Genomic DNA, 72,089 nt, shown 5'->3' with positions numbered 1-72,089 from the left:
CCTTTTCTCAATGACAACAGCAAACTTGTTAGTGTTTAAGATTTTAACAAACAAGCAACCGCACGTTTGGGATGCAATGCACCTGAACAATTAAAAGTTTCTACTATGTATTTGAACGGTTGCATGTTTCATCCCGGCCTTAACCAACTCTTTTCACTTTGCACTTTCTCTTCTCTTTTTCTTTCACTACTGCCCTTTTTAGTCACTATTGATTTTCCCACTCGGTTCTTGTTGCTCCCTTTTTTTTGCTCTCGCTTGTGTTCTCTAGTTTTGGTATTCTTTCTTTCCACTCAATTTCTTTTCTTTTTATTTTCTCTCTTTTTTTCTTTTTCATTTTATGGTTATGATCGAACCCTATGGGGATTGCCATCGTATCATGACGCCGCATAAATCAGACCATTACGTAGTTCAGGGATAAGTGTGAAATAAAAAAAGAAATATTTTTGGGTTTTCAAATTTTCATAAAATAAAACATTCTGATTTTCCTCTATTACAACGACTCTGTCCTATAGACTTAAATATAAAAGCTAACAGACTCTAAAAGAAACTGCAATACAGACTCGAAAGTGGACTAGTAGACTCCAAAAGAAACTGAAAATACAGACTCGAAAAAATAAAATTAGAAATACATAAGTGCCTCAACTACTGCTCCAGGGGGCCCCGGGACATCAGTCAGTCTCACCGCGGGCCTACGTGCCATATCTTCTTGGAGGCGATATAGGTCATCCATTATCTGATGGACAAAAATCATAACTGCAGTGAAGAACATGAACCTGGTCATGTCCTCGCATTCATTGCACTTCATCACAATATAGTCAGCAATCCTTCTAACCTTCTCCCTGATGACGCCCTTCTCTTGTAACAGACGTCCAATTTGTTGAGATCTGGCCTCCAAAACCTGTGTAGCCGTATGATTTTGCTCTTGTAATTGTTGCAGATCCTCTTCCAGTTGTGACATCAAGGCATAACAGTGTTCTCTTTCTGCTTTGAAGTTCTTTTCTTGCTTGGACATTTCTCTCTCAAGGGTATTGATCTTTTTCTCTAACCCCATGATTCCTTTGTCGTATTTTTCCTTCAACTATTGAAAACGTGCCCGTTCCTACGCATTCCTGGCCAACTTTTCTCGGGCCTTTGCTAGTTCGCCCTCGGTCTTTTTCAAATCAAACCCATAGTCACATACTTTCCGCCTAAAGCTATCTATAAGTTTCTCATCTTTTTCACTTCTGGCAGGGTTCTCAGCTGCTATTTTCATCTTCCGGATTTGGGCTTGGAGGGCTTCATTTTCTTGTGCCAATATATTCTTTTCACCCTCATCACAGCAGCTTGCAAACCACTCTCAAATTGAAGATCTCTGACTTGCTTTTCCAACTTCCTTATGGTGGCCCTGTACTTATTTTCTTTGGTCAACCAGGCCCATTGTTCTTGTGCCCCATCAGTGAACTGTTGTACATAGGGCCTTTTGGCGGGCCGTTCAGGCTCTCGATAGACTTGAACCCTTTTACCATACCAAGCCGTGTAACTAGGCTCTACCTCACCCTTGGAAAAATCCCGTACTCGAGTATGCGGCTCCAGGAACCTACATTGATGCCAAATATGGCGAACCTTTTCTTCCGGGAATGCAGCTTTTGGACCTAGTTCAATGACTTGTCGACTCAAATCTTTATCATGATGAGGGAAATTTTGGTACCTGCCCAGCTGGCGTAGAACCCTGTGTGGAGCATACGGCTGAATACTCCGAAGACCCATTAATAAAAGATAGCACACTCTGGCCGACATATAGATAACTTCGTTGACCGGGAGCCAACCAAATGTCCACTCAATTTTGCTTATAGTCAAAGAATTCAAATGTGCGAACCATGCCTCTGTACCTTCTGGAAATTGATGACCATCCACCCGGTTTTCGTGTTCTTCAATGCAGCTAAGACAAGTTAGACCATAGTTCATGTACCCCAGACGATGGCAAAGGTGTTCTTCCATCCAAAGTTGTAGAACCATGTTGCAACCCTCAAAAAATTTCCCCCCTACTCGACAAATAGTTAAAGCTCGATAAATTTCTGCTAGGATCATTGGTACAATAGTGCCATCGACCCTTTTGATCATGAAGTCAGCTACTCCTGCGAGCCCCAACTCTATGTGTCCATCACTCCTTGGGCAGATTAAAGTGCCTAAGAATGCCATATGAAGGCCAAACCTCAGCGTGCCTCCCATTTGTCTTTATTCCCACGATGACTTAAATCGATATCCGGAGCCTCAAAACCGTGGGGGCCCCATAACAGCGGTATAGGAAGTGGAATGTGCAGAATCTTTCAATCAAGTTCCCATCTTTGACTTCTCGGCTAATACTCAGGAGGTCCAAAAACTTGTGAGGGGTTACAGCTCTTGGGGCTACTGGATATCGGCACCTGAGATTTTCGTTAACACCAGCATAACCTGCTATCTCCTCAAGTGTAGGGGTCAACTCAAAATCAGAGAAGTGGAATACATTGTGGGCTGGGTCCCAAAATGGTATCAATGCTTCAACCATATCAATCCTTAGTTTAATTTTCAACAAACCGGTGAGCCCGCCTAAAACCTTTATCGCATCACCCCTGCTGACTTCCCCCAGATCACTCCACCATATATGGAGTCCTATCGGGATTTCCTCTACAACTTTGAAAGGTTTATTTTCGATAGTGCTCATCCTGCACATTTATTTAAAGTGATCGGTTAAAAAATATGATTTCTTTTGACCCCAAAAAGAAGGTTATTATTTTTTGCAAAATTGCAACTCAAACAACTTTCTCAAAATGAAACACCTTTGCAAATACGGTCCTTCAACACTTCAGGAAAGAAGATTTTAGGGTTGTGTTCGCTAATTGGCCAAAATTTTGAAAAAGGATCATAGGTGGCTATTCTTGCAAAAATAGTCTTTCGACGCCCTGTCGGGACATTTATGGCTATTTAGACAAAAATGGCATCGCCTAACTTTATTTGTGACAAAAATGATAACTTTTCATATTTTTTTTTGGTTATTTTTTGCAAAAGCAGGGCTGGACCCGATGAGCGTTGCCTACGTATCCCACTTTCTTTCCTATTCTAGAAGCCGGTCAAATGCAATCGGAATCAAATAAATGTACAAGTAGCACGTAGAATGCATCAGGATGGTTTTTTTTTATTTTTTGGGTACATTTGTCCTAGACGGACCCAACCCCTGTGTTGAGTCCCCAAAGTCAAATGCAGTGATGCAAACAAGCATTCCTACTAGGGATCCGGCATAAGGCTATGTTACTTTAAGTTTTAAAACCTGGGTGTATTTGTTCTAGACCTGGCTTACCCGAGCAGACAACTCGAGCCGGGGGGGGGGCCGAGGGGGGGCAGCGTACCGGGAATACAGAAGCTTCACCGGCTTTGCAACTTGTCCGAACCTCGTTCTAAAATTGGGATATGACTCTAACAGAAAAGAAGTCACACGAAGTGCACACTTCCCAACTGATATAGAAGACTCAGGGAGAAGAGGGTTTTCGTAATAGTTTATATACAGTTCAAATAATATCAAAGCGGTAAAAAGCGGTATTTAGCACATTAGGCCCAAATATATAAAATCAGATAATAAATAAAGCCAACTACAACAGTTATTCTAAGGTCGAATTCTTGAACCCTAAATCAGAGATTCTGGGTTCTTGTCCCCAGTAGAGTCGCCAGAGCTGTCACACCTCCTTTTTCTATCTCGAAAGGGATATAAGAGAGTTTTTCCAATTAAAGTGATAATAACCGAAATGGGATTATTTATCAAATTCAGATTCGCCATTTGGGATAATTTATGGTGTCCCAAGTCACCGATTTAAAATCCCGAATCGAGGAAAGTTTGACTCTGTTTTACAGTCCGCGAAATACAGAAATCCGGATAAGAAATTTTGTTAATCCGGGAGAATGTGTTAGGCATTCTCGGATTCCGTAGATTTAGCACGGTCGCTCAACTATTATTATTGGCCTAATTATCTGGTTAATTAGATATTTTAAACCTACATGCTTTTTTAACTTTCTAACCGCTTTTAATATTTTTAAGGAAATTCATAATCGTCATGTACTTGTTTGTTTTTGAAAATAAATCGTAAACCACGCTACATGAAATGCACTTTAACTAAGAAGTCCCCACTTCTGGACTTCCTAGTTAAAAATGCATTTTATGCAATATGTTTATGCACTTCTATCTCTCACGCACCTGAATTGATAAAGGGGAAGATAACAAATATGTAAATGTATATCTAATTTGTTATAGTGAGAATGATATGATACAATATGGCAACTAGAACTACGAAAGCATATCAAATTGATGTGTGATTGTAGCTAAGAAGGAATTTTAGCCAGTACAAACTTGTAACAATGTCGACAAGCACCCCTACCACCCCTTATACACACATAAAGAAACTTGCAACTCCCATATGCAAAATTTATTGTTGTCAATATGTAAAACTACAAGAACTATGACATCTGAGTCATGCAATACTCACAAATGCTTTAAAAGGCTATGCAAACTAAACTTATGCAACAAAAGTAAATGGCCATTAACACTGCAGATTCTTGCCAACAACAATAGTTCTTCTGGCCAAAAAAATGCAGTCAATCCATTTAACTCCAGTATTCAGTTATACCATTCAGTTCTGTGTTATCTATAGTTGGCCTATTCCTTTATCATCATAGAAACATAAAGGGGCAAAAAGTAACCGGACATTTTGATATCCAGGACATTAAGGCAAACTGAATTGGATCAGGACAGTTGAAATGGCACTCAAACACACGAAAGTGTTAAACAGGGCAAACTGGATCATGGTGATCCCACACAACTTAACATGACCTTGTTCTTAATGCAACACTTATCAGAATGGACAAAAGGCACATAGCTCACGTGATGCTAGAAACTCCAAAATCTCACACGACCTAACATTTTCAACATGATTTTACTATAAATGTGGATACTGTGATATGGAGGATCAAGTGTGGCATATGACTCTTAAACCATTTAGGAGAAAGGGAAGAAGATTCTTGAACATTTTTTCGTACCAAAACTTAAACAAACTCAACTAGCAAATAAAACCGATTTGAGAGAACAAAGCAATACTGCACAAGCTTCATATTAACTACTGTTTTAAGAAGTTCATTGACAAATGACTGCTGGAAATATGAGCACCCACTGGTCATCTCAAACATGGTAAGCCACAAGGAGCAAATACTATTAGGAAGAACTTCAGCAACTTCAAACCAGCAAAACACGTGAAAACGATCATGAAATCAAGGGGAAAAAATCTTCAGTGATTCATGACTCGTTTATCAGTCATGCAACTAACCAATTCAAGTCGAACATGTTGAGACTAAAATAATTTGCACGAGTAGACTACCTTGAACATCAAAACATGTCATATATAGCAGAAGAAACACAAGAAAACTCATCTTGTGAAGTGGTTATTCCTTAACAACATAACCAGGAAGTCTTTGACCACCAAACTTTGAAAACCAACTATTCAAGTGAAAATAGTGATTCTAGTTTAAAAGTTTCTAACAAATGAGGAAGATTTCACAAGAACAAGTTATTTAGGATCTAGAAAACAAACATCATGAGAATAAGCGTCACAGATTCATGCTTGTTTAGCAGTCACCAAACTGAACGCATCGTCCATTAGAAAGCGACGAAATCTTGACTCAAACAATACTTCGACGCTATAATAACAGTTCAAAAGTAGGAGATGACGAACCGCTCACATCCAACCGCTCCCATTTACCCGAGATTCGTCCCAAGAAATCAAAAGCGCGTGAGAATGGGGTGAAACTGAAAATATTCTATCATAGATGGTTATTCCACTAGGAGAGAGACGAAAGGGGGGCCAACAAACTCAGCGAGTCGATTCGCCCGATTTTGGGTGTGATTCAGGCGAGTTGGACATGGTTGTACAGTGGCAGTGGTGAAGAATCAAGGCGTCGTTTTGGGTTCTTAGGTTAGAATGTTAGGGTTCCTTTTGTTTTCTAATATTAGGCTTATATTTGGGGGAGTGGGGCGGGTCAACCCGGTCTGGGCTGGGTTGGGGGGAAAATTTGGGTTTCTAAAATGTTTGGCCCAATTTCGGGATTTAATGAGCTTTTTTTTTTCTTTTCTTGATTTTTAAACTAATAAATTTAATTAAAAATCCTAGACTAAAATCTAATTTGTAAAATCATGTGAATTATTTATTTAAAATATAAAAATAATTAATTAATTTAAAGCTAATGCAAAGAAATTACTAATTTTAAAACTAAAAGCTAAAAATGTAACAAAAGCCAATATTATGATTTTTTTATTTAATAATATAATTAATTAATAACTTAAACCTAAAAATGCAAATATCAACCTAAAAATGCAATGAATGAAATTTGAACATTTTAAAGGTATTTTCCATAATTTTTAAAATATTAAATATGCACCAAAATGTAACTAAATGCAAATAATTACCAAACAATTACTATAAATTCCTAAAATAATAAACACTCAAAAGAAAATTCCGTTTGTGACTTTTGTAGGGATATTATTATTCAGGCAAAAATCACGTGCTCACAGAAGCATTACACACTATAGTGGATCTCCTAAATATTCTTCCTACTGCTCCTTTATTATCACAAAACACCATTTGAATTATTATTTGGTAGGTCTCTTACTTATGATCATCTACATGTCTTTATTTGTTCTTGTTATCCGATCTTTGTGAGCAAACAAATTAAGTCCCCGTTCCATGAAATGTGTTTTCCTTTGTTATCTTTCTAACTACAATGGTTTCTGATGTTTTGATCCGTTAAGTAATAAAGTCTATATCTCAAGACGTGTTCGTTTTGATGAGAGTTTATTTCCCTATCTCCATTCTTAGATGCTACTCTCTATAGGACTTTGTTGGTGGTCTTCAATATCTTCCATTTACTCGTCCAGATATTGCATTTACTGTTAATCAAGTGCCCCATTTTATGCATTCACCCTCGGTGACTCATTTTACTGTGGTGAAACATATCATACAATACTTGAATGACTCTTTGACTCATGATTTGTTCATTTCCGGTGGTTCTATTGATAGTTTGTCTTGTTATAGTGATGTCGATTGGATTGGCGGCCCTACCATTCGATGATCTACCTCAGCTTTTTGCTTGTATCTTGGTCTTCTAAGAAGCAGAGTGTTGTATCTTGCTCCAGTGCTGTGGCAGAATATAGATCAGCTGCTCATGCTACTGCTGAGATTACTTGGGTGCAATCTCTCTTACGAGATCTACATATGCCCCTTTCTTCTCCTTCCACTATTTTTTGTGATAATATTAGCAGCATTTACTTGGCTCACAATTCTATCCAACATGCTCGTATCAAACATATTAAAATTGATATTCATTTTGTAGGGGAAAAGGTTGCTTCCAGAGTAATTCAAGTTCAATATGTCACTACTCAAGACCAGCTTGCTGATTTATTGACAACGTCTCTTCCATCTCCAAGGGTGTTGTTTTTGCGTGACAAGCTCAGTGTTCTTCCATATCGTGCTTCGCTTGAAGGGAGTGATAAACATAATGTATAAGATAGACATGTAATTCAAATTATTTTAAATTGTTGTTATACTTAGAGTTATCTTATATTTTAAATGTACGTGTACTCTATATATATTTCATTGTACTTCTCAGAATATTTGATGAAGAATAGAACTCTTTCAATAATAGCTAAAAGGTGTAAGATATATCCATTCTAATTTATGTAATTGACATCTTGATACATTAACCTAAGCATTTCAATTAAACAAATTGTCCCACCACGTGTTGTTATTAGTTCGATGCCATTAAGATTAGCTTTAAAATCATATTAATATCTTGCACACATGCTAACTATAAGAACTAATTAATTGTTCAATATAATGTTTCCTAGAATACGTCTATATAAGTTCAAGTGAGCAATATAATATTATAATAAAGATACTTCTCTTGAAATTAACTTTATTTAGAATTTGTCAGCACAACATGGTGAGTCATATATTATCAAATTTAGGTTCCCCAAAAATTAGAATAGAGAAATAAGTTGTTTTGGAGTAAACATATCAACTTTAATTTGTAATCAATATTTATCAAAATAGTCATATTACCTAAAATATTATTGAGTTATGTGGAGAAATGCAATTTAGTTGTTATGTAACTTGGTTTCTACTCATTGTTAGTTATATCTTTGATTTTCCTCAAATTCTAATGATATCATGTGGTTTGTCAGTTGTAATCCTAGGCATCTTCATATCATTCCCCTTTCTTCACCATCACACTAATAATTGCTTAAATTTGTAACCTTTAATGGTTTGACTTCTTTTTTCAGAATTTTTTAGAAGTTTCTTTTTGGAATACCTAAAATGGGTGCCATAGGAACAAAAACTCCATTCATATATGTCACGACCCCGATTCGCCCTCAGTGAACCATCATGACGGCACCTAGTCTCTACGACTAGGTAAGCCTAAAATGCGAAAGATAAACCAATTTGCGGAAGAAAAACAATTTAAAACAGAAATAGTGAAATAAAACAGCGTTTAAAAGTGCCGCTAGGCATACACAATATCAACTCTCAAAAATTAATACATTTCCCAAAACCCGGAATCTCATGATTACAAGCCTTTGAATGTCTACAAGCATCTAACTCCAGAATGTCTAACAAAGAAACGAAAATACAGAAGGGCTAAATACAAAAAAAAGGGAGAGTAGAAAGTGACTCTTCGGTCTACGGACGCTGCAGATATACCTCGGAGTCTCTTCAGGTACCTCGTCTCAAGCGTGATAAGTCTGAATAGAAGTACCTGGATCTGCACATGAAAAACATGCACAGAAAGGGCATGAGTACACCACAGCGGTACTCAGTAAGTGCCAAGCCTAACCTCGGTTAGGTAGTGACGAGGAAGGTCAGGGCCCTATTGAGGTTAAATAAAATATAAAGTTCAACAGTGTAGAATAAGCAGTATAAATAGGTACAACAGTAAAAGTAACACAGGATATAAGGGACAACAACAACTACTACAGAGGCAAAGTAAGCATAGAAAGAAACATGGCTCAACACAAAGATAACAACCGGGGATCTCCCAGGATACCGTCCTGTAATCCCAAATGTAAATATCGGGTGGATCTCCCGGGATACCATCCCGTAGTCCAACCAATAATGCAAGGGGATCTCCCCGAATACCGATCCGTAGTCCCAAATGTAAATACTCAGTACAGGGGGAATCTACAGGGTGCAGTCCCGTAGTTCCAATGTAAATGTGCAGGGGGATCTCTTGGAATACCGTTCCGTAGTCCCAAAGTAAATATACAAGGGGATCTCCAGGGATACCGTCTCGTAGTCCCAAAGTAAAAACACAGCAAGACGAGTACACAGTTCAATTCAAGTTCCATACCAAGGTAAAACAGTTATTTCTAACCTAGCATGCTGCACGTAATCTAAATAAGGCAGTTTGAACAAGTAAGGCAAGTAAGTCAATTAGACATGCTTTCCTAAGCTAACAACATGCTTAAATTTGCAAGTAATATAAAGAGGAAAAGGAAACATACTAGTAATTACTTAATGAAAAACTAGATTTTTAACAATTAGCACAAGTACACATTCGTCACCTCACGTACAAGGCATTTCAATTATCAATAATACTAAATTCTAAGGGGATGGTCCCCCACACAAGGTTAGGCAAGCCACTTACCTCGAATCAGCTCAAAATCAACCCGAAACCACACTCTTGCCACAAGTACTCAACTCTAAATGGCCCAAATCTATTCAATTTAATTGCATAATGTAAATAACACTTCAAGTAACTGATTCTACAATTAAATTCTAAGCTAATACGCGAAATTAGGTAAAATAACCAAAACGCCCCTCGGGCCCACGTCCCAGAATCGGGTAAAATTTGCATTTCCAGAATCCTCACACTCTCATGAGTTCAGTCATACTAAAAATACCAAAATCGGACCTCAAATGGTTCCTTAAATCATCACTCAAAGGTCTCTAATTAATCAAGCCCTAACCCCCAAATTACCACTGATTTTCCTTAATTTTTCATGTTTATAATGATAAAAATCACTCCAATAACGATTTTAGGGACCAAAGACCTTACCCCAATGAACTCCTCTGAAAATCTCCCGTGAAAATGCTTCCCAAGGCTTCTTCCCGTTTGAAAAAAGGTGAAAATAACTCAAATTTCGCGAAGGCAACTATTTATATGCTCTGCCCCAGCTAGCTTCTGCGGAGCCAAGGTCGCATCTACGACTTTTTATTTAAAGGGGAACATCCGCCCCTGCGACTACTTTGCCGCAACTGTGGTGTCGCTTCTGCGGTCAACTCTCTTTTTGCCTTAACTGCTTCTGTGGTTGCTCGATCGATTCTGCGGCCTCACACCTGCGGTCCCCAAGCCGCAGGTGCAGTTATGACAGCAGACTTAAAGCTTTAGTTGTAACTTGCAACTCCAAACATTTTCGTCAAACATCTGAAATCATCCCGAGGCCCCGGGACTTTAACCAAAAGCACGAACAAGTCATATACCACTATCCAAACTTATACCAATCCTTAGAACACCTAAAACAACATCGAAACGACGAATCAACCACGGATTCAAGCCTAAGAACTCTAAAACTCTAAATTTACGCTTTCGATCAAAAAGACTATCAAACCTCATCCGAATGTCCTGAAATATTGCACACACGTCACATTCAACACTATGGAGCTATTCTAACTTCCGAATTCCATTCCGACCCTCGGATCAAAATCTCACTATCGAACCGGAAACTTCAAAAATTCAACTTTCGGCATTTCAAGCTTAAATTAGCTATGAACCTCCAAAATACAATCCGAACACGCCCCTGAGCCCGAAATCACCCAACGGAGCTAATGGAACCATCAGAATTTTGTTTTGAGGCCGTCTTCACACCGCTCCAACTACGGTCAAGTTTCCAAAACTTAAGCTCTCATTTAAGGACTAAGTGCCCCAAAACTCTCCGAAACTCAAAACCGAACATCCCAGCAAATCAAAATAGCAGAAACAAACATGGGGAGAGCAGTTAATAGGGGATCGGGGCATAAATTCTTAAAATGACCGATCGGGTCATCACATCCTCCTATACTTAAATATTCGTTCGTCCTCGAAAGAGCATAGAAACATACCTGAAATAGTGAAAAGATGATGGTAACGACTGCGTATATCCTGCTCGGTCTCCCAGGTCGTCTCCTCGACCGGTTGACCCCCCATTGAACCTTCACTGATGCACTGTTCTTTGACCTCAGCTTTCTAACCTGCCTGTCCAATATTGCCACTAGCTCCTCAACATAAGATAGATCCTTGTCCAACTGGACTGAGCTGAAATCCAACACGTGCGACGGATCACCATGATACCTCCGGAGCATCGAAACATGAAATACCGGATAAACTCCTGCCAAGCTGGGAGGTAAGGCAAGCTCATAAGCAACCTCCCCAACACGCCTCAATATCTCAAAAGGGCCAATAAACCTCGGACTCAACTTCCCCTTCTTCCCAAATCTCATAACGCCCTTCATAGGCGAAACCCAAAGCAGAACCCGCTCTCCAACCATATAGGACATATCACGAACCTTCTAGTCTGCGTAGCTCTTCTGTCTAGACTGGGCTGTACGGAGTCTATCCTGAATCACCTTAACCTTCTCCAAAGCATCCTGAACCAAGTCTGTGCCCAATAAACTAGCCTCACCCAGCTCAAACCAACCCACCAGGGATCTACACCATCTACCATATAAAGCCTCATACGGTGCCATCTGAATGTTGGACTGATAGCTATTGTTGTAGGCAAACTCCACCAATGGCAAGAACTGATCCCAATACCCTCCAAACTCAATCACACACACACGAAACATATCTGTAAGAATTTGAATAGTGCGCTCGGGCTGTCCGTCCATCTGAGGGTGAAATGATGTACTCAACTCCACCCGAGTACCCAACTCATGCTAAACGGTCCTCCAAAACCATGATGTAAACTAAGTACCTCTATTTGAAATGATGAAAACTGGAATACCATGCAGACGAACGATCTCCCGGATGTAAATCTCTGCCAACCGCTCCGAAGAATAAGTAGTACACACAGGAATAAAATGCGCGAACTTGGTCAGCCAATCCACAATCACCCAAATGGCATCGAACTTCCTCAAAGTCTGTGGGAGCCCAACTACAAAGTCCATGGTGATCCGCTCCCACTTCCACTCCAGGATCTCTATATGCTAAAGCAACCCACCCGGTCTCTAGTGCTCATACTTTACCTGCTGATAGTTGAGGCACCGAGCTATAAACCCAACTATATCTTTCTTCATCCGCCTCCACCAATAGTGTTGTCTCAAATCCTGAAACATATTCGCGACACTCGGATGAATGGAATACCGCGAATTATGGGCCTCCTCCAGAATCAACTCCCGAAGCCCATCAACATTGGGTACACAAATCCGACCCTGCATCCTCAATACCCCGTCATCACCAATAGTCACATCTCTGGCATCATCATGCTGAACCTTGTCCTTGAGGACAAGCAAATGAGGGTCATCATACTGACGCTCCCTGATACGACCAAATAAGGAAGACCGAGAAACCACGCAAGCTAGAACCCGACTCTGCTCTGAAAGATCCAATCTCACAAACTGGCTGGCTAAGGCCGGAACATCCATCGCCATAGGCCTCTCCGATGTTGGTAAAAAAGCCAATCTCCCCAAACTCTCTGCCCGGCGACTCAAGGCATCGGCCACCACATTGGCCTTGACTGGGTGGTACAAAAAAGTTATATCATAGTCCTTCAGCAACTATAACCACCTCCTCTGGCGCAAGTTTAGATCCTTTTGCTTGAACAGGTGCTGCAAGCTTCGATGATCGGTATAAATCTCACAAGGAACACTGTACAAATAATGGCGCCAGATCTTCAGGACGTGAACAATGGCAGCTAACTCCAGATCATGGACATGGTAATTCTTCTCATGTACCTTCAACTGTCGGGACTCATAGGAAATCACCCTACCGCCCTGCATCAACACCACTCCAAGGCCAATCCTCGAGGCATCACAATAGACCGTATAAGATCCCGAACTTGTAGGCAATATCAAAATTAGGGTTGTAGTCAAAGATGTCTTGAGCTTCTGAAAGCTCGCCTCACACTCCTTCGTCCACTGGAACGGAGCACCCTTCTAGGTCAACCTGGTCATAGAGGCTGCAATCGATGAAAACCCCTCAACAAAACGACGGTAATAACCTGCCAAGCCAAGAAAACTGAGAATCTCTGTTGCTGAGGATGGTCTGGGCTAACTCTGCACTACCTCTACTTTCTACGGATCCACCTGAATACCCGCACTCGATACCACGTGGCCTAAGAATGCCACGGAATCCAACCAAAACTCACATTTCGAGAACTTAGCATATAACTTCTTTTCTCTCAAGGTGTGAAGCACTGTCCTCAAGTGCTGCTCATGATTTTCCCGACTCTGGGAATACACCAGAATATCATCAATAAAGACAATGACGAACGAGTCAAGATATGGCCGGAACATGCTGTGCATCAAATGCATAAAGGCTGCTGGGGCATTGGTCAGCCCAAATGACATAACAAGGAACTCGTAATGACCATACCGAGTCCTGAAAGTAGTCTTCGGGATATCTGACTCCTGAATCTTCAACTGATGGTAACTTGAGTGCAAGTCAATCTTAGAAAACACTGTGCGCCCTGAAGCTGGTCAAACAGATCATCAATACGAGGTAAAGGATAATGGTTCTTCACTGTAACTTTGTTCAACTGCGATAATCAATGCACATACGCATAGAACCATAATTTTTCTTCAAAAACAAGATAGGAGCACCCCAAAGTGATACACTGGTCCTAATAAAATCCTTGTCAAGCAATTCCTGTAACTGATCCTTCAACTCAGGAGGAGCCATACGATACGGAGGAATAGAAATAGGCTGAGTGACCGGCAACAGATCAATGCCAAAACCAATATCTCTATCGGGTGGCATGCCCGGAAGATCAGCTGGAAACACATCAGGGAAATCCCGTACTACTGGGACTGAATCAACTAAAAGGGTATCAATACTGATATCTCTCACATAAGCTAGATACGCGTCGCACCCTTTCTCAACCATACGCTGAGCCTTAAGGAAAGAAATAACTCTACTGGGAATGTGATCTAAAGCACCCCTACACTCAACACACGGTATACCTGGCATAGCCAGTGCCACAGTTTTGGCGTAACAATCAAGAATAGCATACTAGGGTGACAACCAGTCTATGCCCAAGATAATATCAAAATCTACCATGCTGAGCAACAATAAATCGGCTTTGGTCTCAAAACCACTAAGAGCAACCAAACACGACCAATAAACGCGGTCCACAACAAGAGAATCTCCCACAGGAGTAGAAACATAGACAGGGGAACTCAAAGAATCCCGGGGTATACCCAAATGTGGAGCAAAATAAGAGGACACATAAGAGTAAGTGAAGCCTGGATCGAATAGAACTGATGCATCTCTGTGACAAACCAATATAATACCTGTGATGATAGAATCGGAGGCAACAACCTCGGTACGGGTAGGAAGGGCATAGTATCTGGCCTAGCCTCCCGCTCCAGGGCGACCTCTACCTCCCTGGCCTCCACCTCTAGCTGGCTGAGCAGGTGGGGTAGCAACTAGAGCTGTAACCATAGTCTGAGAACTCAGCGGGCACGTTGTGGATGAGAAGTCTGTGAAGGTGCACCCCTCCTAAGTCTGGGGCAATCCCTCACTATATGGAGTGTATCACCACACTGAAAACAAGCTCTAGGAGGACATGGTGGTTGTGACTGGCAAAAGCCAAGTTTGCTGGACTTACCACTGAAAGCACCCCGTGCATGAGGCACACTAGATACTGCAGGTGCATAATAAGTCTCTTGGGGCCTAGGAGGAACTAGAACACTACTGGCTACTAGAAGAGCTAAATGAACGGGGCGACTCATATAACCCTTACCATGATGACCTGCTGCTGGGGCACGGGCACCAGAATAATGGCCCAACTCTCGAGACCTCTTGGCCTCCCTCTCCTCTCTCTTCCTAGCATGCATACCCTCAATCCTCCTAGCAATGCTCACCACCTGCTGATAAGAAATATATATCTCCAACTCACGAGCCATGCTAGACCTGATGCTGGGAACAAGCCCCTCAATAAACTGGCGAACCCTCTCGCAAACAATAGAAACCAAGGCCGGTGCATGTCTAGCCAAGCTAGTGTAACGGACAGCATACTCTGAGACAGTCATAGCACCCTGACACAAATGCTCAAACTCTGCGCGCCAGTAACAGTAGGCGTATCAGGTGTCTGGACTCCGACTGGAACTGCTGGTGGTACCTCGGCGGCAACTCAGGCGGGTGCTCTAGCTGCACTACGTGCGCGTCCTCGGCCTCTACCCCTGCCCGGGCCTCTGATGACTGCAGTAGGGGCGCAGGTTCCTGATCATCTCGGATAGACCGTGTCCTCACCATTTGTAAGAGAATAGAAGACAGAAGTTTAGAATTGTGATGTCAAAAATCTCGCACGACAAGGAAATCAAATAAAGTGGAATTTTCCTAACAGTTACATAGCCTCTCGTAGATAAGTACAGACATCTCTGTACCGATCAACGAGACACTAATAAACCGGCTTGTGATTCATGACTCCTATGAACCTAGAGCTCTGATACCAACTTGTCACGACCCCGGTTCGCCCTCCGTGAACTATCGTGACGGCACCTAGTCTCTAAGACTAGCTGAGCCTAAAATGCGGAAGATAAACCAATTTGCGAAAGAAAAACGATTTAAAATAGAAATAGTGAAATAAAACATTGTTTAAAAGTGCCGCTCGGCATACATAATATCAACTCTTAAAAACTAATACATTTCCCAAAACCCGAAATCTCATGATCACAAGCCTTTGAATGTGTACAAGCATCTAACTCCAAAATATCTAACAAAGAAACGAAAATACAGAAAGGCTAAATACAAAAAAAAAAAAAGAGTAGAAAGGGACTCTCGGTCTGCGGACGCGGCAGATATACCTCAGAGTCTCTTCAAGTGCTTCGTCTCAAGCGTGATAAGTCTGAGTAGAAGTACCTGGATCTGCACATAAAAAACATGCGCAGAAAGGGAATGAGTACACCACAACGGTACTCAGTAAGTGCCAAGCCTAACCTCGGTTGGGTAGTGACGAGGAAGGTCAAGGCCCTACTGAGGTTAAATAAAATATAAAATTCAACAGAGTAGAATAAGCAGTATAAATAGGTACAACAGTAAAAGTAACACAGGATATAAGGGACAACAACAACTACTACAAAGGCAAAGTAAGCACAGAAAGAAACACGGCTCAACATAAAGATAACAACCGGAGATCTCCTAGGATACCGTCCTGTAGTCCCAAATGTAAATATCCGGTGGATCTCCCGGGATACCGTCCCGTAGTCCCACCCATAATGCAAGGGGATCTCCCGGGATACTGATCCGTAGTCCCAAATGTAAATACTCAGTACAGGGAGAATCTATCGGGTGCAGTCCCGTAGTTCCAATGTAAATGTGCAGGGAGATCTCCCGGAATACCGTTCCGTAGTCCCAAAGTAAATATACAGGGGGATCTCTCGGGATACCGTCCCGTAGTCCCAAAGTAAACACACAACAACAACAAGACGAGTACACTGTTCAATTCAAGTTCCATACCAAGGTAAAATAGGTATTTCTAACCTAGCAAGCTGTACGTAATCCAAATAAGGCAGCTTGAACAAGTAAGGCAAGTAAGTCAATTAGACATACTTTCCTAAGCTAACAACAGGTTAAATTTGCAAGTAATATAAACATGAAAAGGAAACATAATAGTAATTACTTAATGAAAAACCGGATTTTCAACAATTAGCACAAGTACGCACTCGTCACCTCACGTACAAGGCATTTCAATTATCAATAATACTAAATCCTAAGGGGATGGACCCCCACACAAAAGTTAGACAAGCCACTTACCTCGAACCAACCCAAAATCAACGTGAAACCACGCTCTTGCCACGAGTACTCGACTCCAAATGGCCCAAATCTTTTCAATCTAATTGCATAATGTAAATAACACTTCAAGTAACTGATTCTACAATTAAATTCTAAGCTAATACGCAAAATTAGGTAAAATGACCAAAACGCCCCTCAGGCCCACGTCTTACAATAAGGTAAAATTTACATTTCCAGAATTCTCACACTCTCACGAGTTCAATCATACCAAAAGTACCAAAATCGAACCTCAAATGGTTCATCCCGAGGTCCCCGAGACCTCAACCAAAAGCACGAACAAGTCATATACCACTATCCAAACTTATACTAATCCTCAGAACACCTAAAACAACATTGAAACGACGAATCAACTACGGATTCAAGCCTAAGAACTCTAAAACTCTAAATTTACGCTTTCGATCAAAACGTCTATCAAACCACGTCCGAATGACCTGAAATTTTGCACACACGTCACATTCAACACTACAGAGCTACTCCAACTTTCGGAATTCCATTCCGACCCTCGGATCAAAATCTCACTACCGAACCGGAAACTTCAAAAATTCAACTTTCGGCATTTCAAACCTAAATTATCTATGGACCTCCAAAACACAATCCGAACATGCCCCTGAGCCCGAAATCACCCAACGTAGCTAACGGAACCATCAGAATTCCGTTCCGAAGCCATCTTCATACCGTTCCGACTACGGTAAAGTTTCCAAAACTGAAGCTCTCATTTAGGGACTAAGTGTTCTAAAACTCTTCAAAACTCAAAACCGAACATCCTGGCAAATCAAAGTAGCAGAAATAAACACAGGGAAAACAGTTAATAGGGGATCGAGGCGTAAATTCTTAAAACGACCGGTCGGGTCGTCACAATATATGACAAGCAAATTTTACATTTTAGTTGAATAAGAGATTGTGGGTAGCTTCTAACATCAGAGATGGATCTAGGGTGGGTTATATTGCTCGTCCGAATCTATTGTTTTTTGTTTGAACTACGTACACATATTAATTCGGCTGGTCAAAAATAATTATAGTATCTATTTAAATATACAAAAAATATACAATATTTATGCATAAAATATGTATGTTATATAATAATATATAAAAATATACTTCGTCGGCTATTATTAGAGGACGACTACACTATATAAATTTTCTAAAAAAACTAAGTGTATATTTCTAGTAAAATCATAATCATTCTAAACACAACTCTAGATATTGCATTCACCTCTAGACCTAAGACCTTATTATATAAGGTGAATAAATTAACTAATAGGAAGGTGTATGGTCGGTGATCAAGAGGTGCTTCAAATGTGACAAAAGTTAGAGTTAGTATAGCAGGAATTTTATTAATATAATCACAATAAAGCAAGTAGACCAAACAAAATATATTAAACAATTCAACATGAAATCTGTCCGAGATCTGCTACACTCTTTTAGTACATCATACTCCATATAATAAGGCCAGACCAAGAGCACCTCCCAAAAGATAAAATAAAATTTACAAAAGATTTTGATTTTGCTGTGTCCTTTATTTTTCCCCTCCTTTTTCTACACACATGCTTTTCATCTGGTGGAAGAAAGACATACAGGACATTAAAAAGGAGAATATATAAATTTCATCTTAAGATAAAAGGGGAGCTCAAGATCGAGCACAACTTATTACTTTTGAAATTACGATTTAAATCTACAGCGAGGTTGTAGGATGCAAATTTAAACATCAATGGATAATGAGAAATCGATCGACTATCACTTTGTCTTACTCGAGTAAATCAACTAATTTAATCATGAACTTTTCACTTTCTTTCTTTTCCAGTTTTATTTTAGATGAAAGTTCAAATTGCAGAATAGACGAGGGAGTTGTAGAACTGAACTATTCCAAATGAAAACGTAAAAATAGCACGGTATAGCCAGTTTTCGGACTAATCATTTAAAAATAACCAGCATTTACGAAGTTAATGAAAAATAGCCACTATTTTGCTGCAACAGAGACCGGTCCAGCATAATATACTGGAGTTCGGTGCACCTGTGTATGAACTCCAACATATTATGCTGGACCGGTATACTTTGCTGACTCCAGTATAATATACTGGAGACTGGAGCACTGGTGCTCCAAACTCTAGTATATTATACTGGACAATTATACTTGCTGGAACTCCAGTATATTATGCTGGAGTTCTAGTGTACTTATGCTGGAACTCCATCATATTATGCTGGAGTTCCAACATACTTATCCTGGAACTCCAGTATAATATGTTGTAGTTCAAGCAGACTTATGCTGGAACTCCAGTATAATATACTGGCGTATTTTTCGAGTTTTGAACAATGTTTTCGCTCAGATTTATCTTTACATGAAAAGTGGCTAAATTTCGATTAGTTTTAAAACTGGGCTATTTTTGAACGGCCAGTTGTAAATCTGGCTATTTTTTAATTTCTCCCAATGAAAACGCAAATTGATTTGGGTTGATGTTTCGGACTTTCTAGTCACTGGTTTGGGCTTGATTTTTGATTGAGGTTTGCTCGGGAGAAATTCAAAAATAGTCAGATTTACAAGTGGTCATTCAAAAATAGTCACAGTTTCAAAAGTAATCGAAATTTAGCCACTTTTCATGTAAAGATAAATTTGAACGAAAATACTGTTCAATAATCCGAAAAATACTCCAGCATAATATATTGGAGTTCCAGCATAAGTATATTGGAACTCCAGTATATTATAATGGAGTTCCATCATAAGTATACTGGAACTCCATTATAATATAATATACCGGTCCAGTATACTATGTTAGAAATTCACACACAGGTGCTCCAATCTTCAGTATATTATGCTGGAACTTTCCGCGTGTTAGAGTTCCAGCATAATATGCTGGAGGTTCATATAAAAGTGCACCGATCTCCAGTATATTGTGTTGGACCGGTCCCTGTTACAGTAAAATAATGGCTATTTTTTATGACTTGCAAATGCTGACTATTTTTGAATGACCAACTCGAAAATTGGCTAGCCCGTGCTGTTTTTACGGTTTGCTTGGATGATCCAAGTTGTAGGCTTTAGCTTTTGTGTGGGCTTTGTTTTTTTTTCTGTAAGCAATGTGCATTTTTGTGGGCTTTATGTGAGCTTTGACTTTTTCTACTAAGAATGTCAAAAGTTTTTAGGGAAATTACCAGCTATGTCCATTTATAAGTAGCTCATTACAAAAATTGGTCAATTGATAAAATATTACTAATATTAGTCAAATTAGCCAATTAGCTATTTGTAGCAAAAAAATATCAAATTTTTGCTTTGTTTTGAGTGGGTGTATTAGAATAGATTGGACAAAACTTAAGGAGCTTGAATCTCAGTTTTGGGATGATTTGGTGAAGTTCTGAGGTGGTTTGAATTGAAAATTCGAAATAAAAATTGAACATGAAAAAAATGATATGTGTATCACACTGTATATCATTTGTGTATCACATATGTATCATATTTGTATCAATTATGTATCACATGTATATCCATGTATACCTGTGTGTGAGATACATGCGTGATACATGTTTGATACATGTGTCGCAGAAGACTTTTTTGAACTCGATTTAATTACGAATTTTGATACAAAACCAGTCCAAATCACCTCCAATCTTCCTCAAATTTTGTATATTGACTTATCTATATATTTTCAATGAATTTCAACTATACCCATTGAAAAAGTTCCTTTTTTGTTTAGATTTTTGGAATATTGTATATATTTTTGTATTTCATCACCTTATTTGCTACCTCATCCATGAAATTTTCTTTCCGTCTTGTATCTAGTGTTGCTAATCATGCTTAAAAATATGTAAGGTGATTTTGCATGTGATTCTTTGAGAGAAAGAACCCTATTATTTGATTTTTTTTAATTTTTGTTGGCTAATTTTAGTAAGTCTATGACTAATGGCTAGAAGTTAGTAAGTTGAAATTTATTTGGGACATTTATGTAAATTTCCCGAGTTTTTATTCCGTGTAAACTTTTACATCAACGGTATTTGTATGTTGAAAACAATTTCCTTGTTTTGCATTAACTTGAAATAATATTTTGGTTAATGATGAGTGCATGAGTAGAAAGTAATACTTTTTACACAAAGTACTTGCACCAAACAAAAAATTTAGTTAAATCTCAAAGGTCACTACTTAGAGTGCTTGTACATATTAATTAATAATTAAGTGATAAAAACTTATATGCAAGATATAGGATTGGTGTAAACACCGAATGAATATAAATTTTTCCATGAACAGCCATATGACCTACTGCCTCAGTACGTTTTATTTTCACGTAAATAATTAAGCAGTTGTACTCGTATTATATGTCTGAAAATACGGTGCTTCGTTCAACGGTGATTCAATTTAATTATAGAATTATTGATGACACTAATATATTATGATAAACGTCACTCTAACTAAAAGCAACTGTTTCCCATTTCTGAATCATATATTTTAATACTTGTTTCCATCGTTCTGTTTTGTTATCTCAGTCTAGTGTGAATAGAATCTGTCAACTAAGCAATGATGCAACGCGTTTTGCACACTGTTTATTTGCGCAAATCTCTCTTTAATACTAAAATTTTATTGGCAAATGACATCTGCCATGTGTGGATTCAGTACTAGAAAATTATAAAAGAATGATAATCTAAGTAACCAAATACATGCTTAGTTAGTGCATTACAATGTCTCTGAAATAGACAAGTTCTGATCAAGAAACTACTAAAATCAACAGTTGCTAAATAAATCAATCAATCAACTATGCCTAAATCCGAATTAGGTCATAATTCCTACTTTTCTGGTTGGAGAAAGAAAAAGATTGAAGACTTCAGATTCCTTTAGTTCTTCTTTTAAGCTTCTCAAAAGTAGCTCCAGACAGATTTTCTACTTGGAAACAAGATTAGACTTTTGGAACTAACTATGCTAATCTTGCTCCAAGTGGATGCATTTCAAAACCGAACGTTTCATTCTATGAATTGTATTATAGTAAATATATACTTTAATCAATAATTTATTAGCCCAGCTGGTATTTGATATCAATTTCCCACTGCTTTGCTGTCCTATTTTTAAATTGTCAACAAGATTCATACAACAAACTTAGTTATCCTCACTTATATTTATAGGTTACTAATCATTTCATACATCAAAAAGCTGTTGAAAATTACATTAGTGAGTTCTAAATGAATCATTTGTATATATTAAAAAAAATTGTTAAGACAAAAGACAAATATAGAGCTTGAACCAAAGTTGTTGGGTTCCGCCAAACCCGTAACTGCAATCTTCTAAGAATGTTTTGTTGCTGTTATAAATATTCTCTTAAACCACAAGAATAACACACACAACGGATGAGAACATACTGCTAAAATTAAACTGGTAGTTGGTTTTGATGTACAACAATAAGAGGAGAAATAGAGTAACATGTAACTAACACTAGGTAAAGAAAGAATTTGTGTTTTGCCAGAGTCAATTTCTTCTATCAACCGCTAATTCAAGTATGAAATACAATGTTTGTCTGCAATTTCAGTATATGTCTATGGCCTAGAAAACAACATTTTCATCACTTTGCACAAAGGGAAGATTAGACTATCCCCTTGACTAACTTTGATGGAATAAATATGATACAACTTAAAGAAAAACAAATGTAATAGCTTCAAAGAATTACATAAATCAAGAACACATCAAAGTTAACTCCTTTTTCATGACAGGAAAGAAGTACCAGCATGGTTATGGTGCAAAAGATTATGAGCAATTGCATCCCTTGCAAGCCTAGCATTAGTCGATCTCAATTGAATCTCGGGAACCATCTCATCATCGATGAGCTCGAAATTGAGCTCTGGATCCATTTCCTCATTCCTCATCTCGCATATATTATGCAACACGCAGCACGCCCCTAGTACCACGGGCAAATCTTGAAGTTTCACCTCTGTTCTCTTCTGCAGACAAGACCATCGCCTTTTCAACCTCACAAACGACTCCTTCGCGACCCTCTGAACCTCTCCAATCTTCTCATTGAAAGCATGCTGAGTCCAAGTCAGATGCTGCTGTGTATAAGGCACTAAAACCCAATCCATCAAAGGGTATCCAGAACTGCCAACAATCCAAACACCATTCAATAACCCTGTATTCGCCCTCTGGAAAAGGGCGGATTTTTCCAATACCTGATCATCAGGCATTGAACCAGGCCAACCAATACAAACATCCGTAAACACCCCCCTCGGATCAACTACGCCTTGGACAGTAATCGAATACGATGTCTTCTGATTCCTCTCCGTATGCCTCTTATTAAAATAAGCCGCGACACTAATCTTAGGAGCAATTATAGGTATATGAGTAGTATACATTGATCCCACAACATTTGGGATCCCCGACATCGCCTCATACTCATCCTTTACATTCCACATTTTCTCTTCATCAGGCCATTGAAGATACTTAGGCATCAACACAGTCCTAATCGCGGTACAAACCTCTAACACGAGCTTATGGCATGTCGAAATACCCAATCCGAACCTCTTCGAAACCAACCTAAGTGGCTCTCCAGTGGCCAATCTCCATATACAAACCGCGACACGCTGCTTCACGGGCACAGCATCTCTTAACATAGTATTCTCTTTCGCGACCACAGAGCTCAATTCATTACATATCATCTCAAATGTATCTTTCCCCATTCGAAACGCCTTTTTAAACTCCTCTTCAGGGAAATCAGCACTGTTACATTGATCCCACCAAGCTTTTGATCTATTCTTCACCCATAACCTTCTTTGGGGCGCCCCCGTCGCTCCCTTTTCGCTAGTACTGTTAGCTTTACTGCTCGAAACGATTTCATCCTCTGCAGCAGCAGCAGCAATGGCACAAGCAGCAGCTGAATTGCCTCGCCCTTTTCGTTTTCGAGCACCATCTAACTGTTCTAAATCATTTTGATGCTGCTGAACGTTTGAATAATAATCCCACATGACCTTAGTTGTTTTCTTGTGATTCCCCTCGAATAAGAGCTTATTCTCTTCCTCTTCCTTAACAAATTCCTCTTGTTCCGACTTTTCTTGCTCCTCAAGTAACAACAACGATGTTATTATCTCTTTCAGCTCCTTTGTTTTCACAGCTCCACCACCTTGATTTTCAACCCCACCAAATTCATCATTTTCACCTCCATCACCACTAGTATTACTGTACAGATTGCTGGTGAGGGTTTCTGGAACGGGATCTTTTCTTCTTCTGCGACGCTTATTGGATACGTTATCATTCATCTGAACGAGAGTTTTCTCGAGCAATTCACGGATATAGGAATTGGGAAAGCAAGAATTTTCTGGGAAAGAAGGGAGTTGTTGCTTCATATATGGCAAAAAGGGAAAGCACGCAAAGTGTTTGAAGAAATGTTTGAATGATAGTGGGAACGCATAGAGACTTCGGAATATACAAGAAAGATATAATAAATGAGGTTGAAAGATGGGACATGTATATATGTAGAAGAGAAAAGGGTGGAATTAATTATTAATTAATGTAGAAAATAGAAGGATTTTCAAGAAAACGTGTGTGAATGGTATGAACGCGGCTTTGGATTTGAAGGAAGTTTCGAGGGGGGAAGAAAGCAGATTTGTTTTTATGTTTTTTTTTGGGGGGTAGGGGGTGGAAAGGGTAGAGGGGGTTAAGGGGTTGGGGTTGGGCAAGAAGATAAGAGGTAGGTGATAAAGACGGTGACTTAAGACTTGGGAGAGTTGAAAATAACATGGTTGGACAATTTGGGATTGTTTTGGCCTTTCTACAACAATACAAATCTTTGACAAGGATTGGGGGTTTGGGGGGGTTGGGGGGGGGGGGTGAGATTAGTGTGAAAGGTATAGGATTGTATGTTCTCTTGCTTTATGAGTTATTTAATTTGAGTTTATCCCCTTTCATTATAATTATTTTTATAATCGTATGCATGGCTCGATTAGTTTCACGTGATTTTTGCTTTCTCCTATCAGCAAATGTACCGATAACTTTGTTATTTAAGACTAAAACAAATAAGAAGTAATCAGTTAGTGTTCGTCTATTCTAATCGCGACACCTACTTGTTATTTCTCACCAGAGATAACTCTTCCCACTTGTTTAGTCAAATTTAAGGAAATTACAGTAATATTATTGTTTCTATAGAAAATTGAGCATGGATCTTTCATGATTTTCAATCCCTTGATTATCATTAATAATTCTTGACTTTTTCCTAATGTGAAATTAATTATTACAGTAGTGCTGTTTTTTTCTAAATACTACTATTTGGGGATGTACTTAGTATGGTATTTACTTTTAAAATAATTTGTAATGATACAGCAGTAAGTTTTAAAGATTAAATAAAAGGGGATCAATGGATACTCCCCAAATTTCATACTAATGTTGAGAATAGTATGATATTATTAAATTATTTTTCTCAATATATCTTTCTTCTCTTACACGTTTTAAATTTATCTTTGAATCATTCCCAATATGTTAGCAAAAGAGTTGTTTCATTAGCTCAGAATAGGAGTGTCAAACAGGCGGGTCGGGTTGGATATTGTTCGGATCGAAAATGAATGATGAAAAAATATATAAATTATCCGATTCGATCCATATTTAATACAGATAAAAAATGGGTTAACCGGTGGATATGATATGGGTAGCCATATTATCCATGACTTCTTGAATATAATCACTTATGGGAGAATTTCTAGTCTCCCAAACTTGAGGAACCCCAATTTGAGGCTTTACAAATGTAAAAGTTAAACTCATTGATTATTCATTGGTTATCCATTTTTTAATTGAAAAATATGGTTCTTATCCATATTTGACCCGTTTTTAAAAAAATTATTATTCAACCCATTTTGTAGTGAATAATATGGGTGGTTAACTATTTTCTTTTAATTATTTTGCTATTATTAGTTGAGAACTTGACAAATCTCTTTTCTTTTTCTCTTTTGTATACTTAATAAATAAATAGATAGATACATTCTTGCCAAACCATCTACAAGATGAATGCTTGCTTTTTATTTAATTCTCTTTTGACTACTTGTTATCATCTGATTGTGCTAGCTTTAAAATAATATCATTTGATTTGCCACATTCCCAATTACTTTCTTTGTAAATGTCTCTATTCACTTAAAGTAAAATAAAAAGAAGCTAAACACATTTTCTCCGCAACATAGTTTCAAATGGATCGTTGCCTCAATTAATATTTAATATATCATGAGAACTAGTTATACTTATTAATACTCTTATTTGGACAAATATTTAATTGATGAGTAGAGTTTGACATAAATGGCATGGAAATATTAATAAAAGAAGAAGATTCTCAGTTCATTTTTTTTATATTTTCATGTACAAAGATTACAAATATTTATGATTATTTCTCATCATTTTAAGATATTAACCAAACTAATTTACTTATATTCTGACCGCGTAGACCAATTCAACTAAATATTTGTGCTTACTAATTTTTTTTGTCCTCTTTAAATGCAAATATATTAATTTGCTACAAGTCCCTTGATTCTTTTTCATAGAAAATATATAATTTTTCCCCCCAATTATCAAGAGAACTAAATTATTGAATGAACTTGCTGATTTGTTTCCTTTTTGAACATTATATATAGGCCCCATTAATAATCAATCTGCGACTGTGATTCGTTTGTTATACAACTTCTTTACTAATTTAAGACCAAAATTTTCTTGTTATGTTGACATTTAGCACCTAGATATGCAATCATTAAATCCTTGTTTAATAACTTCATTATAGGAATCAATTTATTTAGAATCGTTATAGTAACTAATATCATCCCAGAAAGGCCCTAAAACTTGATGATTATGATTTATGTCAATTGCCATCAAACGCAAAGGGACTTCACTAATTAATTTCTTTTTGATGATGCAAAGTCGCATAAATATTTATTATTTGACCAAACATAAATGATTGAGTCGAGCAAACTAGGTCGAGTTACATCACTAAATAGGGGTGTTATTTAATACCGCTAACCAAATAGTGCATTAGGTATTCCATGATTATTTTTTCTTATATAGCCAATCAAGCGCGATGATTATTTTTTCTTATATATCCAATCAAACTTGTATTATTTTATGCAAAATTTTGTGCTTTTATTAATTGTTCCAACACCTTAACCGTAGATACTTTATAGGAGAACGTTGGAAAAAGAGAGGAAAGGCAATAAGAAATTAAATGAGAGGGAAAGGAAAGAAATGATATAAAAAGTTGCATGCAAGGAACAAATAAATTGAGACAAATTTGATTGTAAACAGTTTAGTTACTTTTTCCTGAAGAAAAGACGGATATAATGGTGCATATAATTTTACAATCAAAGGGATAAGAATATTTGATTCTTTAACATGAAGAAATTGCACATATAAATTATAAGGTAGGAAAAGAGCCTCCAAAAGTCAGCAAAGTAGAACCAAACAAAATCTTGAGTTTGACTTAATTGGTTTTTTTTTTTTTTTGGTTGGTGGGGGGGGGGGGGGGGGGGTCCGATTTCTTCCCCGCCCAAAAATAAAAAAGACATCAAAAGGAAATGATGATGGAATTTTTTTGAGAAACTAGAAATTCATTTCCCACATATATCTCGGCTAAGAGGTTTTGGCTTCAACTCGATTCCTATGATTTGTAAGCTCTCAAGAGGGATACATGAATAAGACAAAGATTTAAGTTATGTTCACGGATGGTATAAAATATATTTATAAAATTAATTGCCTAAACGATAAATTGCAGCCTACTGGCAACTTTATTTAATAATGTTTATTAGTAACTTAGAAATATTGAATAACCAATTATAACAAGTTATACATTAAGTAAAGTTATTACATTGTCATCAATATTGTATATAACTAACATGGGCATATCTAGGGAGGGAGGGTTCCTGGGAGCACGTGAACCCATGCTCCCTTCCCTAGATCATATGCACGCATGCCTAAGCTCAAAATATCATATAATACAATGATTATTGGGTGTACCTCTCTACATAAGATAATGAATTCAAATTTAAGTGTCACTTCTTGCGTATTAATTAAGTATCATAGAGTAATGTGTTTGCGTTCATTATATTCCTTAATCATACAACAACTGATCCTAATAACAGTAAAAAATACAATTTCAATACAAGTTTTGATAGGAAGGAACTTGAGTCAGTACTACGTAGCGTCCTTGAGTCACAATTTTACAATAACTATAGAGTGTCTTATAATAAGGGACACCCAACAATTTCAAATTAATCGCAGCATATTCTTCTAACAGGATAATTGTTTATGCTTAGCATTGCCACATCTAGCTCAATCATGTTTTTTTTTATCTGAACCTATATATAGTTTTCATTCATGCCCTATATTTTTTAGAAAGATTTTACATTATTTAGGAAAAGAAAGTTCTTACCTCTAATACTTTCAAAGTATTTGCTCGAGATGTCAGAGTCTCGTGCTGATAACATGTTATAAAATAAAGACTGTAAAGTAAAGACAAGTATAGAGAGAAACTGTTATATTATTCGAATTCAAACTGATGTACATAATGAACTGAAATCTCTTCTATTTATAGAAGAAAGGAAGTTGCTGTGTAAGCTGCTACTATACCAGATATGAATAATCTTCTACTGAGAGCAATGTTTATCCATAACGGAGTACTGAAAGGATAAGCTTATTATACCCGATATGGATAATCTTCTATCGGGGGTAATGTTTATCCATAAGTGGGTACTGAAAGGATAAGCTTATTATACCCGGTATGGATAATCTTCTACCGGGGGTAATGTTTATCCATAACTGGGTACTGAAAGGATAAGCTTATTATACTCGGTATGAATAATCTTCTACCGGGGGTAATGTTTATCCATAACCGGGTACCGAAGTGATAAGCTTCTTCAGGAAGCTTATTTCCAATAGAGTACTAAATAGATAAACATATTTACGGTGGAGTCCCATATGAATAAGCTTCTTCAGGCAGCTTATTTACAACGGAGTACTAAATAAACATCCATAATATAATATATTTATAACGCTCCCCCTGGATGTTCATTAAAAGATAATGTGCCTCATTAAAACCTTACTAGGAAAAACCACGTGGGAAAAAATCCTAGTGAAGGAAAAAGAGTACACATATTTAGTAATACGCATTGCTAGGTGCCTCATTAAAAACCTTATAAGGAAAACCCCATGGGAAAAAATCTTAGTAAGGGAAAAAGAGTGCATCGCGTATTTTACTCCCCTGATGAAAACCTTGTTTCAAATATTTGAGTCTCCGCATTCCAATCTTGTATACCATCTTCTCAAAAGTTGAAGTTGGCAAAGATTTAGTGAATAAATCTGCTGGATTTAGCACTTGAACGGATTTGTTGCACATCAATGTCACCACTTTTCTGAAGATCGTGTGTGTAGAATAATTTTGGTGAAATGTGCTTCGTTCTATCTCCTTTTATAAATCCTCCCTTCAATTGGGCTATGCATGCAACATTGTCTTCGTATAAAATTGTGGGTCTTTTCTCACATTCCAAACCACATTTTTCTCGAATAAAATGAATTATTGATCTCAACCATACGCATTCCCTACTTGCTTCATGAATAGCTATTATCTCAGCGTGATTTGAAGAAGTAGCAATAATAGATTGCTTTGTGGAGCGCCATGATATGATAGTACCTCCATATGTAAATACGTAGCCGGTTTGAGATCGAGCTTTATGGGGATCAGATAAATAACCTGCATCTGCATAACCAACAAGATCTGCACTATCTTTGTTAGCATAAAACAAACTCATATCAAGAGTTCCCTTTAAATATCGCAATATATGCTTAATCCCGTTCCAATGTCTCCGTGTAGGAGAAGAACTATATCTTGCTAGTAAATTAACAGAAAATGCTATGTCAGGCCTTGTAGCATTAGCAAGATACATTTGTGCACCAATTGCACTGAGATAGGGTACTTCGGGACCAAGGAGTTCCTCGTCCTCTTCTGGAGGTCGGAACAAATCCTTATTCACTTCAAGTGATCGAACAACCATTGGTGTACTCAATGGGTGCGCTTTGTCCATGTAAAAGCGTTTTAAGACCCTTTTTGTATAGGCAGATTGATCGATAAAGATCTCGTCTGCTAAATGTTCAATTTGCATACCAAGACAAAATTTTGTCTTTCCAAGATCTTTCATCTCAAATTCTTTCTTAAGATATTCAATTGCCTTTTGGAGCTCTTTTGGAGTTCCAACAAGATTTATGTCATCAACATAAACAGCAAGTATAACAAATTCTGATGCCATTTTCTTTATAAAAATACATGGACAAATAACATCATTTATGTAACCTTCTTTCAGCAAATATTCACTAAGGCGATTATACCACATGCCCCCAGATTGCTTTAAACCGTACAAAGATCTTTGTAATCTGATTGAATACATTTCCTGAGATTTTGCTTCAGGCATTTTAAATCCTTCAGGGATTTTCATATAAATTTCATTATCAAGTGAACCGTACAGATAAGCTGTAACTACATCCATTAGATGTATTTCAAGCTTTTCATGTAGTGCTAAACTGATGAGATATCGAAATGTTATGGCATCCATAACAGGTGAATATGTTTCATCAAAATCGACTCCAGGTCGTTGTGAGAATCCTTGTGCAACAAGGCGAGCTTTGTATCTTTCAACTTCATTTTTATCATTCCTTTTTTGCACAAAAACCCATTTATGACCAACTGGTTTTATACCAGCAGGTGTTTGGACTACTGGTCCAAAGACCTCTCTTTTAGCAAGTGACTTCAATTCCGATTGAATTGCCTCTTGCCATTTTGGCCAGTCAGATCTTTGTCGATATTCTTCGACAGATCGAGGTTCAAGATCCTCACTATCTTGCATAATATTAAGTGCAACATTATATGCAAAAATATTATCCACCACTATTTCAGATCGATTTAAATTAATCCCATCACCGATCGAACTTATTAAAAGTTCCTCACTCACATGAGCTTCGGTTTCATTGATTTCTTCAGGAATCTTAGAACTAATCAGATTTTAGGTCTCTTCAGGAGATCCCTTCATAGTATCGTTTTGATCATTTGTCGATTTTCTTTTTCGAGGATTTCGATCCTTAGAACCTAAAGGCCTACCACGTTTCAGGCGTGCTTTAGGTTCACTAGCTCTCATGCTAGTAGATGGTCCTACTGGGATATTAATTCAGATAGGCACATTCTCTGTTGGGATATGTGACTTAGTTATCCTTTTCAAATCAGTAAATGCGTCTGGCATTTGATTTGCTATATTCTGTAAATGGATGATCTTCTGGACCTCCAAATTACATATAGGGGTACGGGGATCAAAGTGAGATAATGATAAAATTTTCCACACAATTTCTCTTTTGATTTTCCTTTTTTTCTCCCCCTAATTGTGGGAAGTTTGTTTTATCAAACTGACAATCTGCAAATCGAGCAGTAAATAAATATCCTATCAATGGTTCAAGATAGCGAATAATAGAGGGTGATTCAAACCCAACATATATTCCTATCCTTCTCTGTGGTCTCATCTTACTACGTTATGGTGGTGCTACTGGCACATATACAACACATCTGAAAATTTGTAGATGGACAATATTTGGTTCATGACCAAAAACTAATTGTGATGGAGAATATTTATTATAATGTGTCGGTCTGAGACGGATAAGTGATGCTGCATGCAAGATAGCATGGCCCCAAGCAGTAGTGGGCAATTTTATTTTCATAAGTAGTGATCTTGTTATCAATTGCAGGCGTTTAATAAATGACTCTGCAAGGCCATTTTGAGTATGAACATAAGCTACAGGATGTTCAACTTTTATCCCAACGGATAGACAATAATAATCAAAAGTTTGAGATGAGAATTCTCCAGCATTATCAATGCGAATAGCCTTTATAGGATAATTTGGGAATTGTGCCCTTAATCGAATTATTTGGGCTAATAGCTTTGCAAATGCCAGGTTGCGAGATGATAATAGGCACACATGAGACCATCTTTAAGATGCATCTATTAGGACCATAAAATATCTAAACAACCCACTTGGTGGGTGAATAGGTCCACATATATCCCCATGTATACGCTCTAAAAAGGCAGGGGATTTAATACCAACTTTCATTGGTGATGGTCTAGTGATCATTTTTCCTTGATAACAAGCATCACAAGAAAATTCGTCATTTGTAAGAATCTTCAAGTTCTTTAATGGATGCCCACTCGAATTTTCAGTAATTCGTCTCATCATTATTGATCCGGGATGACCCAAACAGCCATCCCAAAACACAAAAGTATTTGAATCCGTAAACTTCTGATTTACGATAGAGTGTGCTTCAATTGTACTAATTTTTGCATAGTATAAGCCAGAAGATAAAGTTGGTAACTTTTCTACAATGCATTTCTGGCCAGAAATATTCTTTGTAATACAAAGATATTCCCTATTCATTTCATCTATTGTCTCAACATGATACCCATTTCGGCGGATATCTATAAAACTCAACAAGTTTCTTCGGAACTTGGAGGAGAACAATGCATTGTCTATAATAAGTTTTGTTCCCTTAGACAGAAATATTATGGCTCTTCCGGAGCCTTCAATCAAACTTATGTTACCAGAAATTGTTGAAACATTTGCTTTTTCCTTATGCAAATAAGAAAAGTATTTCTAATCCTTGAATATGGCATGCGTTCTTCCACTATCAATAACACAAATATCTTCATGATTTGTCTTTTATCCAAACATAATTTGGGGACTATCCATATTCTTCAAAATGACATAAATAAAATATATTATAGTAAACATCATTATCAAAGCATAACTTTTATTTATGTACAACAATTACATAACCATACTATCTATTACAAACAACAAAAATTAAAATATTTATATTTCTACAGATTCACTACCGATTACATGACTTGTTTCTCCTTCTGGGAGTGCAAAGTAATCAGCTACATCCAAATGCATGAAGTCTAAATTATCTTCAGAAATAAAATTTGCTTCAGCATTTTTCTGTCTTCTTCAGGGAGGCTTGATAAAGCTCAACCAGGTGCTTTGGCGTACGACAGGTACGTGACCAGTGCCCTTTTCCTCCACATCTATAACATGCGTTTTCTGCATTTGGCGCTTGCACCGCTTCATGCTTTTATTCCTTCCTTTTCCACTGCTGGTGGTGAGGAGGCTTCTTTAGTGCATTATTATTACCATGATTGGGGTTTCTTCCCCGACCACGGCCATGACCACGACTGGGGCCACGACCTCTTCCACATTTAGCTTGGTGGAAGTTCGTCTCATTCACTTCAGGGAATGAACAAGAACCAATAGGTCGGCTTTCATGATTTTTCATTAATAGCCCATTATGTTGCTTTGCTATAAGAAGATGTGAGATAAGTTCAAAATACTTTTTAAATCCCATCTCTCGATATTGCTGCTGCAGGAGCATATTCGAGGCATGAAAAATGGTGAAAGTTTTCTCCAACATATCATGATCAATAATATTATCACCACATAATTTCAATTGGGAAATAATTCTGAACATAGCAGAATTATACTCACTGATAGATTTAAAATCTTGTAGCCTTAGATGAGTCCAATCATAACGTGCCTGTGGAAGAACGACCATCTTCAGGTGGTCATATCTATCTTTCAAATTATTCCACAGTATGACTGGATCTTTAATAGTGAGATATTCCATTTTCAGGCCATCATCAAGGTGATGGCGTAAGAATATCATTGTTTTGGCACAGTCTTGGTTTGATGCCTGATTTTTATCCTTGATGGTATTTGCCAGACCCATCGCATCAAGATGAATTTCAGCATCAAGCACCCAAGACATGTAGCTTTTGCCCGATATATCCAGGGCTACAAATTCAAGTTTAGAAAGATTTGACATTATTTAGGAAAAGAAAGTTCTTACCTCTAATACTTTCAAAGTATTTGCTTGAGATGACAGAGTCTCGTGCTGATAACGTGTTATAAAATAAAGATTGTAAAGTAAAGACAAGTATAGAGAGAAACTGTTATATTATTCGAATTCAAACTGATATACATAATGAACTGAAATCTCTTCTATTTATAGAAGAAAGGAAGCTGCTACTATACCAGATATAGATAATCTTCTACTGAGAGCAATGTTTATCCATAACGGAGTACTGAAAGGATAAGCTTATTATACCCGATATGGATAATCTTCTATCGGGGGTAATGTTTATCCATAACTGGGTACTGAAAGGATAAGCTTATTATACCCGGTATGGATAATCTTCTACCGGGGGTAATGTTTATCCATAACTGGGTACTGAAAGGATAAGCTTATTATACCCGGTATGGATAATCTTCTACCGGGGGTAATGTTTATCCATAACCGGATACCGAAGTGATAAGCTTCTTCAAGAAGCTTATTTCCAATAGAGTACTAAATAGATAAACATATTTACGGTGGAGTCACATACGGATAAACTTCTTCAGAAAGCTTATTTACAACGGAGTACTAAATGAACATCCATAATATAATATATTTATAACAAAATTTGCCTAGTTGAAGAAAATGGCATGCGAAAGAGTACTATTTCAAGATGTGTAAGAGTAGTACATAATATTGGGTGGCAGAAGAAGTAGAAATTTGCCAAGGATGCATGTGAAGTTGCCATGCACGTCAACGGTCGACAGTTTTGGGCTTGCTGTACTTACGCGGTAACAGCTAAATTACAGTTTCTCTTTTTCTATTTTCTAGGACCCCCCTCCCCCACCCAAACCAAAAAAAGAAAATGGTAACTTCTATTCTAGGATACAATAACGATTTCTCTCTCTCTCTCTCTGTTTGTCCTATATAATTTTTTATTTTCTTTATTTTTTTATTTTTTAGTCCTATATAAGTTGAGTTTTGAAAAACATTGGATTAGTCAAAGAAACAGCATGTGCCATTCTGTTTTCTGGGAATACTAAGGTGGTAATTGACTCTTTCCACTCACCAAAAACATGTGATTGTAGCCTTGTATTCTTCTTTACAGATTCAGAGAACGCTTTTCTCACTTTAGGGAGAGATCAAGTTTTCCAACGTGGTTTCTGGTCAGGTGGAGAGGGAGAGCAGAACATATGTGTTCGACCTAACCCAGTACTTTAATTTTGGTCCAAATCATATATTTATTTTAAAAATTCATTCAGTATATACAAATTATTAATCAAGAACCTAATAATTTAAAATATTTAATTTAAAATTCGAACTCAATACTTCGCTTATGTTTCTGATCAGTGGTCCAATGTGGGGTAATAGTCATAGAGTCTAATAGTATGTTTTTTGGTTCTTGGGTCAAAGTGGGGTTGGCCGCAATCCATAATGTTCACACGCTAAAAGTGGAAAGTGATTTTGAGTTTTTAGCCTGAAGAAGGTTTCAACTTGGAACTTTTGTAAGAAATGATTTGGTGTGAAACCAACCAATTTCATGTTGGACTTCTACTTAGGTCATTATTACGCAATTTTTAAGTAATGTTTGTACCAACTCTTTGGGTTTTCATTATTAGGTCCTAGGGTCATCAGATTTATTCTATATATTTGTGCCCCTTAGACTAAATTAATCAATCATTTCTGCTACAAATGAAAGCGACAAGACGAGTATTAGAAGTCAAAATTTTAAGTCGTATATAATATAGTTTAAACGATGGCAATATGTTATTTTTTTTAATCTTCTTTTCTCATATTATTAAATCATATACATATTATATTAAATCATATTTATTTGATAGAAAAGTGTGGAAGTCGAGAATTATGGTAGAAGACTGGTAGCTAGTCGAGCGTATTTTTTTCCATACATGTATCAATGTTATTCCTATACTTTCTTATACTTAAATTTCTAGTACTACTGATTATTTATGTTGCTTCCGTTTCCATATTAACTTGTTGTTGTTACTGCTTCTTGTCCATTATTGTATTTCTTTTCAATAATGGTGTGATTATGTTTTTACTGAGCCTAAGATCTATCGGAGACAACCTCTTTACTTTCACAACGTAGGAGTAAAATATACACGCACACTACCCTTCTCAGACCTCAATTGTGCGAATATATTGGATTTGCTATTGTTGTTCTCAAATCATATTTATTGTAGAAAATTTACGCATATTATTTTTATTTTGGAACGGTGTAATTAGTTAACTAGAAAAATATAGAGTGCAAAAACTACTGGTTTAAAAAATAGATATATTTCAACTTTCATACATGGCTGTAACAGTAAGTAATTTCTTAGTGCAATTAAAGGAACGCACCTTATTCGTAAAAATATTAGTAAAAAGAAGGAATGTCAGCAACATTAAGGGTGTACTGTTTGGTACTAAGGAAAATATTTTTCAATTTTTTTTTATATTTGGTTGGCTTAAATATTTTGGAAAATATTTTCCTGATGAATTCATTTTCCTCCAATTAGAGGAAAATGTTTTCCTTATCAAGAGAAAGGAAAATATTTTCCAAAACTCTTTCTCAATCTTCCCACCCTATTTCCCACCCTCACCAACCCCACCCTCACACCCATCCAGCCAACCCCACGCCCTACCCCTCTCTCTCCAAAAAGGCTTTATTTTTTCAAATTTCAGTTTTTTTCCGTCACCATCCATCCTGCTATCCCCCCTCCAAAAAAAATTATCTTTTTTTAATTTTTTTTTTGTAATTTCAAATTTCTGTTTTTTTTTTGTTTTTCTACACCCTACCCCCCCATCCCGCCAAACCCCACCCACTGCCCACCCTACCCCTACCCCTGCACAATTTTTTTTGTTTTTGTAATTTTAAAATTTGTGTTTTTTTCGTTTTACTGCACCACCCCCACCCCTTAACCTTTTTTTTTGTAGTTTCAAATTTCTACTTTTTTAGTTTTTATGCACACCCCCCCCCCCCCCCGCGGGATTTTTAATATATATTTTTAGTTTTAGTTTTTTTCATCTTTCGGTTTACATGTTCGATTTTACAAGTTCCAAGGTTATGAGTTCGGAGGTTTATGTGTCTGGAAGTTTGCGAGTTTAGAAATTATAAAGTTTACGGGTTCGAAAGTTTGTAATTTCGAAAGTTTAGCGGTTCATACGTTTGTGAAAATTGTGAGTTCGGAAGGTTGCTGGTTCGAAAGTTTATGTCTTCATGTTTATTGTATCTAAATTATTTATGAATACTCTTGAGAAATTATTTTTCTTAATTTGCGTACCAAATACTGGAAAGTGAATAAGATTACTACTTGTTTTCCAAGAAAATATTTTCCATGAAAAATATTTTTCGTTGTACCAAACACACCCTAAAATTGTCTCATTCAAATCCATTACCACCCACTCCATCAGAATTTTAAAAGTTTTTTTTACTGCAATTCAAGTTAAAAGAATATGGTTAATATTGAATTACTGCACTGGCCCATTGTTTTTGACGAAGATGTTACAAACTGTCATTCCGACTAAATTGTTATTTGTTCACATTCATTTTTCTGAGTGTTTTGAATTACTTTAATCATTTCATTGTGGCTAATTCTTCTGGGGAAAGAATGACAATAGGAGCAAAAGACATTGGTATGCATGGAAAGAGTTATGCTTTCCAGTATTTGAACACGGAGTTTGATGTAAACTAAGAGTACACCAAACTGTATAGAGAACCTGGTTCGTTCTCTATCAGTTCCCATAAAATACATCAGTAAGAAAATAACACAATGATATTTATATGGAAAACTCATAGCTCACGAGATTAAAAATCACGACTTACACTCGTAGGATTTCAATTTTACTAACTGAGCAACTTTAGATTACAACTTATTGTAACCTAGGAATTAAACTCTTAATCCCTCACCTACTTACAATAACTATATTGAGCCTCTTTTTAATAATAACTCTATTACAATGCTAATCACTTGACTAACTCTAGTTAACACAACCACATAGTTTATAGTTTACAAAGTGTCCTATGAGATGCTTCTAATTAAGCTGAGTAGGAGTTACAAGTGAATAACATAAACAAACACACAACAATGCTAAGGACACATGATGTAATCAATGTTGGGATCTAGTCCTTTGTTATGTTGCTGTTTTATTCTTCAATACCTTTTGGGAGAATGAAAGCGGTTGCACACTTGAGAGTAAACAATATTTAGGTTTTGCAAGTGTGTATGTTCTCTTGATTCATGTTAGTAATATATAAGTGAGGCCATCAATGATGATGTAAGGGAGTGTGTGGTATAAAATATGCTTTAACAATATTGTTGTACTGTTGCGTGTGCAGCACAATAACTTTAACAGCTGTTATAGTTGACTTGTACTGTGATCGGAGGAACTGAACACTATTTGTTCCCTGTGTTGTTCCCTTATCTGATTTCATTGAGACTTGTGCCAGACCTTGACTTGTTGAGTTGAACGTGGAGGAACCAAATGTATCAGGTTCCCTATCTAGTTCTTATATGAAGTTTTGTTAGATGATCAAAACAAATGACACATTACTTATCAATTTCCCTTTTTGATAATGATAAACTTAGAATTGATATTTCACTTGTGAAAGAGATCTCCATATTATTTTCCCTGCAGAATAACCATATTCCCCCTGAGAACCTGTTTCTCCCTTTCAATTTTTCCTTTCAATTTTCTTCCCCTTTTTGGCATCATAAAAAAATAGATAAGTAAATGCAAACACAAATCCAACAAAGTTAACTCATGCCACTTGTGTGCACACAACATAGCTAAAAACAGAACACAAGAGTATAACATGCATTTAAAATGACGAAGATGCTCATTAATGGAAGGAAAGAATTTGTAGTAGTACCATAGTTACAAAAATATACACAAATTAAACATAATTAGAGTACCACAACCATATGGGACGAATAACAAAAAGGACATTGTAAGATTTGGTAGGGACTGACAAAGTGACACTAACAAAGGGACAAATTAGGGGGCATTGGATGAGGAAGGGAAGGACGAGGGAGCAAGAACCTTGAGGAGACTGCCCACACAAGCATTAGCAGCTCTCTGATCGTTGATCAGATGCTCTTTCAGGTTCTCCACATGTTTCTTCAACTCTATATTCTCAGACTTCAAGCTGGCAACTTCTGCACCCTAAGCACTACTGGAACCAGGTTCCGTGCTGGCTTGATTGAGCTTACCCTCAAGAATAGCATTCTGGGCCTTCAACTGCTTGATTTCCTCAGTAGCAACACTCTGAACATCGATAAGTTGAGAGATTATAGAACTGCTACCTATACCGCACTTTTTGTCAACACTCTCATATTCCTCTAAGGTGTTCATTGAGAACATTTGTTTACAAGTTCCCACAGATGCTCTCCCCAAGGGGACCTCAAATCGTTCAAAGACTTCTGTAAATAGGAACCCATATAGCAACTCATGATTTCCATCCTTGAAGTCTGCCACTTTCTTCACGTATTTAATTAAAATCCCAGGCAGATTGATGGGAGTGTAGCCGTCCAGTGCCTCCAAAAGAACTAGGTCCGCTATAGAGGCAATGGATCGCCTTTCAGCTCTTGGTAGCAGGACCTTGTTCACCAACTCGAACAAAAGTTGGTATTCTGGAAGCAGTGCCTTTTGGTGCACTCGTTCCCCTTGTCGAACAACTTAAGGCTTGAGGATAATCTTCCTAAAACCTGGGGAACAGGTTCCTCCAAAAGTGGAGAGCCCTTCAGTAGTCACCCTAAGAATGTATCCTAGCACATCCTCATCAATCACAAAATCTACCCCATTGATCTTCAAATATATGGTGTCACCTTTCCCTATGAACAAATTAGCATAGAAACTGCGAACTTCCTCCTCATAAAACTTTGAACTCTGAACAGTAAAGAGATGAGTTCACTTTTGGAAGTCACAGATGTCAACCAACTACCTCATTCCAGACTGATCAAGAATGTCGATGTCAAAAATTCTACCCCACAGAACTTTCTGATTTTTCAGTTTAGCTTTTCTTTCAAGCTTAGGCACATCAACTCTAGCCTTCTTTGAGGAACCAGGTTCCTCATTGCCGCTTGGCTTCCTTTTGAGAGACTTCTTTTTTCCAACGTTTTTTCTCCTTCTCAACAGACTTCTCCTTCTAATCTCTTTCTTCTCCACCAGTTTCAGTAGCCTTTGCAGATGATACCTTCTTCTGTTTCACAGACACAACCTTCTTAGATGTTTTACGGACAAGAGGAGCATGTTCCTCATTCAGCTCCTCATCCTTAACTTCCATAATAGTTGTCGGAGGCACATCCTCCTCATCAACTAGTCTACTTTTTTACAAGTCTTCTCCTCTTCCTTTTCTTCTCATTCTCCTTTAATGCACTGCTAAAGAGCAACCATTTTCTGCTGCCTAGTGGTGGGTTTTTTAGGAACAGACTCTTGTGTAGCTGTCCCACGACTCCTCGCTGTCATCTCCTTATCCTTCTGAGATGAACTTCATTGCAGGGTACATAATCTCTAAAGGGGGTGCATCAAGGTGAGCGGACAAGGTAGGGTCAGTACTGTCCAGGGGCTGGTTAGTAGAGCATGAAGTTTCATCTTAAGTAGGAGATGAGAACTCTTCTTGGGCAGAGGGACCAGGCCGTTCTGTAAGCTCCCCCGTAGTACTGACTAGTGCCTTGTCACCTTGAGGCACCTGGTTCTCATTCCCATGTTCTTTCCCTTAATCCCAATACTCACACAACCAGATAAGGAATCCCCATGTTATACCCCATATTTTCGTACGTAAAAGTGTGTTGTAAGTAAACTAATATAAGACCAAAAATGAGATCATCTTTGGAAGTATATAAAGTAAGTTATCATGTTACCTCGGATGTTAAATATATTGAAGATTATGAAAAACAAGTACAAATAGGGTTGGAAGGTTTAGAAGCTAAGGAATTGAAGAAAATAATGTTTCGTCGAAAGTCGACAAGTTGAGAATGTTATAACATGTACTTTTGGGTGAGACTACTAGGGTGATTAATATGATAAGGAGGTTATTTTATGAGTTATGTTAGTTGCATGTTATGTTTTGAAGTCAAGCAAGTTGTGAAACAAAAGCCGATGCAAGTCATCACAAGTTACGTTCAAAAGTTTTACTGAAATTTGGGTAAAATGTAACTGCGGTTTTCTCCCAATATACTTAGATTTACGGGGTGTTACACCAATCAAATTGAATATCTATGAGTCTATTTTCTAGCACATTAAACCGTTTATCAATACTACATCGTATTAGATAGATATATACGTTTTTGCGAGACTGCGCAGACCGCTAGGTGACAAGTAGGTGTGTCACCTACTTGCTTAAATGAGAGTCTAAAAATGGGCCAGTTCGGGTCGTCCAAAGAGACCTTTTAAATTCATATTTTGTTCATATAATACACTGATAAGAGGGCACAATAACCAGACCTAAACCCCTGCAAACATCCTCCCAAAAATTGCACACAAACCCTAGAGTACCTGGTCCTCTTTGAGTTTCCATTGAGAATACTAATGAAATAGTAAGTAAATGAGACACATGATTTTTACGTGGAAAAATCCTACTCAAGGGGACAAAAACCACGACCTACACTTGTAGGCTTTCAACTTCACTAACTTGTAAACACTCTATTACAAGCCACTTTGTAATGACTCTATTACAAAGACTTCAACTCAACTAACTTGTGATACACTTACCACAAGCCACTTTGTCACTCACTAGTTACAAAGACTTTAACTTATTACTACCTCTAGTTACAAGACAAACTCAGAAAGTTTATGGTTTTACAAAAGGGTTCCTAAGCAACGCTTCTAGTTAAGCAATTTAGGAATTACAATAAGAACAATCACAAAGTTACAACTCAACTAAGGACAACAAAATACTAGATTTAGGAACTGGTCCGTTGTAGCATTTAACTTTGTTCTTCAAGCTCTTGAGAATTAAGTCACTGTTTGTAGAAGACTTGAATGCTTGAAGTGAATTCTCAAGTGTTCAAGTGATGTTTTGTTATAATGCTCTTGTTAATACACCCTTGATGACATCACTTGAATGATGCAAGCACTTGGTAGGTCAAAGGCAAGTGACTGCAAAACTGCTGCACTGTGTGCACTATTTCTGTGGCAATCACTTTCCAAGTATGCACAATTGACTTTCGTACTATTGTCAGGGAAACACAAGGGATCAGGTCCTTGTCTTATTTCTCTATTTTCTACACTTACAACAGTTCACCTTAGCTGGAGTCCAGGCTAGAATCCGTTCATTTGTAATGTGTACCAAATGTGTCAGGTTCCCTATCTGGTTCTTGACAATAAGTTTGTTAGATCATCAAAACATAACGCAAAGACATTGAAAACCCATTAATTTCTCCCTTTTTGATGATGACAAACTTAGACATTGATAACATGTATTTAGAGCAAAGATAATCAGATGAAGTAACAGGAACTTCACAAGTTCCCCCTGACTTTATGCTTCTCCCTTAATCAGATCCCTGTTTCAATTATACTTCCCCCTTTTGGCATCATTAAAAATACACAAGCAGGCAAACATCATAAAGAAGTCTAGCCTAGCTAACCCATGCCAAATATGTGCACATAACATGATAGAGAAGAGAAACAGAGATTACAAGCAATGAGATAATAAAAGAGGACAGATTTTATATATAAAACATATGACTTTGATTAAAATCAAAGGTAGAATTGGACTATTGAAAATGGAAGCAGTACTGATACATCCCAACCATATCAAAACAAAAGAAACAAAAAAACATCTGCCAAGTCATAAAAACTAAAAGAGACAATCCAGAAACTGGTCACTGAAGGGGTTACTTAGGGGGCACTAGGAGTAGAGGGCTTGGAAACTGCAGCAAGAGTTTGGAGAACTAGGTCTATTTAGGTATTGGCCGACTTTTGTTCATTGGGCAGTTCTGCTTTCAGGTTCTCCACTTATGCCCTGAGATCATCATTTTCTTTTGTCAACGAAGCCACTTCCTCATTTGACTCCAGAGCCCCTTAGGCCTGCTGACCTTCCAGGATAGCATTCCTAGCTTTCAACCTTCGAATCTCCTCAGTTGCACTATTTTGAGCATTACTGATCTGTGAGATTGTTGATGTACTGCCTAACCCCCCCATTCTTCTCGATGAACTCACATTCTTCCAACGTTGTTTGTGAGAAGGTCTGCTTCTCGCTTCCTACCTTGCCTTGCCCCAGCGGCACCTTGAAAAACTTAAACACTTACGTAAGCAGAAGCCCATATGGAAGACCATGATTACCATCCTTGAAGGTTGCTACTTTTTGCATGTGTTCGATCATGATAGCAGGCAGGTTGACAGGGTTAAAGCCATCCAGTTGCTGTAGACATGTGATTTTTGACTCTCCCCAAGTTTTTACACATTTTAGCGTAAAATATTTAGTTTAGGGCTAATATCGTTATTTCAACTAGTTTTGACTATTTTATTTTATTTTATAAGAAAAATAAAAATTACAAAAATATTTTATATAGTTACTTTTAGTTTATGTACCTTTCATAAAATTTAAAAAAATATACAAAAAATAGTACCTTATTTTTATCTTTATATAATCTTGAAAATAAAAAAATAGTTTCGCGTTTTAATATAGTTTAATTTAATTAATTAGAATTAGTTTTTGCATTGTGTAGTATTTTAATCTTTATTAAAGGGAGTAAACTAAGGTTTTGGACTACAATTTTAAAAGTCTTAGAGCCCAATTTTAGGACCCAATTCAAACTTAGCCCATAAATCCAAGCCCAATACCCAATACCCATTAAACCCAATACCCTAAAAAAAACTCTCTTCCTCACCTTTAATAGACACAAGACCCAACCCTAGAGGACAACACAAAAATCAATCGTGAATACACAATAGAAGCACCAGCCGTTTTTCATCATCTTCTCCACACCCTTAGCTTCTTCATCTTTTTCAACCTAGAGACCAACAGCTTCACCACCATAGCACACCAGTTCCTTGACGACGGGAATCACCATGAAAATGCTGTCACGTAAACCATGAAGCCGCAACTCCCAAAAACAACGAGTCCTCACGTCTTCATCTTCTTCGGCTAAAAGAACGGTTGCTTCGTTTTTCTTTTTCAATTTAAAAGCAAGAACACGTGCCTTCTATTCTTTGTTTTCTTCTACTGAAGGCTGGGTTTGAATCCAGGAAAAAAGGAGTATATCCGACGCTGTCTAAGCCCCATTTCGTTGCTCCAAAATTGTGCGACTTCTCTGACAAGTTTGATTGAGGTCGCTTTGGCTTCGAGCTTTCTGATGCCGATTTGAATTCCCGTCTGCGGTTCGTCGCATTTCTGAGTTCAAAGATACCTCACAAGTAATATTCTAATTCATTTTGAGTTTGTTCCTCATTTTCTTATACTCTATTTTGCTTAATAGTGTGCTTCCATTAATCTGTTGTTCTCTGTTTTGTGAAGTGTTTGGATTAAAGTTTTATTGTTTTGATTTGAGGATGGTTGATTTCTCATTTCATTCTACTTCTTATTTGATGTACCTCTGCTTTTATATATATGCAGACAAACATGATGTGTGTGTAAATTCTGTGTATGGTTCACTGAAATTCACTTTTATTAGCAACTTTTGGTTTAGTGGACGTTAAGCAAACGTAGGATTGAATACTAGAAATATCTTTAGAAACAGGCGAAACTTAAAACCTATTTTATTTTACTCACGCAAACATTTGGATATGGTTGCAAATAAAGGCATTGGCTAGGATGAATTTTAGTTGCCTGCTATGATTATTTATTAAGCGGTTAATTTGAATGTTCTACACAAAATGTCTATTGTCGTTAAATTCACACTTAATCAAGTGTTCATTTTGGAAGAAACTGATATTGGAAAGTATTTGGCCATGGGATTGGATTGAAAGTTAAAAGTGAATTGGAATATTTTTATTGCTCTTTTAATTAATTGAACCGCTAGGAGTATGCTAGGTCCGTTAATATCATATAGTTACCCTCTTTTATTAGTTCGAAAAATAATTTTATAATATTCATAAACACGTTAGTAGCTTCAGACACACTTTTAGTCAATAAAACTATCGTGATTGCGTACACGTTCCCGTGCCATAATTACGATTTTCAAAATAAACCGAGGTATGCATTCGTACAACTTCGGCCAAACATTCTTAATAATAATAAAGCGTGATTAATTGTGGACATGTATGCATGACATGATTTTTTTTACGAGCCAAATGAAATGAGTACACGTACGCGTGATTCGTTTTAAAATTACTCCATAATAATGAATAGCTAAGCAAAAAAATGGTTAAAGGGTTAAAATGCACATGGGTTTAAAATAAGTAATTAGACAATTTAATTGAGCCAGGTATGATTAAAGTGACCGTGCTAAAACCACGAAACCCGAGAATGCCTAACACTTTCTCCCAGGTTAACATAACTTCTTACCTAGTCTTCTGTGTTCGCAGACCATAAATAAGAGTCAAATTTCCTCGACTTGTGATTTAAAATAAATCGGTGACTTGGGACACCATAAATTATCCCAAGTGGCGACTTTGAATTTAATATAATAGTCCCGTTTCAATTGTCACTTTAATCGAAAAAACTCCCTTATGCCTCTTTCGGGGTAGAAAAAGGAGGTGTGGCAGCTCTGGCGACTCTACTGGGGAACGAACCCAAAATCTCTGGTTTAGGGTTCAAGAATTCGAGCTTGTGTTGTGATTTTTACTTGGCTTTATCTATTATTCATATTACCGTATTTGTGGACCTAATGTGCTAACGGCTATTTATTTACCGCTTTGATATTATTTGAATTATATTAAACTGTATTCTTATGCCTCCCATCTAAGTCTTCTAAAAGATGGCGCACACGTTCGCGTGACCCACTTTTCTGTTGGAAGTTATACCAAATAGAGCGAGGCTGGGCCAGCAACAAGGCCGGGTAGACTTTCGTGCTCCCGGTACGTTGCCCCCATCTTGGCTCAAGTTGTCCGCTTGGATAAGCTAGGTCTAGAACACAACCCCTGGTTTAAACCTAGAATAACAAAACCTCATGTTGGATCCCTAGTAGGAACGTTTATTTGCATCTTGTGCATTTGTCTTAGGGGACTCAACAAATGGGTTGGGTCCGTCTAGGACAGATGTACCCCAAAAATAAAAGACCATCCTGATGCATCCTATGTGCTACATATTGCATTTCTTTAAGGGTAAAATGGTCATTTGGCGGACCAATGATGGTTGAGGGTAAATGAGAAAGAAAAGAGGGTGAAGTGTGAAAATAAAGCAAGTAGGGCCCATTTATGTTTTTCTTTCACATTTTCTTTAAGAAAAAGACAAAAAAATTGAAAAATCCAAAAAGATTATGCACTTCCCCATTATTTTTTAAAAAAAAAGACAAAAAAAATATTTTCTCTAAATTAGTTATTGTTTTAATTTTCGTCCGTATCCAATCTGCCCGAACTACGCATACCTGATTCTCATCTTTCAGGGCGGGATACATAGGCAACCTACATAGGGTCCAGTCTTCTTAGTGAGTCTTAGGTTCTTGGCTTCGAGGGTCGTAGCCAAATCTTGCATCTCTAGCCACTTTTGGCCATATCGGTCGTTTTGCAAAATATGGCTATTTTTGCAAAGTGGTTTGTTTAATTGTCTGAAGAGTCTTGAATCCGCAATTAGGTGCCTCTTTACTTTAAGGCCCATCCTTGTCGAATTTACATGTCTAGCCGCTTTTGGCCACATCGGTCGTTCTTGCAAAATTGGGTCATTTTCATAAAAAGTGGTTCAGTGACCCATGACTTAAAGTTCTAAGTCCACAACAAGATGTTCTCTCTGTTTAAGGTCAATTGTGTTGAATTAGCCATTTTTTCGTCCACATTGACCACTTCTATAAAATGAGTCATTTCTACAAAAGTAATTTTTCCATGTCTTAGAGGTCACCTTTGTCGAGTTTGCACTTCTAGCCACCTTTTGGCCACATAAGCCGCTATGCAAAAATATCCTCAATCATGTCTTGCACGTGTCCAATAGGGAGTGTTATTGTCTCACATAGTGTTCTAAATCTTTAACTCTATTTGGTTTTAGTTTTCTTATACAGGTATGGATCTACTTACCGGAGTTTGACCATGACAGACACACTAGGACCATCCAGTCAGGATCACTACATTCAGAAGCTGGATAAAGGAGTTTTTTATGTTTTGATTCTATTTTTTTATGTTGTTTTGTACTTTATAGTCATGTTCAGTAGTATTGATTTTGTTAGTTGGTGTCAAAGTTTGTCGTAGTATAGTTGAGTTTGTCAAGTTTCCCGTTATCGTATTTCCTGTTTTATATTTGAAAATCGAAAAAGAGTTGTAAATGAAAAATCCAATTTTTTTTGTTTCTTACTTTATTTTTTCCATTACTTTTCCCGAACTACGTAAAGATTTGATTCATGAGGCGTCATGATACGTAGGCAACCTACATAGGGTTCGATCGAATCATTTTTAAAATTTAAAAAAAAACAAAACAAAATAAAAAAAAGAGAAAAAAAGAGAATGAAATTATGGGATATGAGAAATGAGAGAAAAGAAAAGGGTGATAATTAGAAAAAAAGAGAAAGGAAAATGAGCAAGCCAAGAAGTGCTAGAAAAGAAAAGATTGAAACGAACAAATTGGGATTGCGTCAAGTGACCTTGTGACCCTCGAAGTCATTCTAGAATCGTTAATTGTTGCTAGGTGCATTGCACGCAATGTGATATTTTTAGCTGTTAAATGCTCTAATGCTAACAGGATGACCCCATTTTTTTCCTTTTGTTATCTTCATTGAGGAGAAGGGTGGTTGGTTTGTGGTTCTTAAGTAACTCATCCATACAACACAAGGTCAAAGGGCAAGGTATCCATGCTAGCAAAGACTTGGACACGGGTGCTATTGATCCGTCTAAGGAGATTGTTGAGTCAGAATCTAAGTTGAAAGAAGAGGTCTTAAGATTGAAAGTACAGATGGTCGAAATATACCAAGCCTAGATTAGTGGGCGTCCTCCACCATTATTTCCCACTAACTACCCTGAAAGCCTTGTCACCATTCCGCCACTATCACAAATCTAGATTCCCACTACTGCTGATATCTCCCCACCACCTTTTCACACTCCACCCGGCAAAACCACCTCATATCCCGCTCCTTTGATCACTTATGTTTTTGTAGCTCATCCACCAGCTACCTTTCATCGATCCTCTAGCGAGACTATGTTCAAAATCCCCGATGCCTAACACTAGTCTCCAGAACCAACTTTCAAGGTCTTGGATCCATACTCTCACGCTCTTCATTTTGAGCCTCCTGGTGAAACTGAAAAACCTGCTAAGACAGTGGAGCAAGATGAGATATCCAGGAAGGTAAAAATCTTAAAGCAGTCTTTAAGAAACATGCAAGGGATAGAGAGCCAGGTGAGCATGCCTTACAAAGACTTGTGCTTGTTTCCTAACATCCAACTGCATGCTGAGTTTAAGATGCCAAAGTTTGATTCGTATGACAGACGTGGAGATCTCGTGGCCCATCTGAAGGGTTATTGTAGTGAAATGAGAAGTGTTTGCGGGAAAGATGAATTGTTGATGGCATATTTCAGTGAGAGTTTGAGTGGGGAAGCCTTGGAGTGGTATACTCGTCAAGATGTCAGTAAATGACATGCATGGGGTGACATGGCTCAAGATTTTGTTCGGCACTATCAGTACAATGTAGACATTATCCCAGACCACTCTTCCCTATCTCATATGGAAAAGAAACCCGAGTGAAGTTTTAGAGAGTTTTGGATCAGATGGAACGAACAAGTTACTAGGGTCAGTTCTCCGATTGATAGAAAAGATATTGCTGAGTCCCACCAACGACAGGATCCAGTGGGCATTCCTGCTAAATGCTTTCAGCCTCAATATCAACCCCATGACTATCCTCATACTTCAAATAATCCTTCTCAGTGCTTCTTTACTCCACAAAATCCCCAAGGTCATACCTCACCTTCCTAGTACTCTATCCACAATGCACTGCCATATGCTCCACACCCACGAGACCCGCAATGGCCTGCACCACCTCCACAAATATCTTACCCGCGTCCTCAAGCATGTCAACCACCTACCCGTAAGAGGTTCCAACCGAGACTGGAGTACAAAATGAAAAGGCAACAACAAAGAGAAAAGTCTTGCACTCATATTGGAGATTCATATGCTAGTTTGTTCCAAAGGTTGAGGCAATTGGACATGTTGAAGCCGATTCAGATAAAAAGGCTGAACCACATTCCAAAGAATTTTGATTTTTCTCAAAGGTGATCATATTGCTCTAATGCCCCGAGGCACATTATAGAAAAGTGTTGGCATCTGAAAAGAGCAATCCAAAAGCTTATTGATGTAGGTGACATTACCATGCAAAATCCAAATGCGGCAGATACTAGCCAAAGTCCATTGCATGTTCATAATGAGACGCATATGGTGGGCATGATTTGTGTTGAAAATGAATATGAGAACTCTTCTGAACTTCTTGGAGGGCCACTTGTCACAAAGTTTTCAGCGTTATCAGCTCAGTTCCAAAAGTTGATCTTAAGAACGAGTTGGCAAAAGGGACCCAGAAGCTATTTGCTGAGGTCAATATGATTGAAATTGGTAATATTGATATGGAACTCAATGGCTAAGATGTCAAGCTTGGTAATTGGAAAGACGCTCCCTTCTTGGTTACCCGGGGAGGAGTCTTGGTGGTCTATTTTGTTGTCATTTCTGTTGTCTGGGTTATTTCAGGGTTATAATCCAGATATTGTCTTGTTACTCAAACCCTTCTATCCTTTTATTTTGCCTAGTTCATTTAGTCATAGTACCCTTTTTAGTGTTATTTAGGTTTTTCCAGGGTCGTAACCCTAGTGTGTTTTGTTTGTTTTGTTGTTCAAATCCTTTCACCGTCTGTCTAATGCAATTTTTTATTTTCTGTTATTTCTAGTCATTTTTGTTTAGTTCTATTTTCCTTTTATAGTTCTTTTCTTGCTGACTCTAGTGACATGGCATGTACGCATAATTCGTAGCCTGGTCTTAAAAGTTAGTCTAATCATGAAGTAATGAAACAAGTTTTGAAGATGAACACTTGAGGGAGATAAGTACAGATTTGGACATTTTGAGATCATTTGAAGCCCGAACTGTGTGAAATTGAGGCAGATAATTTGGGAAGTTAATAGGATGACAAGAATTCATTAAAGGAGAGTGCATCCCAAACAATTTAAAGCATGCAGTTTTGAATTCAAGTGCACCTCAATTTACAAGATAAAGTCAAGAGAGTTTGTTCCGAACAGACGGAGGGTATCCATTGTGAAGAAGAAATCACCCAACGAGAGTTTTGTATTTGACAAGACACTAAAAAAAGTGGAAGGCATATTAGTGATATCAATGTTGAAGCTGCAAAAGAAATGTTGTGCATGATCTTCCTTTTTCATTCTCAAGTTGCATGTGTTGTACTTGGCATTTTCAGGGATTGGGAGACCCTCTTTCAGCTACCCAAAAACTTTATACCCTTCGGTACCCTTTTGAACCTGCTCTGATTTCTTTGACCTCCCCTCTTTTGGAATCAAGTTAGAGTCATACAAAAAAAAAAGAGTTCATGTCCTCATAGGTTTGTTTTAGAAAGTTCATTCCAAAGGGAAAATTCAAAAAAAAAGAAAAAGAAAAAGATATAAAAAAAGGGAAAAAGAAAAAGAAAAAAAAGAGAAAAATAGTAACAAAAGTATCTTTGTGAACTACGTTCAACCTGATTCTTTTCACCATGAGATACGTAGGCAGCCTTATGGTTCGGTCGCACCAAATAAAATATTTCATAATCCCACGAAGTCGAGAGTGGGGAAGTCTTTTTTAGAAATTCCATTTCAAAAAGAAAATCAGAAAAAAGAGAATCAAATTCCATTGTTTTAGGAATTGGGGAAAAATTTTTAGAATGGATTCCAAAAGTTGTAAATAAATTAACCCTGTTGTCTTAGTTATTTTGAGCCTTTATGATATTCTTTCTTTCTAACCTTGTCCAAAAGCCATATTATAGTCCAAAAAGACCTCTTAGATAATCTTTGAGAGTGCCGATTCAGACATGCCGAGAGCATATGATATTTCTATCGTGGTTAATGCCTTGTTATATGTAGAATCAGAGGAAAAAAAAGAAGAAAAGAAAAAATGAGAGTCTTATCGGTGAAAACCTTCACAGTCACCATAAGGCAATAGTAAGTTGAGAGAAAGAACAAAATGAGAGAGGCTTGATGGTGAAAACCCTTCGGGCACTACAAGTCGAATAAGGACCATGAATTAGATAGGATAATCGGAGCATTGAAGCACAGTTTCACGGCGAAGAGGCACAACAAAAGTTGAACATTAGACTTGCTTGACAGATTAGGCTACTTAATCCAAAAGTGGATGTCATGGTCATTAGAGTTAGTATCCATATCTCATAAGTTTCTACTTTGTAATTTTCTTGTTAGGTATCATCTCTTTCCATTATCCCTTACTATGTTCCTTTTGTTTTGTTTACTTCTTCTTCCTGAGTCTGTTTGGTCAGAACAAGTGAGAAATGACTTCAAAATTTGCTACTAGCTTTCCAATTGCACAAAAAAGAGTCTGGCTAGTACATCAAAGTGGCTTAAGTTAGGAAAGAACAGTATGTGCACTGAGTGGTTGGCAATTGACGTGTTTTGGGATTCATGTGAAATACAAAGGTTCGGTATATTTCAATTCGTGAGCACAATGCAACAGATAAAGGGCTTGGGTTGAACGAATCAGAGGTATTTTCTGTGATAAGGGTGACAGAGAAAGTGGTTAGTCAATAAACAAGCAAGGTATTTCAAGTTGATATCAAAGTTATCATGGCAAGTGAAGAGCAATCGCCCTCAAAGTCAAGGCCACAAACCAACCACCATGTTTAAACTCACAAGCTTTCTTTGTTCGAAACACGGACAAAGACTATGTCCAAATCAAAGCTTGGAAGCTTGGATTTTTCAAGTGCAGTGCCCAAATCTGGTTAGCATAAAGGTTGTTTGAGAAGGTTTTACTTGCTAGGCGTTCCCCTAGTTGAGATGACCATTACCTCCTAGGCATTCTCCCTAGTTAGAAGAGTTCTTAGTTTTCCTTAAGTTCAGGGCTCCTGCCTGGAGAATAGGGCCAGTTTTAATTTTCTTAAGTTGATAGTCTTTAGTTTCCTTAAGCTCAGGGGTCCCGCCTGGAGAATAGGGTCAGTTTTTTAGTTTTAGTTTCCTTAAATTATTGATCTTTAGCATTCTTTAAGTTCAGGGGTCCCGCCTGGAGAATAGGGTCATTTTTAATTTTCTTAAGTGGTTAGTCTTTAGTTTTCCTTGAGTTCAAGGATCCCTCCTGGAGAATAGGGTCAGTTTTTAGTTTCCTTAAGTTGTTAGTCTTAGTTTTCCTTAAGTTCAGGGGTCCCGCCTGGAATATGGTCAATTTTAGTTTTCTTAAGTTGTTAATCTTTAGCTTTCCTTAAGTTCAGGATCCCCGCCTGGAGAACATGGTCATTTTTAATTTTCTTAAGTGGTTAGTCTTTAGTTTTTCTTGAGTTCAGGGGTCCCTCCTGAAGAATAGGGTCAATTGTTAGTTTCCTTAAGATTTCAATATTTAGATTCTCTTAAAGTTCATGGGTCCCACCTGGAGAATAGGGTCAGTTGTTAGTTTCCTTAAGTTTTCAATCTCTAGTTTTTCTTGAGTTCAGGGTCCTGTCTGAAGAATAGGGGAAATTTTTAGTTTAGTCAAGCTTTGCTTACAGTTTTCCTTAAGCTCGATCTCACAGGATACGCACATCCTAGTCGATTTTTTAGTTTTACCCTCATCATTGCATCCTTCATCAATAACATAGGTGATTTACAATTTTGCTAACAACTCACAAATCTTCCTAGGGCACACTGGGGTAGAAAATTTTATTTGTTTTGTTGTTTTTGATTGCAGGCACCCACCTGGAGAACAAGGGGCAACGTTTCAGAAATCGATTTAGGTCCAAATCAAAGAAGCACTAGGAACCCACTTGAAGAACAGGGTCAACTTTCAGTTTACAATTTCAAGTCATAGAGGCATCAGGAGCCCACCTGAAGAACATGGTCAGTGTTTAGGTTTCAATTTCATGTTCAAGAGGCATCAGGAGAATCCCGCCTGAAGAACAGGGTCAACTTTCAGTTTACAAATTCAAGCCAGGGAGGCATCAGGAGAATCCCACCTAAAGAACTGGGTAAGCTTTCAATTTCAAGTTGGAGAAGCGATAGGAGAATCCCACCTACAGAACAAGGTCAACTTTCAATTTATAATTTCAAGCCAGAGAGGCATCAGGAGCCCACTTGAAGAACAAAGTCAATTTTCAATTTTCGAGTTCAAGAAGCTGATGGGTTATCAATGTCTTTGCCTTATGCTTATTATGTTTTGATGATCTAACAAACTTGTTGTAAAGAACCAGATAGAGAACCTGGCCCACATGGTATACATTTCAACTAACCTGGTCCAAGTCTGAAAATTAGCAAATGAATTAACGACCACATGGAGGAACACAATAGGGACCTGGTGGCCTGGTCCCTTAGGGTTCTCCGACACAAGTACAAGTTAGTGAATATCCGTAATCATTATAAAGAGGAACACAACAGGGACCTGGTCCCTTAAGGTTCTCTGACAAAAGTACAAGTCATTGTACAGTTGGAACGTAGCAACAGAAGGTGACCATCCCCCAACTGTTACAGAAAAGGAACACAACAAGGACCTGGTTCGTTAGTGTTTTCTGACAAAAGTACAGGTAGACTATCTAGCTAAAACATACCTGCACATAAGTGGTTGTGCAGACAGTACAACAATCACTTCTCATTGGGAAAAAGCGTGTATCAAGAATTGACACCACTATCCATTGTGATGTCTTTTGTGATATAATAACCTGGTGCAAGGCACAACATCTTTGTGCATTCAATGATATTCTCTCAAGCATAATAGTGTTCATCCGGCATTGAAGTCACTGGTGTGTCAAGAACAAAAAGACAACTCCACTATGGGTCAGTTTCTTAATGAATTTATGTACATCCACAGTTGAGTTGTAATCTTGTTATTTGCTCTTTATTGCATTTCCTAGTTTTCTTTCTTAGAAGCTTTGTCTTAGGAACAAACAAAAAATCTTTCAAGTTTATGTTGTGACTAGGAATAGTCATAAGTTTAAAGCCTTTGTAGCTAGGATAGTTATAAAGTGGCTTGTGGTGGGTGCATCACAAGTTAGTTGAAGTCTTTGCAATAGGGTTATTACAAAGTGGCTTATAATAGAGAGATTGAAAGTTAGTGAAGTTAAAAGCCTACAAGAGTAGGTCGTGGTTTTTTTGATCCCCTTGTGTGGGATTTTTCCACGTAAAACTCCCGTGTCTTCTTTACATTCAGTCTTTATAGCATTCTCAGCATCATCTCATATAGGACCAAGTACTCTATAGTTTGGTGGACTCATATAAACTAACAATTGGTATCAGAGCAGGTTCTTTCAAAAATGTTAATACCTAGAAAGGATCTCAATGGCTGCTCCACCCAACTCTGAGGAAGGACAATCAACCTACAGACCTCCTAGATTAAATGATCAGTACTATGGCTGGTGGAAGACCCGCATGCATGATTTTATGATGGTAGAAGACTTAAAACTGTGGGATATCATTTGTGATGGTCCACATGTCCCCATGAAGAAGCTTTAAGAAATAGGACCAATGGTGCCGAAAGGTAGAAAAGAGTACAACGACATTGATAGAAAGCTGTAGAAATAAACTATCGTGCCAAGAAAATCTTGATGTGTGGCATAGGACTTGATGAGTACAATAGAGTCTCAACTTGTGACACTGCCAAGGAAATATGGGAAGTATTGCAAACCGCACACGAAGGAACTACTCAGGTCAAACAGTCCAAGATCGACATGCTCACCACGAAATATGAGCTCTTTAGGATAAAGGATGATGAGTCTATACAAGATATGCACACCAGATTCACCTCCATCATAAATGAGCTTCACTCACTTGGAGATGTCATTCCCAGAAATAAGCTTGTAAGGAAAATTCTCAGTGTTCTACCTTGTTCTTGGGAAAGTAAGGTAAATGCCGTCACTAAAGCTAAATATCTACAAACTCTGACCATGGATGAGTTGATTGGTAATCTGAAGACATACGAGATGAAAATAAAAAAAGACAGTAAAAGAAGAGAGCCCAAGAAGGAAAAAAACCTGGTACTCAAAGCTGAAAGTAGTGACTCAAGTGATGAAGATAGTGACATGGCCTATCTTACTAAGAGATTTCAAAAGATGGTTCGAAGAAATGGTGGTATACCAAACTGGGGCAATTCAAGTAAAGCAAGGAACAACAATCTCTGTCACAGATGTGGAAAGTCAGGGCATTTTATCAAAGACTGCCCACTCACACAACAGGAGCAATACAAGCAAAATCCTGACAAAGCAGCAAAAAGGAACCTGGTTCCAGACAAACGATTCAATCGAAAAAGTGCAGCTGACAATATTGTTAAGTAGGCTCTTATTGCTTGGGGAGACTCCTCTAGTGAATCTGAAAGGGAACCAGATGCAGAAAATAGTTCCATGATGGCAGTGAAAACTGAAGCAACAAAGTGTGATTCACTATTCGCGCTGATGGCTCAGTCTGATGATGATGAAGACGATGAGGTAAACTTCAGGGATGTTCAGAGAAATCTGAAATCCTACTCTTCTAAGAAGCTAAGGGCGTTAGCTAATGTCCTAATTGATGCCTATTATGGCCTTGTTAATGATAAGGAGATCCTGACCATAAAACTAGGAGAGGCCGAACAATCTAGAGATGACCTGGTGGTCTGTGTAGTGGACCTAAATGAGACCATAGCTAATCTTGAAAAAGAAAAGGAATATTTGAATGAAAGAATAACTAGTGTAGAAAATGAGAGAGATGACCTGCTTGTAGTAGTTGTTGATCTAAAAGAAACAATAGAAGGTCTTAGCAATGAGAAACACACCTTAGAAGGAAAAATTACAACTACTGAAGAAGAGAGGGATGACCTTTTAGTGATATGCACCGATCTAGAGGAAACCATTGAGGGACTCAATAAAGAACATAGGAATATGAGTCTTGGGAAAGGGAAGGAAGTAGCTAGTGAGTCACACATCATGCTTAAAAAGGAATTAACTATTATGGAAACCAGTCTATGTAGTGAACTCGAGAAGAATCAGCAACTTCAAGCTGAACTGGAGAAAGTAAGAATCGATCTTCAGAACATATCTAAAGTGGAATTGGTCCTCAGATGCTGTCACTGCCATATATCTTAACAATAGTGGGAATAGGCAGGGCGTCAGGTTCCAAAGGGAGAAAACTCCTTACAACCCTTACAACAAGTATGTCACTGTACCTGATAACTGGCTATGTATCCACTATAGGAACAATGGGCATTTTAAATAAAATTGCCAGGCCATGGTTCAGTCTGCTCAGGAAAACAAAGTGTTTACTGATAAAGTGACAACTAACAAAGGGCCAGGTACCACTCGCAAGAAGTGGATGTTGCCTGCATGGACTAGGAAAGCCCTCATTCATCCTTTCCATCATAACAGGGGACCCAAACTAGTTTGGATTCCTAAATCTAACCTTTGATTTGCATAAGCAGGGAACAATGAGAGAAAGCAGACTGCGATGGACTATAGACTTTGGATGCTCAAAGCACGTGACTGAAAACATCATGAAATTCTTCTCACTGAAAGCCCTGCAGGAAGAGAATGTATCCTTTAAAAGAAAGGAGAGGGTACATTCTCAGTAAATATAAAGCTAGTGGCATGAGATGAGTAAAGTTGAAAACCTGGTATGAAAGATTGGTGTATGCAAGCTTCTCACCTCCGAATAAATTAACTCAGAAGAACCTGGTGCATGGTCTCCCAAACTCAAGAGGTACCTGAACACGGGTTCATAAAGCAAAGGAGAAGACTCTCAAGGTGTTAATGGCTCTTGTCAAGAAGATTCAAGTGAAAGCAAAAAAAGGGGGGGGATCACACACAACTTATCTACACCAAGGACTCCACAATAGATAGTATTGCTGAAAGAAAGAACGGAAGTGGAAAATGCGGCATGGACAATGCTCATTGACTATGGAATCGCCAAGAAATTATGGGCAAAAGCAGCAAATACTGATTTCTACTTGGTGAACAGGTGTCTGATCAGGTCCCTCTTGAATCAAAACCCTCTATGAACTGCCAAATGGAAGAAAATACCTTCTTGACTTAAAAATGTCATGCTCTCAACAATAGGAAGGACCAACTTGGGATGTCTAATGCAAAAGGCAAATGAAGAAATCCTTCTAGGATACTCTCCACAAAGTAGAGGCCACAAAGTCTACAACAAGGGCACACTACATGGAGGGAAGTGCTCATGGGGTATTCAACAAGACATCTTCCTCTAACCAAGGAAGAAATGGTGATGATCAATATGATGAACCAACTATGGTCCCTGGGAAATATCTGAGGCTTTAAATAAGGAGGCTGACATAATGAGTAAGATGAAGGAGACACGTGAAAGATAGTGTAACATTATCTTCCACCTCTCACAAGGAACCTGTTACTTCACTTACTACCACTGAAGCTGAAGAAAGAGTGGCGATGCAGCTTATGGCACTCCACAAGCAATAGAACAAGAGTGTGGGGAAATCAAAATTAACCTCCCAACTTCCCCTACCAATCAAACCTCAGTCCCAAACTGAAAACACAAAAGCTCTCATCTATGTGACAGTTCAATCGCTCTCTTGTGTTCTAGAGTTAGATAAGAATTGTAAAAACTCCAAAAAAAAACTTTCTTGTCCCTTCTGTATCCGAACTCCAGAATAGAATCCAAAGTCAAGTCCTTAGGAATCCTACTTGAAGGCTGCCCAAAGAAGTTTGTGATACCTTAAGGGAACTCAGGACCTGGTCCTGTATTACCCCTTAGGTAATAGTTTTTAATCATATTGGGTATGATGATGTTAACTGTGCAGGTTGTCTTGTGAAAATGAAGAGCACTTCTGGAACGGTTCACTTTCCATGTTCATGCCTCATCCCTTGGGAGACAAGGAAACAAAACTCAATGGCCACGTCAAAAACTGAAGAAGAATGTGTAGCAGGAGCATCCTGCTGTACTCAAACACTATGAATTGAGCAGTAACTGGAAGACCATGGGTATCTTCGAAACTGATGTTATGACTTCTCGAAGCAGTTCAATACAAGAGGACTAAGCTCATTGAGGGGTGACATTATCTTCTGAGGGTCAATATGGAGAAAGGGTTGATTTATAGGAAGTCTTGCAGAATAGGAGACCAAATTCTAGATATCTTCATTAAAGCCATGAGTAGAGAATATTCAGGAACAGACAAGGTGAAGATGGGGTCATAAAAGTCTAATGAAGAACCTGATTCTTCATCAGTTAGCTATGCAAGACACCATCAGGTAAAGTTAGCTAAAGTGTTTTCTGACCAAGCCTAACTCACATCAATACCATTGCAGGTAAACACGTACGACGATCATAGAAGCTAAAGGTACAATATGAACTGTGAGAGAGGAGCTGCTAAAACCTTTTTCAAAAAATTGGTCTGGCATTAGGTTTTGGTACCCCAGGTTAGTAATGTGCTTATTCTGAATGCCCTCTCAAAATAAAACAAAAAAACAAAAAAAAATTAAAAAAAAAACAAAATTAACTCAACTGCCACATCATCACTTTTCAAAGTCTGCATCTCTTGTCTTGTCTTTCAAATCCCTTCACCCCCTCTGCTCGGTAATGCTTTCCCAAAAATGTACCACCATTTTTAAAACTATTCAAAACCTGTTTCTCTCTCTCCTCTCATCATTAGCCCTTCTTCCAATAAAACCTTCTTTCTCTTTCACAGTAAGCCATGAACCTTCATCTCGTTTGTGTAGCTTTAATCCTTTATTCATCTCTTGCTCTCACTCTACTTGTCTTCTAAGTACTCCTATAATGTCAATTGAACAATTACTTCCTTCTCGCACCGATAACACCACTCCCACTTCCTTATCATTCTTGAAATCATCCCCATAGCTTTACTGTTTCACTCTTTCTACTACTTTACCCACTCCTAGCGCCTCTTTTTTTGATAAACCTTGTTCTCTCTTATTTTGAAAATCCTATGTGTAGCCATTCCTATAATCTCATCAACGTACACTCAGGAGGTTTTACCTCTCAAGTGTCAGAAGTTCCTGAGGATGATCCTGATCAATACCTGAACTCCTCTATTCTGGATTTAGAAAAGGAAGCAGCACATAGCATCATGGTTATCATTGCTGAGAGTCTGATGAATGATGGACCATATCTCTCATTAGGGTATCAAGGGGAAGAAACTCCATGCCTAGGAGATGTAAGAACCACAGTACTCCTTGAGTCTTTGGCTCATGAGACGTTCTCAGAAAAACCTTCTGAAGAACCTGATTCTCTTCAATACAAACCCACTCCTACACCTACTGATCATTCTAAGCTTGTAGAATCCTCCTCCAAGTCACCCACTATCAGGTCACAGCAGCCAGAGAGTTTTGAGTCCACACTATAGAAAAGTAAGAGGAGTGTCAAGAAAAGGAAAAAGAGGATAATGAATCAAAGGGAATCTGTCACTAACAAGAGTGTTCCAGTAGGTGGGATTGACAAAAATGTTCCAAGGGAACCTAGTTCCCTGGTACAACAATCTTTGGAATCTCGGAAGTCTGTAGATAAAACTTCTAATAAAACTATTGAGCAACAAAAAGGGTCATCCGTGATGGGAAGCAGCAAGTCTAAAAGGAGTCAAACTAATCAAGCTATGTCTGAAGATGATACTGTAGGGATAGTAAGCTGGAAAGGAAAGTTTGTTGAAAGGTCTAGCAAACGGTAACAAGAAACTGTTACAGAACCTGGTGTACTGAGGATTATGCCCTATGGTAGTGGTCTCTGGCAGCAGAGATTAAGAACTCAGAAAGTCTTATGGGGTCGTACATTTGATCCAGCAATTTCGAAGATGACTGGTATGAGACAAATTTTGGAGATTGTGGAATTTCATCAATGTGAACACTTATTTGAAGGGAGCATGCCTCTGGTGTACGAAGATGCGGTACAAACCTTTTACGCATCTCTCTTCACTGTTGAGGGGGATCATATTTGTGTGCTAGTAAATGGAGTAGACATTGTACTTGACGCCTCAACTTTGGGAAAGGTTCTCAAAATTCCATGTGAAGGGATGTTCTCCGTCAAGGGTGTCTCTGGTGTAAACTTCAGGAGAGCCATCATGAAGGAGCAAGCAATTCAGCAAGGGGAACAGGTGCATAAGAAGGTTTTGCTTCCTGAGTGTCAGCTTCTCTTTGAACTAGTCAATAAGGTACTCTTACCTCGTTCTGAGAGGCAGTCTATTGCTACAAAATCGGATATGGTCTTAATGGAAGCGCTTGATGAGTTTGTCCCAATCAATCTGCCAGTAATTATGATAGATCATATGCAAAAGGTGGCAAACTTTAAAGGTGGGAATCATGGGCTACCATATGACTTTCTCCTTACTCAGGTGTTCAGATTCTACAAGGTCCCCTTGGAAAATCCCAGAGTAGGAACACGCATGCAAACCTTCTCTAAGACCACTTTAGAAGAGTGTGAGTGTATAGAAAGAGTTGGTCAAAGCATCTCGACCATTTCTCAGCTGATCAATGCTCAAAATGTAGCTTCTGAAGAGATCAGAAGGTTGAGGGCTCGAAATGCCATACTGGAAACTCAGCTTAGTCAAGAAGTTAAAGGACCTTATTCTGTTAATGAAGAAGTTGCATGACTGACAAAGGAAAATGATAGACTTCGGGCGCAATTACTTGAAGAACAACTGTCTGCAAATGCTCGACTAGACCTGGTTCTCAAAACCATTGTTGTCTCTTCTTCCAAGCCTCCTTCTTCTAGTGTTCCCTAGGATCCTCTTAGTGACCGGCTATTTTTGCTCTAATCTTCTATGGCTGCTATTTTATTTTTGTTTGCTTTTGTTTTTGTGATGGCATGCTGGAATTCACCATTACTGCTCCTGTCTTGCTCGGTTCATTTTAAACATTAATAAAATAGCTCCCCTTTTTGCCTGTACAATACTGTGTTCCTCTGACTTCTCTTTTCTGTCATGTTGTGTGCACATATGTGGCATGAGCTAGCTGTGTTAGACCTCTTTATGCTAAATACCTGCTTGTGCTCTTTTTAATGATGTCAAAAGGGGGAAGAATATAAGATTCAGGGGGAATAATTGATTCAGGGGGAATAATTGGAGGGAACCTTGTGTGTTTGATTCATGGGGAATAATTAAAGGGAACCTTGTGTGTAGTCAAATAAAAGTTCTGATATTTTTTTTTTAAAAAAAAGAGGGAATGATCTGAGATTAAGGGGGAACCTTGTGTTGTTTCTAGTATCTTATCTGGTTATTTCTGCCCTACACAAATACTATCCATGCCTAAGTTTGTCATCATCAAAAAGGGGGAAAGTGATGGGTTATCAATGTCTTTGCCTTATGCTTCTTATATTTTGATGATCAAACAAACTTGTTGTGAAGAACCAGATAGAGAACCTGGCCCACATGGTATACATTTCAAATGACCCGGTCCAAGTTTGAAAATCAGCAAATGAATGAACGACCACAGGGAAGAATACAACAAGGACTTGGTGCCTGTGTCCCTTAGGGTTCTCTGACACAAGTACAAGTTAGTGACTGTCCGCAATCATTATAAAGAGGAACACAATAGAGACCTGGTCCCTTAGGGTTCTTTGACAAAAGTACAAGTCACTGTATGGTTGGAACGTAGCAGCAGAAGGTGACCATCTTGCAACTGTTACAGAAGAGGAACACAACAAGGACCTGGTTCGTTAGTGTTTTCTGACAGAAGTATAGGTAGACGATCCAGCTGGAATGCAACTATACAGAAGTCGTTGTGCAGGCAGTACAACAATCACTTCTCATTGGGAAGAACCGTGTATCAAGAATTGACACCAGTATCCATTGTGATGTCTTTTGTGATATAACAACCTGATGCAAGGCACAACATCTTTGTGCATTCAATGATATTCTCTCAAGCGTAACAGTGTTCATCTGGCATTGAAGTCACCGATGTGTCAAGAACAAGAAGAAAACTCCACGAAGGATCAATTTCTTAATGAGTTTATGTACATCCATAGTTGAGTTGTAATCTTGTTATTTTCTCTTCATTGTATTTCCTAGTTTGCTTTCTTAGAATCTTTATCTTAGGAACAAACCAAAAATTCGTAAACTTCCGAGTTTATGTTGTGACTAGGAATAATCATAAGTTTAAAGCCTTTGTAACTAGGATAGTTAAAAAGTTGTTTGTGGTGGGTACATCATAAGTTAGTTGAAGTCTTTGCAATAGGGTTATTGCAAAGTGGCTTGTAATAGAGAGATTGCAAGTTAGTGAAGTTAAAAGCCTACACGAGTAGGTCGTGGTTTTTTTTGATCCCCTTGTGTGGAATTTTTCCACGTAAAAATCCCGTGTCTTCTTTACTTTCAGTCTTTATAGCATTCTCAGCATCATCACATATAGGACCAGGTACTCTATAATTTGGTGGACTCATATAAACTAACAAAGAAGCATCTGGAGAATCCCGCCTGAAGAACAGGGTCAACTTTTAGTTTACAAATTCAAGTCAGGGAGGCATCAGGAGAATCCCGTCTGAAGAATAGGGTCAACTTTCAATTTCAAGTTAGAGAAGCGTCAGGAGAATCCTACCTAAATAACAGGGTCAACTTTCAGTTTACAATTTCAAGTCAGAGAAGCATCAGGAGCCCGCTTGAAGAACAGAGTCAATTTTCAATTTTGAGTTCAAGAGACATCAGGAGAATCCCGCCTGAAGAACAAGGTCAACTTCTAGTTTTCAAGATTCAAGTCAAAGACAGTAGGGGTCCGCCTGAAGAACAGGGTCAAATTTCAGTTTTCAAGATTCAAGTCAAAGCAGAGTCTCAAGATACTTGATACCTCATCTTAATTTGCAATTGTATTGGGAAAATTGTATTTAAATATAAAGGTGACGTGTCGAAACACGTAGACTGGTCAAATGGTCAAAGAATTACAACTAGCCAAGAGGCATGAGTTGCAACAGATACGAGCAAATGGAATAGGAAGAGGCACGGGTAGTTATTCAAATAACTCAGCGCCCATACCTATCTAAGTCATTTATGTTAGAGAATCAAAAGGAATGAATCTGACAATAGAAAAGAGTGTAGATACAGCATTTAATAGGCATTAAATGTGGAATACGTTAGAGAATTTGTATTGAATGTAATGATTATGTAACGCAACATTCAATGTCTTTAATTACTCATAATAGCCTCATTATAATTTGGGCAAAACGTATATCTCCAAGATATCTATAAAAGGGAGATATCTGATCAATTGTAAAAAAAACATTATTGGAATAAACTTTGGTTTACTTGTTTTTCTCTTGATTACTCTCTTGCTACCTAAATTACTTCCTTTTATACATTCTTTTGACTATCAGTAACCCGTGTTCTTCTAAATTCTAGCTTTGACTAAAATTTCATTTTTTGGTTAAACAAATTGGTTCCGTTACCGGGAAACTGATAATCTATTTTCTTTTCACTTAACTTTCCTTGTTGCACCAATTATGTCGAACAACAATGACAACACTCAAGAAAACCAAAAGAATCAACAAAATCAGGGAGATCCACATAATATTAACACTCAAATTCCTACTCCACGAGACTCTCCACGGCAATCTCGTGAGGGTACTCCTGATGGGTCTCAAATAAACGAGCATGCTCAATTTGAAAATGTTGAAGCTGTTGATGAAGCTTTGCAGAAATTAATTGCTGCTCAGGTTAACAAAGTTGTTGAGACACTTGTTAACCAGTTACCTGTTGCAACACCCACACCTACTCCAAATAATAACACTTTGGAAAACCCTCGTTCTGGGCTAGTTAACTCAGGCAGCGGTGGAACTCCCAGTGAATCACAAGAGAGAGAACCGGGTAATGTAATTAACTCTGATTTACAAAATTTAGTACTAACCTTGCAGAAACGGCTCAAGGAGCAAAGTGAGTTGCATAGAGCAGATACCTGGGGTGCCACCCATAATCAAAGGGGTAGACATGGATAGATATTCGCAACAACCCTGGAAGTCAAGTGCTGCTCCACTCCCAATTCCAAAAATGTTCAAAATGCCTGATATTCCAAAATATGATGGAATAACAGACCCACGAGATCACGTGACTGCATTCACAATGGGCGTAAAAGGCAACGATTTGACTAAGCAGGAGATTGAATTAGTATTAGTCAAAAAATTTGGTGAAACGCTCACCAAAGGAGAGCTAACATGGTATTCTCTTTTACCCGAAAATTCTATAAATTTGTTTTGCTGAGCTTGCAAATTCTTTCATCAAAGCACACTCGGGAGCTCAAAAAGTAGAGAAAAGAATGAAGGATATTTTCAAAATCAAGCAAGGGGACTCAGAACTGCTTAGAGAATTTGTGGATAGATTTCAACGTGAAAGAATGATATTGCCACGTGTACCTGACAACTGGGCAACTATAGCTTTTACAAGTAATTTGAATGAAAAAGGCTCGGAAGCTACGAGGAGACTCAAGGAAATCCTTTGAGAATTCCCAGCTACAACATGGAATGATGTTTATAACAGGTATAGCACGAAGCTGAGGATTGAGGAAGATACTGTTCCACGATTTCAAAAAGAAGAAAAGGTAAGTTCGAGACGTGCGGAGACCGAAAAAAGATCCGGTAAAAACAGGTACGAGCCTTACATGGGACCTGCGATAAAGGACTCATGGTCAAAGTAGGATAATCAAAGGTACGGTCACAGATCAAGAAATAGAGAATCAGGTTCTTCATCAAGATTCAGGAACAAGCGAAACAACTATGAGTCACGAGATGATAATAGAAATTTAAAAGTGAGATTCGGTGGTTATAACTTCAACGTCAGCACCTCCTATCTTGTAGTTGTTTTGAGAAGCATGGGAGATAAGGTCCGATGGCCAAAGGAAATGAGATTGAATCCAAACAGGCGCAACCCTGACCATTGGTGTGAGTTTCATAATGACCACGGACATAAAATAGCAGATTGCAGATTTTTACAAAGTGAAGTTGATCATTTATTAAAACAAGGATATCTTACTGAGTTGTTCAGTGAGAAAGGCAAGCAAGCTTACATGAAGAACATGCAGGAGCCTCCAAAACCACCTTCTCCTAAAAGAACTGTCAACGTTATAAGTGGGGGTGAAGATGTCAATGGTATATCATATACAGCAGCTAACAAAATTTCCAAAGTAACAATTATCCAAGGGAAATGGGTGCGACATGTTTTAGAGGAAGACAACATTACATTCAATGACACAGATGCAGATTGCATATTAACCCCTTATAATGACGCACTGGTAATATCTTTAATTGTACATGATACTAATGTGAAACGAGTTTTAATTGATCCAGGTAGTTCTGTGAACATTATTTTGCTAAGAGTATTACGTGAGATGCAAGCTCAAGATAAAGTGATACTAAAGGCGCATACTCTATCTGGATTTGATAATTCTAGTGTCCTTACGAAAGGAGAGGTAACACTCACCACATTCGCTGAAGGAGTCGTCAAAGATACAAAGTTCCAGGTGGTAGATATGGAGATGGCTTACAACATGATTCTTGGGAGACATGGATCCATGAAATGGATGTTGTTCCTTCAACCTTACATCAAGTTATTAAATTTCCATCGCCATGGGGAATCTATCAAATTCGTGGAGATCAACATACAGCCAGGGCTATTAACTCTGTTGTAGATACAAGCACAAGAAATGAAGGTAAATAGCAATCACAGAAGGCAGTTGAGGATACCACAACACAAACCTCAACTGAACAAGGGCAAACAGATGTAGACTCAAGGCCTGATACCATTCAAGAACCAGAAGAGAATGAAAATATCAAAACAACGATAGAGGAATTAGAGTCTATCGTGCTATTTGCTCAATGGCCTGATAAAAAAGTCTATGTTGGAGCTAATCTTAGCCAAGGTATAAGAGGTAAGTTAATTGGATTTTTGAAAACTAACGTGGACTGCTTTGCTTGGTCCCACTCTGACATGATAGGAATACCACCGGAGGTGATGACTCATAAACTAAATGAAGATCCATCATACCCTCCTGTCAAGCAAAAGAAAAGAAAGCAAGGAACTTTCAAGAATTAGGTGATTCAAGAAGAAGTCCAAAAATTGCTAAAAATTGGTTCCATTCGTGAGGTAAAGTATCCTAACTGGTTAGCTAACACTGTTGTAGTTCCAAAGAAGAACCGTAAGTGGCGAGTTTGTGTAGATTACACAGATCTTAATAAAGCCTGCCCTAAAGATTCTTTTCCACTACCACACATAGATTATTGATTGATGCAACTGCAGGTCACGAACTATTAAGTTTTTTATATGCATATTCAGGTTATAATCAGATTAAAATGGATCTGGGAGATGAAGAAAAAACTTCATTCATAACAGAGAGGGGGACTTACTGTTATAAAGTAATGCCCTTTGGTTTAAAGAATGCAGGTGCAACGTATCAGAGGTTAGTTACCAAAATGTTTCAAGAGCATTTAGGAAAGACTATGGAGGTATATATAGATGATATGCTTGTTAAAACTCAGTATTCAAAAGATCACACATCACACTTATCTGACACATTTTCAATTTTGCGCAAATTTAATATGAAGTTAAATCCCGAAAAATGTGCATTTCGCGTTGCATCAAGTAAGTTTTTGGGTTTCTTGTTTCTAACCGTGGTATTGAAGTGAATCCTGTACAGATTAAGTCCATTAAAGAAATCCCTGATATAAAACAAGAAAGAAGTTAAAAGATTAACAGGGAGAATTGCAGCCTTGGGAAGATTCATTTCTAAATCATCAGAGAAGTGTTTTAAATTCTTCTTAGCCCTTAAGAAGTAGGATCATTTTGAATGGAATGAGGAATTAACAGGCACTAAGGAATTTGAAAGCGTACTTATCAAATCCACCTTTGCTGGCAAAACCAAAGGCTGGGGAAAGACTACTCATTTACCTTGTTGTTTTGGAAGTTGCGGTAAGCGCTGTTTTGGTCCGAGAAGAACAAGGTAAACAATCCCCTATCTATTATGTTAGTAAATCTTTGTTAGATGCAGAGACGCAGTATCCTCAGTTAGAAAAACTTGCACTTGCATTAATCATGGCATCTAGAAAGTTAAGACCTTACTTTCAGTGTCATCCTATCGCTGTAGTAACTGCCTACCCTTTACGTAATATATTACATAAGCATGAGTTATCAGGTAGGTTAGCTAAGTGGGCAATAGAGTTAAGTGAATACGAAATCACATACCAACCTAGAACTGCTATAAAATCACAAGTGTTAGCTGATTTCGTGGCTGATTTTAGCCAGGGGATGCAATTAGAAGCAGAAAAAGAATTACAGGTATTCAATGGAGCTAACTCGGAAACTTGACTTTATTCACTAATGGCTCATCTAATGTAAAAGGTGCAGGTTTAGGGATTGTCTTGGTACCACCTACGAGTGAAACCATTCGACAAGCTATTAAATGTCACTCCATAACTAACAATGAAGCGGAGTATGAGGCTGTGATTGCAGGTCTAGAATTGGCACGAGAGCTTGGCATAAATCAGATTATAATCAAAACTGATTCGCAACTCATGGTTAATCAAATGTTGGGGACTTATACAACTAGGGAAGAAAGGATGCAACAATACTTAGAAAAGGTACGGAAATTTATAAAGCAATTTCAAACCTGGAAAGTTATACAAATACCAAGGGATGAAAATGTTGAAGCGGACGACCTAGCTAATCTCGCATCTACAACAAATGTGGCAAGCGATGCAAACACCTCAGTTATACATTTATTTCATTCAGTTCTTGATCCTGATAAGAATGAGGTAAATTTTAATAATTTATCTTGGGATTGGCGGAACAAAATTGTTGCTTTTTTGCAGTATGGTACCGTCCCTAATGATAAGAAAAAAGCTCATGCGCTTCGAAAGAAGGCTGCTCGGTACTGCTTAAAGCAAGGTAATTTATATCGTAAAATGTTCGATGGTCCCTTAGCAAGATGCCTCGGACCTTCGCAAACGGAGTATGTAATGAAAGAAATACACGAGGGACATTGCGGGAATCACGCAGGAGGAAGGTCATTGGTAAGAACCTTAATTAGGGCAGGTTATTACTGGCCTAAAATGGAAGAAGAAGCAGAAAGTTTCGTGGCCAAATGTGATAAATGTCAAAGGTACGGTAACAATATGCATAGACCTGCGGAGTTATTACATCCGGTCATTACGCTATGGCCATTTATGAAATGGGGAATGGATATCGTGGGTCCACTACCACAAGCAAAAGGACAGGTAAAGTTTCTGCTCGTATTCACTGATTATTTTACTAAATGGATGGAGGTAGGAGCATTTAAACAGGTGCGAGAAAAGGAAGTCAAAGATTTTATTTGGTGGAATATCATATGCCGGTTCGGTGTACCAAAGGAGATCGTGTGTGATAATGGCCCTCAATTTATTGGAGCTCAAATCACGAAATTCTTTCAAAGTTGGCAAATTAAAAGGATTACGTCTACACCTTATCATCCGGTGGGTAATGGACAAGCAGAATCAACAAACAAGGTTATTATCAATAATTTAAGAAACGATTAGAGGAATCAAAAGGTAACTGGCCTGAAGTGTTACCTGGAGTTTTATGGGCATATCGCACAACTACAAAAACAAGTACAGGAGAAACACCATTTTCATTGGTTTATGGATCTGAGGATTTAATTCCAGTTGAGATAGGGGAACCAAGTACACGGTTCACACAGGCGACATAAGAATCTAATGATGAGGAGATGCGGGTCAATCTAGATTTACTCGAGGGGAGGAGAGAAGCTGCATTAATAAGAATGGCAGCACAAAAGCAAGTCATAGAACGATATTACAACCGAAAAGCATGCCTCAGATTCTTCAAAGCGGGGGATTTCATGCTTAAAAAGGTTTTTCAATCTACAAAGGCAAGCTAACGCGGGTAAATTAAGTCCAACATGGGAAGGACCCTATAGAGTTCGTAATATTGCAGGAAAGGGAGCATATGGACTGGAGACAATGGATGAAAAGATACTACCTTCACATTGGAATGTTGTTCATTTGAAGAGATACTATTTCTAAGGAATACCCATGATAGGCAAAAAGCTAACACGTACTAAATGATGAGTCACGACCTGTAAGGCACACAGAATAACCTAAAATTCCTGGCCTAGGGTTACAATTATTCTGATAGAAATTCAAACGGGTTAAGCAGTCTTCATCTATAATCGCACCTCCGAGTCCCGTATGTTTTTCCTTTTCAGGAAAAGGACCAAATAAGAGAAACTATCAAGTGCTCCAGGATTCATACTTCAACACTCAAACACTTGGGGGACTACATAATATACACAGACATGTGTATAAAGAAGGCAAAGAAGATTGGGGAAAAATCAAGCCTAAAAGAGTCATGTGTATAAAGAAGGCAAAGAAGATTGGGGAAAAATCAAGCCTAAAAGAGTCAAGTGCAGAGTAAAAGTCACAAAGTCACGAGATGGAGCCACGAGCTAAGGCCAAAGAAAAACCTCACTATAGTTAGGGTAAAGGCTATGTACTAAAACGGGTTATAAGGAAAAACCCCGTGTCTATTATTCTTCTTTTGTAAAAATCTGTTACAAGAAAAACAATTACGAGAAAGTTATAGATGTAATTCAAATACATGTAAAGTATTATTCAAAACTTTTCAAAGTTATTTCAAAGAAACATGTGTGTTCCTATTTCTTTTATCGTATGATAACACCATTATGAAGTTGAGACGTCTTCTTCATTAAGTGTCGAAATATAAAAGGGCCCTCTTTTATAAAACTCATGTTTAAATTAGTTAGTCATGAGATTAATGGAAACATTTTCGAAGAACAAAAATGCAAATTAATTTATAAGTCCTTAAAAATAAAGGCAAGAATAAAGCAGACAGAAGTTTAAGATAATAATATGAAAAACTAGTACGAACTTAGTCATAAAACTATGAAATTGTTTATACAAATTGCCCCATAAAAAACTTGGGGACTTGCGTTTCCAAAACCAACCCTCAAATGAAGCTAAGGGTTTGATTACAATTTTCCAAAATAAAAACAAAAACAAAATCATTCAAATGATTAAAACTGGTCACTGAGAAGTTTGTGGAACTGAAGCAGGAGCATCAATAGCAACAGGCTCAATTTGGGCATGTGCATCAACAGATGCGATTTCAACTTGGCTTGCAGCAACATGCTCGATTGGGCTTGAAAGAGTTGGGATACCCGTATCAGCTTCAACATTCACGGGAGCTTCAACCACGGGAGAAGGGAAGTCCTGAGTTTGCTGAGCTTTTTCAATGGTTTCATTGATCTTAGCTAACCACGACTCCAGGTAGAAGTTTTCTTGGCCAGCTTCAATTAGGGTATCACGACGTGAATTCAAAAATTCCCAACTTACCTCAACAATAGATTTTTCTTCAAGGATCTCATAATCCTTTTCCCAATTAGAAATCTCATTCTTTAGCTCTTCATTTTCAGCCAAGGTGGAGTTATAAGAAGCTTGAAGAGAGGCATGGGAGCTCTCTAAGGCACGCACCTTATCAGCAGAGACTCGAAGGCCTTCTTGTGCTTGAGTTAAGCTTTGCACGAGCTCCCCAGCGTAAACTTCTGTTTGACTCAAAAGCGCCTTCAACTCTCTGTTCTCTTCACTGGCCTTAGATAGTTGCTCTGAGAAGGAGGATTCGAGACATTTTTTTTCTTTTTCTGCTTGGCTTGAGGAAGCTCTTACAACCACTAACTCTGAAGTTAAAGCCCGCACCTGCTGCTCTAAGGTATTCTTGCTCTCTTGTAAATCTTCCATATCAATTTGTGCACTCTCAAATTGTTCCTTCCAATTGATCGCCTCCAGCTAAGAATCACATGCTATCTTCTCTGAATCATGTGCTACATTCTCCAAGAGGGGGATTTTGTTCATCATTTCTGTGCCGATAAGATTGTCCTAAAAAAAGGAAGGGAAATAAGAATCCCAAAGATAAAAAAATTTTACAAAGTAAAGAAGGGAGATAAGGAAAATACCTTCAAAGTAGCATGTACGATATCATTCATTAGAGTCAGGGAACTATGGCTCTCCAGCTTTGCTTTTTCAATTGGGCCAATTAAAGGCTCCAGCCATACATCTGTCTGACCTGACTTCCTTAAAAGGTTGCTATCAGCAGGAACTTCAATAGTTACCCTCCTCATAGCGACACTTCTACTTGAAGAGCCCACTTCCGTATGGTGAACGATGGGAGGGGGAATTGTCAAAGGAGGAGCGGTAGAAGAAGTGAAAACAGTAGAATAAGGAACAGAAACAGCTGGGGCTGGTAAGGAAGGAATCACAGGCACGGGAGTTGAAAAAGAAGATAAGGGTATTTCATCTAAAACAGGCCCTAAACTTCCACTACCAAAACCACTGATGAAAAGTTGATCAATAGACTCACGGGTATCATAAGGAGTGACGTCATCGTCAGGAATTATTACTGGGGTTTCAATAGGTTCGGTAAGAGAAATAGAAAGACGAGGGGAAATTTCAGCTTCGTCATCAGAGATGATGCATCTCCTAGCTCGTGGCCTCATCACCAGGGAGCCCCCATCTTTCTCTTCTTCAGAGTCTTCCTCTTCAACAGATTTCCTTTTCGCAGAAGAAGAACCCAAGACTATTTCTCGGGCTCTTTCTAAAGAGATGCGGGTCCCGCATGAGTACGGCTTCCCGAAGAGACACGAGAGGCCGCAACTGCTTCAGCAGTAACTCCTCGAATAACAAATCCTAATAAAAAAAGGATGGGAGTTAGAGCAATAAAGAAAAATATATATATGCGTGAAAGATGAAATAAAAACTCTTACCATGAGTCTTTAGTTTCCAACCGTAATGGTTAGAAAGTGTTCTTTAAGACCTACAATCTATTGGTGCGGTCTTCAGCAATTTATCTACCCAACCACGAAAATTGGGAATATCCTCCAAAACTCCCATGGTTGCTAAAAAAAGGAAAAATTAGAGAAGTTGATAAACTTGAAGAAAAAAGGCACGAGAAGGATAAAAGACTTACGTGCAAAATTCCACTTCTCAGGGAAGGGAACGTTATCCTCAACCACTAAGTCAACAGTGGGGGCAGCAACAAACTGGGCATACCAGCCACGGTCCTTG

At 38.0% G+C, this 72,089-nt stretch overlaps 1 long non-coding RNA gene across 1 annotated transcript; it reads left to right on the top strand.

Annotated features, from left to right (window-relative positions):
- Window positions 1-43,494: 43,494 nt before the first annotated feature.
- LOC107802539 (uncharacterized) lies at window positions 43,495-47,255 on the top strand. Its single transcript, XR_001651843.2, has 2 exons — window positions 43,495-44,231; window positions 46,954-47,255. It is a non-coding gene; the product is annotated as an uncharacterized LOC107802539 (long non-coding RNA).
- Window positions 47,256-72,089: the final 24,834 nt, after the last annotated feature.

The sequence above is a fragment of the Nicotiana tabacum genome, chromosome 1, assembly GCF_000715075.1.
Source record: "Nicotiana tabacum cultivar K326 chromosome 1, ASM71507v2, whole genome shotgun sequence".
NCBI classification, from domain to species: Eukaryota; Viridiplantae; Streptophyta; class Magnoliopsida; order Solanales; family Solanaceae; genus Nicotiana; species Nicotiana tabacum.
The sequence above is the reverse complement of the archived record's forward strand: the minus strand, read 5'-3'. Positions and strand labels throughout refer to the sequence as shown.